General features: G+C 46.3%; 1 protein-coding gene across 1 annotated transcript; it reads right to left on the reverse strand.

The window, feature by feature from the left end:
* Positions 1-20515: 20515 nt before the first annotated feature.
* On the reverse strand, positions 20516-43524 carry LOC121271659 (serine/arginine-rich splicing factor 3-like). Its single transcript, XM_041177777.1, has 5 exons — positions 43403-43524; positions 37847-38062; positions 36569-36712; positions 27088-27180; positions 20516-24300 (listed from the first exon to the last, which is right to left on the reverse strand). Exons 2-5 carry the CDS (start codon positions 38053-38055, stop codon positions 24273-24275), a joined length of 474 nt encoding a protein of 157 aa, XP_041033711.1. The 5' UTR covers positions 38056-38062; positions 43403-43524; the 3' UTR covers positions 20516-24272.
* Between the last annotated feature and the right edge of the window lie 28565 nt (positions 43525-72089).

Raw genomic sequence — 72089 nt, forward strand, 5'->3', positions numbered from 1 at the left:
CCGGGGCGGGGATAGCGGGGGATGGGAGGGAAATCAACGGACTGCAATCAAGAGGTTTGATTTCTGCCATGGAAACCTGGAACACTCTCACCCCAAAAAGGTGTGTGGGCATTGGGGGCGCATGGGTTGGTGGTGCCAACTGAAACTTTCAGAACAGATTTGTATGGGGTAATGGTATAGAGGGATATGAATCAAAAACGGATAAATGGAGTTGAGATGCAGTTCTTGTAACCGAATGGTGGAACTGGCTGGAGGGGCAGAATGGCCTCCTCCAGTTTCTATTGTTGTTTCGAACCAGTTAACTGTTACATTCAGGAATTCCCCTCAAAAATGACCATGAGGTTAGGGGAAGTGGTGATATTGTCACTGGACTGGTAATCCAGAGACTCTGGGTAATGCTCAGGGTACCTGGGTTCAAATCCCACCATGGCAGATGGTGGAATTTGAATTCAATAAAAATCTGGAATATAATGACCATGAAACCTTTGTCAACTGTTGTAAAAACCCATCTGGTTCACTAATGTCCTTTAGGGAAGGAAATCTACCATCCTTATCTGGTCTGGCCTACATGTGACTCCAGACCCATAGCAATGTGAGTGATTCTTTAAAATAAAATGCCCTCTGAACAAGGGCAATTAAGTTTGGGCAATAAATGCTGGTCTCACCCGGACGAATAAAAAAGAAATTGTCATAAAAACCCAACTGGTTCGCTAATGTCCTTTTGGGAAGGAAATTTGCCACTCTCATCGGACCTGGTCCTAATATGTGACTCCAATCCCACAGTTGGGTCTCAACTCCCCTCTAAAAGGGCTGAGAAATCCATTTAGTTGGCTCGTCATTACATTTTCAGGGCAATTAGGGATAGACGATAAATGTTGGCCTTGTCAGCAATGCCAACATCTCCGGGATGAATCAGTGCGTTAAAATTGTGTACACATTGGATATTCAACCCGCAGCATGTGAGGAGCCCAGCTGGTTCTTCAACCGCTTCGACTCACTATAGGATGGACACTGAATCATCTTGGGTTGTCAGGTTGGTCGTGGACCAAGCAGCACATTTTTCTGTGATGCCGTGAAGGAAGCTCTTGTATTTTGTGGTAGTTCAAATTCTGCCATAGCAAGTCCTTCAGGTGTGGGCACTGCTATCCAGGCAGGTATTTATTGCCCATCCCTGTAATTATCCCTTGAGAAGGTGATGGGCCTTCTTCTTGAACTACTGCAGTCTGTGTGGTGAAGTTGCCCCCACAGTGTTGTTAGGGAGGGAGCTCCAGGGTTTTGACCCAGCAGCGATGAAGGAACAGTGAAATGTGACCAAGTCGGGGTGGTATGTGATTTGGAGGGGATTCTCCCTGGCATCTCCTGCCCTTGTCCAGCTAGATGGTGGAAGCTGCAAGGAAGGAAATTGAACTCAATAAAATCTGGCCATCTGGGGAACGACTAAATCACAAACATCCACGATATACCACATGGGGTGGAGGTGGGTTCAAGCGAGGCTTTCAAAAGGGAATTGGAATAGTTTCTGAAGAGGAAGGATGTGCAGGGCTGCCGGGGAGTGATACCCAGGAAATTGCTCCTTCGGAGAGCCGGCAGTCACGATGGGCTGGATGGTCTTCTGTGCCAAACATTCTGTGATAAAAGCCCCACAAATTCACTGTCCAATGGGCCTCCACCTGATCTGGCCTACACGTGACTCCAGCCCATCATTACACGGTCAACTCTTAATGCTCTCTGAAGCTGCCTAGTAACCACTTGGGTGTAAAATAGAAGGCAGCCCACCGTCACAATCTCAAAGAGACCTGAAAAATAAACACACCCCTATCCTGAAAGCCAGAAAAAAAATTTGGTTAATTTTTCATGAAAAATCACCATACCTGAAAATAACTTGTGGTGAAAGTTTAAAAAAGTTACACTGTTCTTGTTCCCAATCATTGTTTCTCTTATATAAAAGGGTAATGCCAACACCATTCCTCGAACTCTTACAATTCACGTGGATTTAAGCTCAGTTTCTGGGTTTTGTTCCCCTGAGCTGTTAGTGTAGAAGTGTTACCAACATTGCTGGTGTGATTGTGCTCTGTCCATGGTGCTGAACTGAAGTCTAGCCCGGGGGGCATTGGCAAAGGCAACGGTCCATCTCCTGAATGTGAAGGATCACCTCCCGCCCTTTGAATGGTCCACTGTAATCCTTCCCCGCTTGAGATTTGCCTTCTCTCTTCTGCATCTGTGAGCGGCCTCATCTTTGTTATGGTTTCAAAGGGTGCAGTCTTTGGATGTAGTTTGTCCAGCAGTGCCTGGATCCATTCTCTCCGCTGTCGGTCATGCATTAAACGAGACTGGTCATGCAAGAGCTGGTGTTCACTGACAGACCTTGCTCTGTGTGCAAATACAGTTTTAAAAACTTGCAGAATAACCCAAACTCCCAGACTTCACTCTCTAGATATTCTAGAGCAGGGCTTGTTCGAACTAAAACAAAAACAGAAACAGAAATACCTGGAAAAATTCAGCAGGTCTGGCTGCATTGGTGGAGAAGAGCACAGTTGACGTTTTGAGTCCTCATGACCCTTCAACAGAACCAAGTGAAAATAGGAAAGGGGTGAAATATATTTATATGAAATACAGGACTCGAAACGTCAACTGTGCTCTTCTCCGCCGATGCTGCCAGACCTGCTGAGTTTTTCCAGGTATTTCTGTTTCTGTTTTTGTTTTGGATTTTCAGCATCTGCAGTTTTTTGCTTTTATCTCTTGTTCGAACCAATGCTCTTTTGTATTTTAATCACTCCACCATTGGCAGCCATGCATTCAGTCTGTCAAGGCCTTAAGCTCTAGAATTCCTTCCCTAAGTTTTTCCACCCCTCTCTCTTCCTTTAGGATGCTCCTCAAAACTTAACCCTTTGACCTGTCCTAATATCTCCTTATGTGGCTCAGTGTATGTTTTGTTTGTTAACACTCTTGCTGATTGCTTTTGGATGCTATATAAATGCAAAGTATTGTTGTCATCCTAGGGAACTACAGGCATCCCTCAAATGCTGGCCAGAATCCAACAACTCAATCCTATTGACTGTAAAGGTAGATAATTAAATAGGATAAGCTAGTTGGCATTTTCTAGAATGAGGCACTTTGACCCAATCACCCCACCCCCACTAGGGCTATCTGTACCTTGCTTGTCCTGCTTTCTACCCTTAATTAGCACATTTCTTAGATAATATCACCACCTTCAACACCTCTTTGTCCTTTTGTCTATGACATCTTGTGGCTATCTTCACCTATCACTGGCCCTCTATCCAGCTCTACTTGTCCAACCCCCACCACCCTTCTCCTCCTCCTCACCCTGCCCCCATTAAATCAGCTTATATTTCACCTCTCTTCTATTTTTACTTAGTTCTGTTGAAGAGTCATATGGACTCAAAATGTTAACTGTGTTCCTCTCTGCAGATGCTGCCAGACGTGCTGAGTTTTTCCAGCTATTTTTATTTGTATCAGTAGGATTGTTAAGTTAAAACTCACTTCAGACAGACACACTTGTGCAGCAGGAGAGACTGTTGGAAAGGAAGTTCAATCATTGATTAGGCTCAAGTGTAGATTGGGAATAAGTTCCTTTTGCAATAAGGGTCAGAGGAGATAAGAACATAATAAATAGGAACAGGAGTAGACCATTTGGCCCCTTGAGCTTGCTCCAGCGGCCAATAAGATTATGGCTGATCTGATGTGGCCTCACAGACTTTCCTGCCTGTCCCCCTTAACCCTTAACTCTCTTGTCAATTAAAAACCTGTCTAACTCAGCCTTGAATGTATTCAATGACCCAGACTCTAGTGCCCTCTGGGGAAGAGGATCCCAAGTTCTAACGACCCTTTGAGAGAAGAAATTCCCTTTCATCCCAGTCTCAAATAGGAAATTCCTTATTTTGAAACTGTGCCCCATAGCTCTAGATTCCCCCACATGGGGAAACTTCCTCTCAGCATCCACCCTTTCAAGCCCCCTCAGAATCTATTGTTTCAATAAGATCACCTCTCATTCTTCTAAACTCCAATGAGTATGAGTATGTAAGGGATTAAAGAACACAGAGAATTCTAATGGGCCCTGGTACATGAGGAACATACAGAGTGTAATCAATCTAAAAGACAATGGGTGGGATTTTCCGCACCCAACCACTGCCGCGATCCTCCAGTCCCACCGCAAGTCAATGGAGTTCTGGCTGGGGCACCACCTCGCCTGTGGCGGGTCCCACCTGTGAGGGGTCTGGAAAATCCTGGCCCGTAAGTGAAGTGGCCTGAATGATAGCAGCTTGACTTAACCACTACTGAAGTGAAGTTATCTACAGAAGGTAACGTAGTAGCTGAAAGTATGGGCTGTATAACCTGTATACTCATTTAGTCCGACCTAGGATTACTGTAGCTAACACAATGAGTTCTAAGCCTGTGAGTTTTTGATGTCAATCTAATGGACACTGAAATTAATGAGTTGCACTTGTTTATCAATAAAAGTTAACAATCAACCATCTCAATACTTCCTGGTCCATGAACCAAAGACCCTGATGTTAGTGCTTATGTTTCTCAATTGTGTCTCAAAAGCATAGCTTGGCACAATGCTGAACCATGTCAATCCAGAGAGTCCCAGGTCCATTTCCTATTCTGAGATAGCTGATCTCAGCCTGACCAATGGGTGAGATGCTACAACTGGCATCCTGATCTCTACGCTTTATCTCCACAGTTGACAGCGAATATATCTATGACATGTAAATGGCTGTGCTGGAGGAATAATGAACTACGTATCCAGATCTGTTGATGACACTACGTTGATGGCCCAGTACACAGTGTAGCCGGGTGCAAAGAGACTTTGGAGGATCGAGTGGACAAAATGGCGGCAGTCTGATTGTGGGGTCGAGTGGCAGGGCGTCCAGAATAAGGGCTCAATCCTTAAAATTAGAGCTTAGCGGTTCGGTGGGTGGTGTCAGGAAGCAAGTAAAAGTCAGGAACTCTTTCCCCCAGTGTACTGTTAAGGCCTGGGATCAATTGAAAATTTCGAAGCCGAGATTGATAGATTTTTGTTAAGCAAGGACAATAAAGATTATGGAATCATGGCGGGTAATTCAAGTTGGAATACAGATCATCCATGAATGGTGGAAGAGGCTCCAGGGGCTTAATGGCCTCCCCCTGTTCCCATGTTCCTATCTATTGAACTATTGAACAATCCTTGAGCAAGCTTTTGATCAAACGGTACAGAGCATCATCAGCAAGTGTTACACAGTTTCACCTCCACTGTGATATTGCCCTTTAGTATAATGGGGGCAAATGTGAAATTGTCCATTTTGGCAGGAAGAATAAAAAAGAAGCTTATTATCTAAATGGTGAGAGGTTGTAGAGCTCTGAGATTCAGAGGGATCTGGGTGTCCTCATGCACGAATCACAAAAGGTTGGTATGCAGGTACAGGTAATAATTAGGGAAGCTAATAGAATGTTATCATTTATTGTGAGCGGAATTGATTACAAAAGTATGGAGATTATGTTTCAATTATACAGGGCACTGGTGAGACCACATCTGGAATATTGTATTAGTCTCCTTATTTAAAGAAAAATGTAAATGCATTAGAAGCAGTTCAGAGAAGGTTTACTAGACTAATACCAGGAATGGGTGAATTGTCTTATGAGGAAAGGTTGGACAGGTTAGGCTTGTATCCACTTGAGCTTAGAAGAGTAAGAAAAGAGGTGACTTGATTGAAGTCTATAAAATCCTGAGGGGGCTTGAAAGGGTGGATATGGAGAGGATGTTTCCTCTTGTGGGAGAATCTAGAACTAGGGGTCACTGTATAAAAATAAGGGGTCGCTCATTTAAGACAGAGTTGGAGGAGAAATTTTCTCTCTGAGGGCTGAGTGTCTTTGGAACTCTCTTCCTCCAAAGGCAGTGGAAAAAAAGTGTTTGAATATTTTTAAGGCAGAGCTAGATAGATTCTTGATTAACAAGGGGGAGGTTATCGGGGGTAGGCAGGAATGTGGGGTTGAGGTTACAATCAGATCAGCCATGATCTCATTGAATGGCGGAGCAGGTTCGAGGGGCCAAGTGGCCTACTCCTGCTCCTAATTCGTATGTTCATATGTTTGTGTGTTCGTATGTTTGTATGTTTACCTGGATCAATAGGGCTTTTCTAGTGAAACCTGACTATCCCAGTACAAGAAAAGACTGATACTTACACCAGAGATCTTGTCTGGTTTGGGGTTGGTAGCAGAGTGACGGCCATCAGGGTTACAACAGCCAATGGCAGCCCATTCTGTGTTGCGGGCATTGCCTGAATCTAAAGAGAGGGGAGGGAAAGGAAAACAAAAGGAGGCATTAAACATAATAATCTGCAAATTTTGGTCTAGAAATTCTTGTTTGTGTCTTTAGTGTATTGTGCCTCATTGTGCCTCATTGTGCCTCATTGTGCCTCATTGTGCCTCATTGTGCCCGTCCAACTGAGGCCTTGTTGCAAAATATTAACAGCACAGAAAGAGACCATTTGGCCCCACAATCCATGCCGGTGTTTACATTCCAAACAAGCCTCCACCTACCCTTCTTCGTCTCATCCCATCAACATATCCTCCTATTCCCCTCTCCCTTCTGTACTTCCCCTTAAATGCATCTCCACTATTTGCCTCAGCTACTCCTTGTGGGTTGGGAATTTTGGTATGTCCTGGAAGTGGAAACATCCTCTGTACATCTGCTCTATCAAACCCTTTAATAACCTGAAAGACTTCTATCAGGTAACACCTCAGTCTTCCCTTTTATAGAAAACAATAGCCGCAACCTGTTCAATCTTTCTTGTTAGATATAACCTCTCACTTCTGGTATCATTCTAGTAAATGCCTTTTGCATGTTCTCTATTGTCTCTAAATCTTTTTTTATAATGTGAAGACAGTGGTTCACTAATGCCCTTTAGGGAAGGAGATCTGTCATCCTCACCTGGTCTGGCCTACATGTGACTCCAGACCCACAGCAATGTGGTTGACTCTGAACTGCCCTCTGAAATGGCCGAGCAAATCACTCAGTTCAAGGGCAATTAGGGATGGGCAACAAATGCTGACCTTGCCAGTGATGCCCACATCCCATGAAAGAATTCTTAAAAGCCAAGAACTGTTCACAGTACTCCACGTGTGGTCTAAGCAAAGTTCAATACAAATTTAATCTAACTTCTCTGCTCTTAATTCCTGCCGCTCTAGAAATGAAGGCCAGTGCTTTGTTTTTTTCAAATGGCCATATTAACCTGCGTCGCTACTCTGTCCGTTATTTTAATGGCGATACTAACCTGTTTATTTTAAATTGGGTTAATATTTAGCAGGTAAAAGAATACCGATGAGAAAAGAGGCATGTTGCCAAAACTTTTTGTCTTGGACTCATCCAGACAAATGCAAGAATGCCAAATTTCAGACGATCACAACAATTTATATTAAAGGAGAACAGGGTTCTGATTGGTTGACAAGTAATCAGAGTCGGCTTGCCAACCAATCAGCACCCTTTCCTCCTGCAGTATAAATAGTTGTGATCGTCTGAAATTTGGCATTCTTGTGTTTGTCCAGATGAGTGCAAGATAAAAAACTTCAATGACATGTCTCTCTTTCTGCAATATAAGAGAATATCTCGCTATTACAATATAAATGTTTGTGCATTAATATTGCAAGCAATCTCTAGCCTTATGCTTCATTCAGAATGAACAGTGAAATGTCATTATCAATTAAGATACCTTGTTGATATAGGAGTCAGAATACCTGGAATCTTTCACTGACCTTAGCAATTATACTTGCTGGCAAAAATGTTTTAAAAAATATACTTTCATCCTGTTTCTGACCTGCAGTGGAGATCACTTAATCTCTAACTGGCCTCATCCAGCTCCTTACTTATGGCTGTTAGACTTGGTGGCTTTAAAGGAACAGGGGTCACCTCAGCAGCAGATTAACAGTGTTCATTAAAAAGCAAGAATTGCATTGATATATCACCTTTCACAACCTCAGGATGTCCCAAAGTGCTTTGCAGCCAATGGAGCGTTTCTGAAGAGTAGTCACTGTTGTAATGCAGGGAGCGTGGCTGCCGATTTCCACACAGCAAACTCCCAAAAGCAATTATGGCATAATGACCAGATAATCTATTTCAGTGATGTCGGTTGATGGATGAACATTGACTAGGACATTGCGGGGGCGAACTCCCCTGCTCTTCCTTGAAATAATGGCCATGAGATCTTTAGAGGGCAGACGGAGCCTCAGTTTAATGCCCTGTCCAAAAGATGGCACCTTCAACAGTGTAGCACTCCCTCAGTACTGCATGGAATATATTGTATAACACTCCCATCCTTCTAAAACAGCAGGTCATATATCTCTAATTATCAGCTTTACATCTTCCATAAAGAAGTCCAGGAGTAACAGTTTCCCTTGAGTTTTCTCCAGCATTCAATAAGATGGTGGTTCATTTTCTACTTTAACTCCACTTTCCTGCCCTATCCTCATAACCCTTTGTGTCCCAAAACCTATCGATCTCAGTTTTGAACATGCTCAATGACTGAGCATCCACAGCTCTCGTGGGTAGAGAATTCCAAAGATTCACAGCCCTCTGAGTGAGAAAGAATTCTCCTCATCTCTGTCCAAAATGGCCGACCCCTTATCCTGAGGCTGTGTTCTCTGGTTCCAGACTCCCCAGCCCGGGGGAAAGCATTATCCCATAATTTACCTGGTCAAAGCCTCTAAGAACTTTATACATTTCAATGGGATCACCTCTTTAGTATTCTGAACTCCACAGAACATTGGCCCATTCTACTCAATATACTCACCAGAATCCAGATGTCACATTTCAACTTGGGCAAATTTTATTAAAAATAAATGAAGCCAGATGTTTCTGGTTGGTGTCTCTGACCTGGCTAACAATGAGTCCTCCTAGGGCTGGACCCCATGATCTACCAGCATCTGTCTAACTACTAAAATTCTCTCAGTCATAGCTGTTAACTGATCCCAAGATGTGCCCATTCAGACAACTTCCCTGCAGGGAGTACTGAAGTAATGGCTTGAAAGGGTCAGCTCAGGTTAAAGATAGACTCAATTTTGTTGCAAACATATCTCTAATGCTTTGTCTGCTGTGGTGGAGTGTCATGGAGTCATGACAGCAGAGAAGGAGGCCATTCAGCCCATTGAGCCTGTGCCGCCTCTCTATAGAGCAATCCCATCCAGTCCCATTCCCCTGCTCTATCCCCATAGCCCTGCAAGTATCCGATTTCCTTTTGAAATCATTGATCGCTTCCACTTCCACCACCCTCGTAGACAGCGAGTTCCAGCTCATTACCACTCACCCTGTAGAAAAGTTCTGCAGATTGCCCCCTGCCTCTCTTGCCCAAAAACCCTAAATCTGTGTCCCCCCTCATCCTTGTGCCGCCAGCTAATGAGAACAGCTTTTTTTTGTCTATCTTATCTAAATCTTTCATAATCTTGTATACCTCGATCAAATCTCCCCTCAATCTCCTTTGCTTGAAGGAGAACAACCCCAGCTTCTCTGACCTAACCTCGTATTGATAATGTGGCAGCACTCTTGCCTTTAAAGGCAAAAGTTTGTGTGTGTGCATCTTCCCAACAATTTCGCTGGTTGTAGAAGATCCCATGGTATTATTTAAAGGTGAGCTTTAGAAGTTGCCCAGTGTCATGACCACCACTTCCCTCAATGCTCATTTGGCTTAAAGCTGTCTTGTTGGATCTTGCTGTTAGCAAATTGGTACCTGCATTTACTTATAAGGCAGCAAACATTCTTCAAAGGAATTCACTGGATGTGAAGCACTTTGTCACTGCTTGACCTCATGACAGGAGTGGCACAAAAGCAAGTTATTTTCCTTTATTTTTTTCATAGTCAGTTTTCCTTTGAACTTAGTGAAAACAGCAACGTACTGCAGATGCTGGAAGTCTGAAATAAAAATAGAAAAGGCCACAAATATAGGACCAGGCCCTTTATCCGGCATCTCAAAATCTGGAAGGACCCGAAAATCGGGTGTTGCCCTGAAATCTACAATCCCCAACGGTATTGCTGCCTGTCACATCCAGGTCACGGCACACAATGCCCCTTGCTCTTTGGGCCCAGGATTGACAGTGAAAGCTGGTCTAGTCTGCCCTTCATCCCTTCCTTTTCTCATCCCAGATGGGTCCAGTTCGGCGGAGAAATCAGCCCAGCTTCAGTTATCCTATTTCCCACCCCCCCAACCCCACCATCCCCCCCACCCCGCCCCAACCCCAGGACCAAAAATCCAGAAAATCCCTGTACTCAGTACACGTCCAGTCCCAAGCTTCCTGGATACAGGGGTCTGATACCTGTACTGAGTGGGTTTTGGCAGCAACTGTGTGAGCAAAGCAGAGTAACATTTCAGGCCTGTGACCTTTCATTAATTTCTTTGGTCTTTCAGCTTCTATTTAAGTGACAAGTCCACTTCCCCACATATATCTTCTGCTCGCTGCTTCCTCACTGTGGGGGAGTCAAGTCTCATCATGCACACTCCAATCGCTTTCAGAGAAACGCAAAACTTACATCTTTTGGTCTATCCAAACCTTGACATGTTCATTGAGCCCTATAATTTTACTGGCCCTGCACTGATGCCCAGTGTAGCATAAGGTTGACCTGAAACAGGCAGATCTGCAGAATTCCCAGACACTGGTTAATAGTCGAGCTGTTAGCCTGGCTCAAACATGCAATCTAGTGGGGGTGGACCTGCTGGTGGGTGGGTGAGGGAGGGACAAGGTTCTCCTCACTCGAGAACCTTAAAAACCAATGCCATATCAGGTGTCATAGCCCTGACTGGGCAAGCAGCAACAGGCTGAGTAGCACTCTGTACTAGTAAGAAGCATGGCACTAATTGATTTAACACCAGGAGTGCCCCTGTGTACAAGTGAGGGTCTTGGCTCTGCATATCTGCACCTAAGCTCATCTGGGCCTCACTCAGAGAGACCACGTGCACTCCAGAATAAAGAAATGCAAAGACTTTCACAATAAAAGCATAAAATGCTGGAAATACTCAGTAGGTCAGACCCGAGTCCGTGGACAGAGAAATCGAGTTAATGTTCAGGTCGATGACCTTCTGTCAAAACTGGAAAAAGTTAGAGATGTAACAAGCTCTAAGCAAGTCCAGAGGCAAGGGAAGGAGTGAGGGGAGGTAAGAAAGGCTCACTGTGGGGCAATAAATGCTAGCAATGCTCCTATCCTAAAAACGAATGTAACATTTTAGAAATGTTAACTTTTGCTGTGCATCGAGACAGCTGGCTGACATAGTAATGGAGCATTCTCCCACATTGGATGAATGAATTGCTTACTCCATCCTAAGTCTCTCACTACAAACAAGTCCTATTACAAAGTGGAATTGCCAGCGAGTATGAGGCCACCCATTGACCAGGCTATAGAGCTAAAGCTAGAGGCATTGAGGTTTGGCAGCCTCTGCCGAGAGTAAAAAAAGGCAAGAATATTTGGGCACAGGGTTCTGGGGAAGGAAGTGATAGAAAGTCTTACCCACTGGTAGTGAAAAGCAGCACAATTCTCTAGTCTCGCATTGCCTGAGTGGAGCCAGTTGCTTGTCTGAACACTCTTGTGGACGATAGAAGTACTAGAGGGACCGTAGAATGTTGTGATGTGAACTTATAGTCAAGGAGCTGCATTAAATCAGCCCCATGCCACAGTGTACATTCCTACTGAACATTAACAATAAAAAATCTTCAGATCTCCAGCATTGTAATGCTTGACATTCCATGGAAACTTCCAAGGTAACAAACGGTTGCTGTGTGTGGCTCCATGTTGCCTCCCCAGACATTAACCACATCAGTTGTAGACATTTATTTCAAGTACAAGAATTCGCCAATTCCACGTGCCATTTTATTGGGCTGTAGAGTTATTTATGTGTCTTCAGAGAGTTGATAAACAAAGCCCTTTCATTTCGCTGGTAGTCTCCCTACTTACTGTCACCCACGAACATTCTCCAAACTGCTGTGGTTTTTAGCTCCTGTCTCGTAAAGCATGTACAGTCTGAGTGTGTGTTTGACTTTCCAACCTAGAGGTGATCCCTCACGCCAATTCTTTTACATATGGATTATGACAAGAAAATTATTATTTTGGGCTCTGTTGAGTTAATCATTGGATTCTGTCATAACACATTTATGATTGGTTTTTCCTTGACTGTTTCTGCAGGTTGCAAAGAATACATAACTCAGGATGACTGATGCACACACCTCAGGACAAAGCAAAGCCCTGTATTATATATATATATATATACATATATAAGGCAACTGCTGAAAAACCCTGCTTCAGACACCATGAAGTAGGCTTCGTAGTCTTGAGTTTATTAACAGTAAGTCTTTATTAACAACTCATAACCATGTACATATATACAGTAAAGGATACAGGTATGGACCTGACTCCATCCTAAGTCTTTACACATCTCTGTCCATCTCCAGTCTGGCCCTGGCTCTGGACCATGTGCCTTCTTACATCACTGTGTGGTTGGCACTGTACTCAGTCCCACATTAACCTTGTGTGTACCAGCCCCACTGCTACAACTGCTGTCATTGCCCTGGGATGCAGTGCCATCTAACAAGCCTTCCAAACCACTGGGAACAGTTCAAGCCACTCCATTTAAATACAAACATCCAATGGGGTTGCTCGCTGAACACATTTCTTTAGTCCCTGCACTTGATTGGATAAATGCAATTTTGAATGCTGCAAGTGCCTAACCACTGAATATGCCGTAAATTTTCTTAGCAGTGGTGGGGGGAGGTGGTGGGTGTGGGAGGGGTGATGGTGTAGTGTCCTCCTGGTTATTCAGTGTACCTTTAGAGAAGATTGGCGGACACCCTAAATAAATCATATCAATGGGGTTTTTCTTCATGTTACAGCAGTTGCTTTGGAGGGGTCACTCCCACCACCGCTCCCACTCCTGGATATTAGAGTTGCCAAGTCTGATTGGACGTATTCCTGAGGTTTCATTGCTTGGTTTCCAACATCCAATAGCCGAGCTCCCACCATTAATCAGCAGGCTCATCCATTCTTATAACCCGCTACCTTCTCACACTAATTGGAAAGTGAATAGATTCTTAATTACAATCGGATGATATTTGACTGTCAAGCAGCGTTCTTATTCCATCTCCAATACTTTTATAACTAATAAATGTTCAAAGAAAATGGGAAAAGTTCAATTTTTACATAAGTGCCTCAAACAGCATCTTTCTGTTAACCATGGTAACTCAGACAACCAAATTATTAGAGTTTTACAGCATTCATCCCACCACAAAGAGCTATCCATTTAGTCCCTTTCTCAATGTCCTTTAATTGTTCTTGCCACTTTGCTTTTCAAATCTATTGTAGATCATTCTTCCCTGTTTTTTCAGGTAGGCCATCCTGAAACCCTAACAACCCTCTGTGTAAATTACAATCTAACTGTTCCCTTCATTCTTTTGATAAACTGAAACTGATGTCCTCCAGTTAGAGTCAGAGTCATAGGGGTCTAAAGCAGAGAAAAAGGCCCTTCGGCCTATCGAGTCTGTGCCAGTCAAACAAGCACCTAACTATTCTAATCCCGTTTTCCAGCACTAGGCCCATAGTCTTCTATGCCATGGCATCACAAGTACACATCCAAATACTTCTTAAATGTTTTGAGGGTATTTGCCTCTAGCACCCTTTCAGGCAGTGAGTTCCCTCTGGGTGAAAAAATTCTTCCTCACATCCCCTCTAAACCTCCTGCCCCTTACCTTAAATCTATGGCCCCTGGTTATTAATCCCTCCACCAAGGGGATAAGTTCCCTCCTGTCTACCCTATCTATGCCCCTCATAATTTTATACACCTCAATCATGTCCCCCCTCAATCTCCTCTGCTCCAAGGAAAATAACCCCAGTCTATCCAATCTTTCCTCATAACTAAAACTCTCCAGCCCAGGCAACATCCTGGTAAATCTCCTCTGCACTTTCTCTAGTGCCATCACATCCTTCCTATAATGCGGATTCCAGAGCTGCACACACTACTCTAACTGTGGCCTAACCAATGTTTTATACAGTTCCAGCACAACCTCCATGCTCTTATATTCTATGCCTCAGCTAATAAAGGCAAGTATCCCATATGCCTTCTTAACTACCTTATCTACCTGTCCCACTACCCTAAGGGACTGGTGGACATGCACACCAAGGTCCCTCTGATCCTTGGTACTTCCCAGGGTCCTACCATTCATCATGTTTCCGTACCTTGTTTGTCCTGTCCCAGTGCATCACCTCACACTTATCCGGATTAAATTCCATTTGCCACTGATCAGCCCATCTGACCAGCCCGTCTATATCCTCCTCATTATTTACCACCCCACCAATTTTCGTGTCATCCATGAACTTACTGATCAGCCTCCCTACATCAAATCTAAATCATTTATATATACCACAAACAGCAAGGAACCCAACACCGATCCCTGTGGAACCCCACTGGACACAAAAACACCCCTCGACCATCACCCTCTGCTTCCTGCCACTCAGCCAATTCTGGATCCAATTTGCCAAATTGCCTTGGATCCCATGGGCTCTTACCTTTGTTATCAGTCTTAAAAGCCTTGCTGAAGTCCAAGTAGGCTACGTCAAATACATTGCTCTCATCTATACACATGGTCACCTCTTCGAAAAATTCAATCAAATTGGTCAGACATGACCTCCCCTTAACAAAACCATGCTGACTGTCCTTGATTAATCCCTGCCTCTCCAAGTATAGGTTAATTCTGTCCCTTTGAATTGCTTCCAATAGTTCCCCACCACTGAGGTTAGAGTGACTGGCCTGTAGTTCCCTGGTTTATCCCTTCCTCCCTTGTTGAATAAGTTTAAATTACTAACTCAATGATCAGTGAAAGTATTTACCACATCAAAGCCCCTCATAATTTCCTTTTACAGCTCATCTTAATCTTCTCTGTTTTAGAGAGCTGAGGTCCACTTTCACTAGTCTCATAACTAAGGTTTCTATTATATTTCTTAACAACTTTTTCCTATACATTCACCATGACTTTGAGGTCCTTTGTGGTGACTGTGTGTTACAGTTTACTTGGGGAGTCCGAGTTGCTGTGGCAACATGCACTTTTACCTGCATATTGTAGTCTGGAGCTATGGATAATGATGGTAGAGGCTCCAACTTTCTTTCCATCACATGGCTGACCAGGAATCTCTCCTGCTCTTACCACCTGCCATTGGAGTATGTTGGAAACATTTACAATTGATATTCAACCTGTTTGGCCATGATGTGAACGCACCTTCCTCAACCATCAAGTCCTGGAGTGGGACTTGAATCCAGAGCACCCAGCTCAGAGGCAGGGACACTACCCACTGCACCACAAGACCTCCTAGATAGGTTATATAAGCATGGAAATACTGCTTGTGTCAGATTCAACACAATGTGTGCTATGGACAAGCACAACAGGGTTAAGCCCAAGAATCCAGGCAGATACCTCAAGCAAATAAGTCTGCATTCTTTTGAACAGAAAATGTTTGGCAGTGAGATTCAACGCTCATGGCAGCTGCTGTAGAAACAGTTTCTAGTCTCCAACAATTCCTCTCCCTCCAGGTTCCTGGAAATGTGATCAGAGTAAAGATTTACTACCATTTACTTACCAGTTTCTCCAAGGTCCTTGAAGACTTACGAACAACATCTAAAGCCATCTAAAGGCTTATATTCTCCCTTTAACTTTCTTCTCAAAAACAATGTTTTATGCCTTACCATTCTATAATTGCTGGCAGTATTGCAGTACCTCACCTATGTGGACTAACAGTTTGGAGACTGTTCAATCACAGGTTATTTCAGTTGATCGCTTCCCTGACCCTTATCCACACACACACACACACAGTCATTAGATGACAGTCAGGAGTGGGAAGCCTATCTGGTTATGTTTTTGTCTCATTCTAGCCCAGTATATCAACTCACTGAGCCTCCTCCGACAGCACCTTCCAAACCTCCACCACTTAGAAGGACAAGGGCAGCAGTTGCATGGGAACACTGCCACCTGCAAGATCCCCCCTAAGCCACACGCCAACCCGATTTGAAACAATATCGCCGTTCCTTCACTGTCGCTGGGTCAAAATTCTGGAACTCCCTCCCTAACAGCACGGTGGGTGTACCTACACCACAGGGACTGCAGCGGTTCAAGGCAGCAGCTCTCCAACACCTACTCAAGGGCAAATAGTGGTGGGTAATAAATGCTGGCTGGCCTAGCCAGGGACTCCCCCATTCTATGAAAGAATTTTTTTTTAAAATTGCAGCACGACAGGTGAGCTCAGCTAACTCAACACATGCCAGGGATTAAGCTTTCCTGGTCTAGTTTAATTAGTAACACACTGATGCAATCACAGAATGGTACACCTCAGAAACAGGCCATTCGCCTGCTCTTTGAAAGACCTATTCAATCGGCCCTGCTTCCAGCACTTCTTTTCCCTGCACCTCATTTTACTACTAGGGTCATTTAAAATAGCACCATTTTGATCAACCTGTAACTTTTAAGAAGTTGAAGCTGCCTTAAAGTCTACAGTAAGTAGTATTTTAGTAACAGGCAGCAGGATGTATGAGAATTTAGATTAGGTTAGAAACAATATATACAAAAATGTTACTCAGACAAACCAGGCTCTCTTTCATTCCCAGTCTTTCCTGGGGACAGCAATTGGCTGGAGTGCACTTGGCTAGGGAAAGAAGTTACATTTCCTGTATACAGCACTTATCACAACCCAAGGGTGTCACAGAATGTTTTGTAGCCAATTTATATACTTTTGATGTGTAGTCGCTGTTGTAGGAAACACCACAGCCAATTTGCACACAACAACTCCCACAAACAGCCATGAGGTAATCAGATAACAAAAAACAAGAAATTTGCTGGAAAAACTCAGCAGGTCTGACAGCATCCGTGGAGAGAAAGAGTTTAATGTTTCGAGTCCAGGTGATTCTTCTTCAGAGTTAAAGAGAAATAAAAATGTGGTGAAATATATACTTTTGAAGCGGGGTGGATCAGGTGAAGCTGGATAGAAGGCCAATGATAGGTGGAGGCAAAGGAGAGCTTGCAAAAGCTGTCATAAACAAAAGGTGTTGATAGTGGTGATACTGGCTAAAGGTGCTAATGGTGACATTAAGAGTAGAACCCAGGATAAGCCAGTGACAGATGGTCCTAGTGGGAGCAAGGAACAAATAGGCAAAATATATCAAAGTAGGTAATCAGATAATCTTGTTTTAAATTACAGTTGAGGGGTAAATATTGGGTGGGACACAAGGAAGAAATTCCCTGCTCTTCCTTATGGGGACTGGACTGATCATTAGTTGTGATGAAAGGCCACAGTCCTGAAATGTTAACTCTATTTCTCTTCTCAGATGCAGTCATAACCTGCTGAATATTTCCAGAATTGTGTGTTCTTATTTCAGATTTCCAAGATCTGCAGCGTACTGCTTTCAGATTTAAAATTTTCTGCCAAAGTTTCTGGAGTGGGATTTTAATCCGCTTACACTGAAGTGACTTGCCTAAACTTCATCGTACGATTTTGGTTAGGATGTAAATTATGCAGAGATAATGCAACACATAACGTGCCACAAAACCCACATGGACACCAAAAGAGTTAAACCTCACTCCGTCTGCCAGCTGCTAATGGCAACACTGCTATTTGCTCAGATCTAAGCATAGGCCTTTTGTTTCACCTATGCATAGAAAATCAAACGCATTGTTTCATTGTCGCCTGGTTACCAAGAGTTCTGAAAAACTATCCAGCATTCAAATAACCCCAACATAGTGTGGTGTCAGACATCACCTAGTCTGTAACTCTGAAGAGAATGAAGATTGAAGCCTCTCAACCACTCATCCTTCAGCTGTACCCAGCACTCAAAGTTGTTGTTTGTGGTATCCACATCCATTTTCTTTCAGCCAGTATAAGCTGGCGCAGGGGGACAGTTCTCCAAGTCTGCATGATTTTTTGCAGAGTTGCAAATGTATGTCTGTGCTCATTTGGCTTGGTTAATGGTGCTGTTGCCTCTGGGCCAGATGGATGTGCAGTGTATTTGCAAAGGGGCTGACACCTTAATGACAAGTTAGCCCATCTGACAATTGCAGTGGTGGACATTAAAGATCCCATTGCACTGAAGAGTGTCTTAGCCAACAGACACCAACTATTGATCATTCATCTCATTTACTGCTTAATGCACCATGTGTGCAAACTGGTTGCCATTTTTATCCACTTAGGTGCTTGTACTACAAAAGCTATTTATTAGATGCAATAGGATGTTAATTAAATCCAAATCATATGGTTTATTTCAAAGTTTATCAAAATTGTGCAAAGGCACAGCCTAGATATCCTTCCTTACATTATGATTTTGTCCGCTGGAACGTGAAATCCCACCATACCAGCAAACCCACCAGCAACAACCTTTAATCCAGGTCAAGCTGCTAGCCACTTAAATCAGAATAAAAATGCCACGGGTTGTTAATGCAGTTGTGAGCGCAAAATAACTAGTAAGCAAGTTCAACACCCAAGTACAGAAGTGGAATTGGCTACAAGGAACAGCTGAGGCGAATAGCAGATGCATTTAAAAGAGGAAGTTTGGGTGAATACATGAGGATGGAGTTACAAGAGGAATGGGATGAAGCCCATGTGGAGTCTGTACTGTATATTTTATACAGCAAAGATTATATTTTAGTGATTAGGCCGTAGGGAACATCACTGCTGTAATGGGAGGCACGAGAGTAAAACTTTGAACGGGGATAAACTGCTCCACTTCCCTAACAAAGCAAAAAAACATTCAGAAAGTCAGGGATAATGTAAAGTCAGCATCAGCGGCCCTTAAAAACTTGCCCTAGGAAGGATAGAAGAGTTGGAAGTAATTGAGTAACACTGACAATGAGATGTTTGTAAGGTTGCAGAAAACAAAGATAGTAGTGAACTAGCAGGGTTAGGCAACTTATATATACTAGCTCACATATAAGGCTGCCAGAATTTGCAGGTGTTAAATCATCCTGTTTCAATTTGCACTGTTCTTGAGGTTACAAATTAATCTGGCAAATATCCAGAAGCATGAAAAGGGCAGTGGAGTTGCAAAATTACCCCATCCTTCTATTAGACAGGTACAAAGGGCAGTCAAGGAGGAGACTGAAATACAAAGAGAAGTCATGCTTTAGTCAGAGATTTTGATCAGTTTTGGGCAGAGAGTTCAGGAAGAATATATTAGCCTTGGAGGAGCTGCAGTGCAGATTCATCCGTTTCCAGTTCACAGTTAAATTGGGAGGACAGGTTGCATAAAAATGACTTGCATTCCTTTGAGATTAGAACCTTGAGGATGATCTCATTGAAGTGTTCAAAATGTAGCATAGCTAGGAAGAAACCTCTGGTTTCCTGCGTTTCCCCTGGTGGGGGAATCAAGAACAAGGGAGCATAGCCATAAAATTAGAGCCAGGCTATTCAGGAGTGAAATCAGGAAGTCACAGAGCAGTTAGAAATCTAGGTTAGAAATCATGAGGCTGTGGCCTCAAGATGAACATTAATGTATGTTTGTCTGGGTAAGGTTATTGTGCTAAGGCAGACAAATATAGTTGAAGCACGGATCATCTCTTCACTAGCACCCCCGACAGAGCACCAAATCTACAGGATTAAATACATTTCTAAACATGATTGCTTTCCGGTGTGGCTTTAGTCCTCAAGTTTTCACTTTCGCAGCTCCTCTACACGATAGAATAAAGCTAGTGCATCTTTTCTTTCAAAATTTGTATTAAATGATTTTTCTTAGTGCTGTTTCAAATACCTTTGAAGCTTTACCTCTAGAAGTCAATTTTAAAAAGGAACAAAACTATTTTGATTCTACTAATTAAAACCATGATCTATTGGTTGATGTCAGTATTGCTGGAAAACAAAAGGTGATTAGATTTGTGCTGCTTGCTGGGAGACACTTGTTTATCTGCTAGATCCTCTGAGCTCCAAGGCATATAGTCATCTTCCCCAACTTGTGCTTTCCCCTCATATACTTACCTAGCCTCCACTTAAATGCATTATCCAATCTGCCTCAACTTCTCTGTTGTAGCGAGCTCCAGGTTCTCAACAATCTCTAGATTCTGAATTCTGAAGCTTCTTCTGAATTCCCTATTAAATTTCTTGGTGCCTGCCTTATATTGATGTTTCTGGTTTTGATCTTCCCCACTTTGAAACACTTTCGGTCTACTCTAACAAAATCTTTCAGAATTTTGAAGATTTCTGATTTGGCCACTCCTCAGCCTTCTCTTTTCAAGAGAAAAGAGACTGAGCCTGTTCATCCTTTCCATGTAGGTATAATCTCAGTTGATTATTCTACCTGTGCAATCCCAGCACTGAATGCTACTGGGTTACTTAACAGTGAAGGGTACCATAGATTGGTGAAATCCTGGACGCATACATCCTTCACAGAAGAAATTCAGAGGATTGGAGGCCATGAGCAGCTACTGTATCTTCTCTTGGCTCTAGGTGCAACTTTTGAATAAAAACATTTTAACAGGCCTGTTCATAAACAACTGCAAACAATGCACTAAAAGACAGCCGGGATTTTAATAACTTTTTATGGTGAAATCTGACAAACAGAACAAAAAAAAATATCAAAACATCAATCCAGCTCACATCAATAGTCCTTTCAAAAAAAAAAGTTTGGCTGTAGATGTCCAGTGACATCCGGAGAGCTCTGCTGTGCTTTGCTGATGCCACAAGATAATCTCAACCGTACAATCAAAAACTATTTTCTTAGCATGTCACATATATGGGTCCATCAACTTTGTATTCTAATACTTATGCAACTTAACCTAGCACTGGGTCCATAAAAAAAGCAAGAATCTGATTAACTGAACAGCTTGTACAACAGCAAGAAAAGAAAAACTTGCAAATGTGCACCTGGACATTTTGACTCCCATAAAGCTTTACACAAAATGAGGTTAAGTTGTCTTGGGGTAGGGTTTGTAAATACATAAAACAGTTCTAGGTACTTCTCTTTATCCAGGGTTGTCACAGCAAGTATACCATAACATAGCTAAACTCCCAAGTACCAATGCAGAAGTTATTTAAAAAAAAAAATCCATTACTGCGATAAACATAATGAGGTAAACATGGTGCTTAATAAGCAAACTCTGGAAACAAAGGGGAGCAAAGCTGTGAGCATAACTGCTCCCATTTAATTATGTTTTTAATCTAAAATTGGCCCACAGTAGTAAGCACATTGCAACAGTCTTTTCCACAGTGCCTAGCTGCAGAAATTCTATCCTTCCAAACATGCCATCCTTAGTCCAATAATAAAATAGCACTGATGGTTTAGAGACAATTCTTTTGCACTCCATTATCAAGATATTGCCTATTTAATGGCAGGCCAGAACTCCAATTTTTGGAATGGCACTCAATGACTAGCTTTTGTGGCTTTTCCTCTAGCAATAAACTATACAGGCTGTGGGCTGAGGAATGTTAGAGTATGTTACAGCTAAAACATTCTATACAGGTTCCCTAACAAAGTGACAGGCTTGGTGTACATCTTTAGAATTGCCACTTAAAAATAGGCTATTCATCTTACTCCTAACATAGTGAAACATGGAAATATGTATCTCAAAAACAATGGATTCATTTGATGACATCAATAGATGCAATCCACGTTTTTGCATGACTTCAGAGTTGGGGAGAGAAGGCGTTTGGAAAACAGAATTAAAACTCTTAACAGAACTGTTGGAGTGGCCTGGTTTGATTGCTGAGAAAAGAGCTGCTTTAAGTCAAGGCTAGACTGATCTGCCAGTCAAGCTGTACTTAATTGGGTTTGCCTAGTAATCCCTGGGCCAGCTTTTCCTTCATCAACTGTTCTTGTTTAGCAGATGGAGAAGTCAAGTGAGTTTACTGATCCTACGTCCACATGCAAGTCACTGCTGACACGAATGGACCCAATACTTTGGTACTTGCTGTAATTCTGTAATTCTATCAACTTGAGTTAAGACTATGGAGGGATAGCAGCTTACTGTGGATTTGCAATGTTCGTACAGGGCTGGGAATCGTGCAAAGAATACTGGTACAGCTGCCATTCCTATGTCCAATGCCTTTTAACTAACTGCTTTGGGGATCCCCAACATGAAAGAACATGCATTATTGGGGAGAGGTGACGGTACATTCTCGTCTTCCTACATCAACAGGTTTTGCATGAGCATTTTCACAAGAAGTAGTATTTGCATACATTTGCTGTAGCGAATAGGGATTTGTTGAAATTTTCATTCTTCTGGAGAATTTACTGATAATTTAAATGCGATATCCAAGCCAGCAGAACAATCACCAATAAATTAGTTGCTGCAGCAAAATTTTAAGTCCATGTGTCTTCATCCTTACCACCCCTTTATGCAGGCATATTGCTGAATAATAGTAACAAGTGCTAAATTCCATTTAGAACTCTACTGTTAAACAGAAGAACATTTGATAGCGAGTATGTTGCGTCATTCAATGCAACACCAACTGGCTGCTGTATATCCATTAACAGGTTCTCATCAGACAGCAGCATAAAGGCATGAGGACTCAGACAGTGAGGAGATATTAGCTTGTACTTTGATTAGGAGTAATGTACCTCCACTTAGAGATTTGGCCTTGGAAAGAACGAGCTGGCCTGCTGAAAACAATAGAGTACGCTAACTTGATCAAAGCAAAACAATGGTTGTGCTGTGATTTCGGCACCACTGGATTTTTCTTTGTGTCAATTTTTAATCGTCTCTTCTGTCCAAGCATCAACTCAAACAGAAAGATAACATTAAGTAGCCAGCAGTGAGGTGTAACATGGGCAAAACATCAAACGTATACTGAAGGTTTGCAGCCAAATGGTCACTACAAGCAACTGTTATTGAAATAAAATTCTACTACAGGCAATGGTACAGTTGTTCAGTGAAGACTTTTGCACTACAGTATCAGCAACAGTTTGAAAGGAAGATGAAGGTTTTGAGCAGAGCTTCTGTAGATTTGGAAACCACTAGAAAAATGAACACTGGTGTGTCAGCAACATCTGTTTCAGCTGTATGACAGGCTGTGGCGGTCAACGTGAAGTATCTCTGCCAGAGGGCTGCCTTCAGCACCCAATCTGTTCCACACCCAAATCATGAATTATCTTTGAAAAGAAATCCTTTGCTGGAATGCCAGGGGAAGGCTTCAAATGAAGAGAAGCTGAAGCAGACAGAACCTACTGATAGGCATCGGGCAGGAGGGCCCTTAGAGTGCCTCAGTGGGCTATCATTAATTTCACTGTAGTTGGTTACTTTACAGGACGGGAATATTACCTCACGGGTTTGGAATCAGCGGCATGTACTCTGGTTCTCCTGCTGCTACCAGTGCCTAATGGAAAAAGAGGAAATCTCCATCTTGTAAAAGCCCTGAATGTGGATTTTGCCAGAGGCGGTGTGACTAACAGCAACTAGCAGCATGCTGCACGCCCCCGGTACCATACATAAAAACAACAATAATATGGCACATTAGGTTTTGCCCATGAGCACTGTAACAAACGCTGACCAGTTCTACATCGGCCAGTAAAGATCTCTGCCTCCTTCCTCCAAGAATTCCTAAATTTTTGCATCAAAATCAACTAGTAGATAATGAATGTTCTCTAATCTCCCCTTCTCTCAACCCCAATCTTATCTGTCTCTCTACCCCAAACACAGCGTTCTCTCCTTACTGGGCTCAACGCAGACAGATCTGATAATGGCATACTCTTTATTTCCTCTCAGTTGAAAGCTGCCTCCCCCTCATCCAAACTCAGGCCTAAAGGGTTATAGGTTAAGAAATAAGGTAGTTCAAAAGTATGAATTTAGTACATTAAGTGGCTACTACATCTTACTGAAAACACCTCATTTCCAGTTACAATGGCCTTTTGTTGCACTCTAATATGTAAAATATCAAAAGCACTGAAAGGGAGTCTTTGAAAACCTAGAGATATCATTGGGTATGGAAAAGAAACAAGTTATTAATAACTGACTAACAACAAATAAAGTTTTGTTACTGTTTAAACACTGGTCAAGAACCCTTCTCTGGGGAGTAGTATCATTTTTCATAGCTTTTGTGTCAAGTTTTTTTTTTGTCTTTGTTTTTTAAAAAAAAAGTCTCAAAAATTGTGGAGCTGCTAACTAAAGCTCATATTTCCAACCAGAATAAAACAAACTACAGCCCCGTCCCCCCACAAAGAAATCCATTCTCCTCTCTCTGCTGCTTTTCAATCTTCACCAGTGGTAGAATTGCAGGAGAACCACAGGCATTTTTTGTTGCCAAGAGGTGTGGAGAGGAGAGGAGGCTGTCTCCACCGCTGATACTACTTCCTCTCAATGGAGCGGGAGCGACTGCAGAGAGGGGAAAAAGAAATCAATCACAAGGTTGAAAACATAGACAAAATGGGGTTCAAGAGTTTCTTTAAACACTACCATCCTGACTCAAAAACAGGGTTTCTCGAACTTAGAAAGCATTACTGGAGTTCTAAGTATTATCATTGTCTAGTTTTGGGGTGCTAGAGGACTCAAAGTTGGTTTGTAGATGAGTGTATATGAAGACTCTAATACACTGGAAGACCGTGCACGTTGTAAGTTGGCCTCCTGGCTTATAAATTATTGACCAGTACACTAATGGGATTGTGCAATGGGTCGAGTGTTGTATATACTTTAGAATGTTAGTGATAATTCTCACTGGTGGCAACCACGCTGACCTCTCAGCACTTGTCAAGTTCACGATAGTGTTCAGGAGCTCAACTTTTAAGGCCATGCTGCAAGAACTCAGGGACAACAACTCGCATTTATAGAATACAGTTAAAATTTCCAACTTCACAGGCATATCAGACAAAATTTGACATTGTGCCACAGAAGGTATTAAGTGACCAAAAGCTTGGCCAGTCGGGTAGGTTTTGAGGAATGTCTTAAGGCAGGAGATAACTGAGGGGCATATGGAAGAATTTTAGAGCTTAGGGACCAGACAGCTACAGACAAGGCTGCCAATGGTACAGCAAAGAAAGCCAGGGTTGGACAAAAGACCAAAGGAACAGTCACTCTTCCTCCTGGGGTCCTACTTAACATGATGGCTACCTAACTAACAGCTCCTCAGAATATAATGAGTAAACAGTCAAACCAATTTTCAGGCAACAGTGCCACTGATTTGTGCTTAAAAACCAAGATTGGTACCCTCCTGCTTCTGCTACATTCCACCTCTACAGTTGGAAGGTGCCCAGGGTTGCTGCCACATGAGACTGGTTGGCAGAAACTGTTCTTTGTAAACATAACCGTATAATTTTCACACTGTGCAGCAGAACCAAACTCTTAATTTCCCTTGCCTTCCCCACCATTCATCAATTGTTTTTAATTACAGGCTTCTGTTATCATTTGTTCATCGGTATGCACTTAGCTGCTTGTTGTGACAGCCCCTCTGCAAGCTCATCAGCAGCAAATTGCTCAACAATTACAGCAAACAAGTGGTCAGGGGCAATCTTAAGATGAGCTCAGTCTTCCACTGGATCAAACGCTGCACAAACATCCACAGAATCTCGCATAATTTAGTCCTCTGTCTCGCCTTTCCATGTGAGTTTTGAGAAATACAATGTTACTCACTCTTTTTTTAAAATTACTGGGTGTGAAAAGCGTCCGGGTGGCATAGGATTATATTTCACACGGCAGCAAAATCTTTCAAGACTGACAAGGTCACCTAAGTTGACAACCACCACCTAGAATACATTCACACGGATATTCTGACATGGACTTAAACAGGGTGTTGTTATAAGCCTGTGCACTATAACAGCCATTTTCCCATTTGGTGCAAGTTGGGGTGCAGGTTTGAAACGGAGATGAGAGTAGTAAGGTCACCCCTGAATATTCAATAGTTGTCAGTCTGACAGGGACCTAGTAGAGGCTCGAGAACAAATTACCTGACTTTTCCCTGACAATAGGGTGGTGATGAGACAATAGAAGTGGTAGGAGCAGAAAAAGGATTTTCTTTAAATATCAGAAACACAGCAAAGAGAGCATTTTAAAATATTTCATTCCAAGTTGTTTAGGTCTTTCAAAAAAATTTAAATTCCAAAGGGATTGACTGGATTGAATTCTATGCACACGTGAGCTTGAATTGGCAAAGTATTTTAACTCCCTCCACTGGGTTTGTTGTCAGCTGCGTCTGCTGCCAACGCCGTGTATATGCAGTTGTAAGCGTGGCTGCTATCTTTACAGGGGCAACATGCAGCAGGGTGTGCGCGTACTAATCACAAACTGGAATTACAAATATTACAATGCCGGCAGCATCAAGTTAATATCTTTTACTAACAGGAAGCAATCTCTTTATAAAGTTTGCAATTGTTACCTCCCCAGTTTCTGAATCTCTCACTCCACAGCCTCTTCCTATTAACCTGGGTCTGCCATTGAGAACAAGCAGCAGAGTTGCAGCCATCACCAGGTAGATCAGACGCCTCCCCTCTCTCCTGATCCCTGGAAACTGCAGGGAGACCACACCGTGACTGCATGCTCACTGCAGAGCTTAGAAACTGGGTGAAGGATCCAAATAAGATCCAACTGGCACTGTATCTCCTACAAATGGCATCACTGGCTTCTGCGCATGCACAGAAAGGTAACGGTGGCCATGTTGTACAGCCACCTTGAGCTAGCAGGAGACACAAGTGTTTTTTTGTCTGTCTTTGCCTCTCCTCTCCTGAAGGGCCTGACGATAGGGTCCACTTCTGCGTATTCTGGCATTGCAGCCAAGCTGCCTAGGCGGTGAGGGGTTTAGTGACAGCTGATGCTTAAACGTGTGTGCATGTTCCAGCTACTGGATAGTGATAAAGCAGAAGGCCTGACTGATATTTTTTATTCTCCATCAATCCAAAAAGATGCCGAGGTCAATTGTAGGATGGTATTAATTACAGTTTAGGAGGAAAGGTCAGGGGGATATGTGATCATTGTGTTGGCAATAAAACAGCAACAAGAAAGCAGGTTGCAGGCTTTCCTTTGTTGCTAGCCCTTATGTATCTGGCTGTGTTTCCTAGACTAATTCCTTTTCCAACACACAACAAACCAGGAATCAAACCAAAGGAACCTTGTTGAACAGTATTTCTCCCTGGGGAAGGAACCTGCAACAAGATATTTAGCAACGCTACTAACCTGTGAGACCTAGAAAAAGATCTTGATGGCTCTCGCCTTTCTCTGTCCCGAGAAATAGACCGCTCGCGACGCCGGTTCTCTCTCGATCGAGACCTGTTGTGGAGCATACAGTATAGGATTAAACAAAAGCACAAGGCCAACCATTGCCAAGTGCCAGAAATCCTGTTACTCGGGGACGATAACACGAAGGGAGCTTATAAAACATGGAGCAAAACCCATCAAGAGTGAAAACTATCATGAGAGTTTAAGGTACAACCCATACCAGAGTTACACAGCACCCCATTTTACTACCACTAAATGTTGTCAGTGCACTCTCTGAATAAATCTGCAAACACATGCAGAGATGAGCAATTTGAAAACATATGTTTGGTTGGACTCATCCATATACAGGGGCACAATATAGCTTTTAAAAACAGTGTCAAATAGACTTTGGGGGGGGGGGGGGGGGGCGCATTTAGAAACAAATTCACTAGCAATATTGGTGGTAGCATTTCACCTCCAAGTCAAAATTACCCCTTTAGCTAACCATGATCAGGCAACCATTCTGAAAACTGAGTTGAAAAAAAAAATTTAGTTTTTATTCCAGATAAGAGCACTACCACCATTTAGTGGTATTTCATTAACATTGTACAAGATTCCACTTATATTAAAAAAATTCTGGGGTAACTGTTCTCTTGGATGAGGTAAATTTATCCCAATTGCCCTCCCGTTATCTCTACAACAAAGCCCAGTGCCCAGTGTAGTCAATGGGAGCCCTGAATAGGCCAGTAACCACTTGAGGAGCCAATACGTTATTTCAAAAAAAAAAATACCCCTAAATCTACTCATTTCTGCTGTGCTTCTTCCTTAGAACAGCAAACCATGGGCCCCTCACTGCCAATCAAGATAGCCAGGTATGTAAGGGCCAGCAACAAAGATTCCTGCAACCTGTTCTCCTCCTTGTTGCTATCTTATTGCTAACAGAATGTTCTTACCCATTGAACTTCCCTCCTAAACTGTAACTAATTTTATTGTGCACACTGTTCCTCTTTGCTAAATCCTCAACACTACTGCCTACTCTAACTCATTCATTGCCAGGAACTCAATGGGGGAGCTCCTGAAACCTTTCCTTTCTCACGCAATCTCCTGGGTTTAAAAAGCCAAGTTGAGCATCACTTATCTGGGAATTTATAGTGAAAATTAGATAAAAGGAATGATCATTACTCATATTTCAACGTTCTGCCTTATTTGAGCACAGAACACTGGATGATTTACCATCACGAATGCTATTACAACAGCTCCATTTAATGTATTAAAAATTCTGCCTGACTTTGCCCATGAAATGGTAAATCTTTGACCCTGAACCAATGAAAGGTTCAACATTCCTTCCTCTGCCCCTCATTAGTTTTAAAAGAAGGTATTAGGATCTGAGTGGTCAACTGGCCATTTCTAATCAGTGATTGCTTTCACCATGACTACAAGCATCTGGGAGCAGTGTTCATACCACACACACTCAACACAATTGGTTTGGCAGTCGGGACCCCTTCCCACAAGGATCATCTCCAGGACCAGTGTTTAAATGGTCTTTATGGAGAGTTGGGCATCTCCAAACGTAGATTCATGCCCATCTATTTAATCAATTACTGGGACCTTAAGTCTTCTTCACCATGACAAAATATTAAGCAACTTCAAATAAATCAACTTGTTTGAATTAAGTCAGTCCAGTGACCACTGTGCTACCAGTGTGCTGTAAGCTCAGTAATAATCAACACTGGTAGAAGTCACAAAAACATCCATGACTTGGGCTACACTGCCCTCCTAGCTAAAGGACTCATTTTAAAATAAAGCCCATCTTGGCCTGCAAGCTCTGGAATGTGAAGCAGGGCTGTGTTGACTAATTTGGTTTAGAATGGAGTGTCCCATTACTAAAAAGATCCATTGAAAAGCAGCTTGTCTGTCACAAGTGCATCCTGAGACTATTGACATCCCAGCTTAACAACTGCCAAACACATCTCAGGATTTTGCAGGTTATTGGGATAGTTTCATGGAGGCTGGGATGTAATCATGCAGATTAGAAAGGTGGGGGGAAAAGCAGACATTGCCGATAGGAGTCAACTTTTGATACCAGCTAGGACTATGGGTTCAAGTGCCAGCCTCAGTGGCATTTACACTCTCTGCTCATCCAGAAGAGTGTTAATCAACTCTAGACCAGATACAATTCCCAAGGAATTCACCAGAATGCTGCAACACACAGCTCAAACAAATGATGGGATACATGGGCAGCCCCTCAAATACGTAATTCCTCACTTCATGCCACTTCAGGCAGCTGGTGTATGAAGGCCAGGTACCTTCTCCAAAAGGGAGAGGAAAGCAAAAATTACAGGATGTTAAGTAACAGGAGTCTCCCAACTGGTATATGGAAATTGTGATAATCTAATCATCAGGCTATTTTCTTTTTGTTGGAAGGAAGAGGAAGAAGGCACAGAATCCCAGCTGAAGAATATTTCACAGCTGGACGGGTAATAGGTTCAGAGTTAGATCTACAATAGGCCTGCTGCCTGGGGCCACAGGCGATGGGAAGATAGGCAGCAAATGGTCTCCAGATAACACGGAGCTGTTAGGTCGCCTCGCAGGGCTACTCTCTAGGTTGGGTTTTGCAGCATTTTAGGTGTTTCTAAATTGGTGTTAGAACACAAATCAGACTAACTGGAGAAGTTGAAAGTCGAGTAAAAACAATATGGAAACACACAGCAAGTCTATCCATCGGCACCCAAGAAGAGACGTTAAATCTTTAGGTGCTCAGCCGACATGGAAACTGCGTTTCTCCAGCATTTTATATATTTTTTTAAGGGAATAGTCAGGGAACAGCATTGAAGAAGTTATTTCGCATTCCAGAAATTGCAGGCATGAGTCCATGGCCACCACACTTGGATGGAGGTGTGAAAGATCTCGGAGGGGAAAGGGTTTGAAAAATTGCTAAGAATGGAAAAGTGGTGACGGGAAGAATACAGATTGAATTCTCTAATGAAGACATAAAAAGCAGATAAAACTTACTAGAGCAGTCAACATTATAGCAAATCAACAGCCGTCTGCGGGGCTTGGCATTTGGCGATGGTGGTGTGGGGAGGAAAAAAAAAAAGGGCCCTGACAAGCTGGATTCATGCACGATGTATAGTGTAGAATTATAAAAAAAAAGGTATTAATTTATCTGCTGTGTATTGGCACGGAGACCAATCGAAGCAGCCTCTTTTAGAGTGCGTTGATACCAGATTACTGCCGATGCAGGCCTTGGGTTTGCAAAGGCTGACGGACAACCACACCCCACTGGTGGATCGAGAGGATTTCGGATGGTTATTTTTTTTCCCCCGTTGGCTGTTTGGTCGTTATGGCTGCCAGCAGAAACAGTAGAGAAGGGATGGTTGTTTTAAACAGCGTGCTGGGGTACGCAGGAAAGGACCCAAACTTGCCGGTCGAGCGGTTGGTCATTCGGTTGCACACACTCACAGACACACGTGAATGCTGGATATTTGAAGTGTGAGCCGTTGTTTAGATTGGGGCGCGCTGATCCCCCTGATGTAGACGCAACCAGTTGATTGGCTAATGCAGACTCGGAGAAGTGGACGCTCTCAGAAAAGGGGGTAGGGGGTGAGTGCGTGGGTTTCAACTGCACATTTCATCAAAAGAAAAAAAAATGCATAGAAACACCAGTTACTATCTAACCAAGTACGGCCGAACTTCATTTAATTTAACTTTTAAATACATACATCAGTATTAGATATAATCATCCAACACTGATTTAAAACCAGAAAAAGAAATTCTAGTAGATAGGTTTTGTCACAGTATCAAGTGTTGAGTCGAAACATTTGGTCTATTCTGACTCTTTCAAAGATGCTTCAAACTTTTCCCCTCCCCACACCTCCACAACCTTTAAGAATTTCCTACATTTACAAGACACTGCATTCACTCTTCTGTTATTTGAGGCAATCACAAAGCTCTACTAGGATGACATGCACGTATTGGCAAGTTGATCATTCTAACATTTATTTTCAAGTCACCACAAAACAAGTTTGGAAGCAACAACATGAAGTCTGCCAGAGACTGGTTCGACTCAGCACTGATTTAAAACCGATATACAAGCACAATAAATATCAGGGCCAACGCCCTTGTGATTCTCAAAGACCATTTTAGAACCAACTAGAAACCATGAGGCCAGCTTTCAACCCAGGGTGGAACAAAAAAAAAAAATCTTTGAAAGCTAACATGTTCCATATTAAAACCCGAGTGAGCCAGATTGTCCCAAGTTTGATCCTTGGTCTGTGGTGACTTAACTGGTCTCAGCTGCGGAAACTAAGTCCTCCACTGGCCTTAGTAACTCTGGGTAAGGGAGGAGTGAAAACAAATTGGCCAGGTTTTCTGCCCTTAATCGTTATCCAGCAGCCTTTGCCAATTGTGGCCTGATCAGTTGCAATTGTGGTACACGTCACGGTTAAGTTGACAAGAGTGTTGAGCAAGCAAGCACTGCCATATAGTCAGCATTCCGAGAGTGGCCACTGAGAAATACATTGTGTGGGATGTAGCCTCTGATAAAAAAATTAGCAACATTGTCTTAAATGAATCCAAACTTCACAAAGGATTTGTTCATAGAAAACATCAAAAACCCCTTGAAAGTATGCGAAACAGTACAATAAATTACACAATTGTAGATAAACTTGCACAGCTTTCTGCTTTAGATAATGTAGGATCCTTTTAGCCAAATGTACAGAAATGTAAACTCAGCTGAAAGGTTGCACAGAGAATGCATCAGCTTCACATTTGTGTAACATTTCGGCCTGTAATGTCTTAACAGTAAACCACATTACTAAAACTCCAGCATCATCCTTAAATAAAAGACCAAACCATTAGATCTAAGATATTGTAAAGAAAATACAATTGTTATCTTAGTAACATATTGAAGAATGCAGCTGCTTGACCTTCGCTTCATTCGCTGTCCTGTTGCAAGCAGAGACAATGAGAAAAACTAAAGAGAAAACTGGTGTAACTTGGCAGAGGTAACAGGCAGTATTGTACAGCTGTATCTTTTTTTTAAGGTTTGGCTTAAGGAGTGGGTTGATCAAGGTTCAAATGAATGATTCTAGCTTCCTGAATATATTTTAAAGCTGTAGTTTGATTGGGATCAGGTGTCCTCTTAAAATTCCCCATTTCTCACATAGTTCTTTTGCTACTTATTACTAAAAAGAAAGCCCCAAGGGTAGAATAAAGGCAGTAACAGGGTGAATCTGAAATGCACCTTACTAGGTAGTATTAAAGGACGAGATTTCCATGATAGATGCTCCAGTCTTACGTACACCCTCTGTAATTAAGGGAGCCAAGAAGTTATTTCCACAGGAATTCTTTCCAAAATAGAGCACAATTCCACAACCTCGATATAACCTACTGCACAACACTCAGAAACCTGGCAGGGTGTCTCAGGATAACATTGGCTACAAGAGCAAACAAGCCCAAGGGAAAAAGTCACCATGAACAGAAATTGAAATAAGGTAAAAATCCAGGTTTTAAGTGCAACTATCTCAAGTGGAAGTTGCGTATCTCTCATTTACCTGGGGCATACATAGCAAGGTGGATAATTTACTCTCAAGTCTGTGCCAGTGTTGCTCTAAATCAACTCCTTGCAGATTTAATTCTGCAGAATAAAACTGACAACTTGGGGAAGGCTAAACCAATTCTCACCACTGCACAACCTCTTTTTTGAGTCAATTTTCTCCCTAAAAGGCATTCTGAGTCTTGCTGGCACACAGTTCCACGGCTGGCAGCAGTCCTCTTCTACACCTTCATGTGTGAACCGGGATTGTTGAGTGTTTTAGAAAGTTTGACTGTGGAGTATGTCTGCAGTTTAGTTGGTAATAGGTAAGGCAAATGGAATGTTGGCCTTTATTTCAAAAGGAATGGAGTATGATATCAGGGAAGTCTTGCTAAAACTATACAAGGCACTAGTTAGACCAAACCCAGAATACCGTGAACAGTTTTGGTCCCCTTATCTAAGGTAAGATATACTGGCACTGGAGGCAGTCTGGAGAAGGTTCACTAGGTTGAGCCTGGGTATAGAGGGATTTTCTTATGAGGAGAGGTTGAGTAGGTTGGAGTTTAGAAGAATGAGAGGCGACCTTCTTGAAACATATGATTCTTAGGGGTCTTGACAGGGTAGATGCTGAGAGGTTGTGGGAGAATCTAGGACCAGAGGGCATAATCTCAGAGTAAGGGGTTGCCCATTTAAGACAGAGATGAGGAAGAATGTCTTCTCTCAGAGGGCAGTGAGTGTGTGGAATTCTTTTCTGCAGAGGGTTGTCTATTCAGCGCTGAGATAAGCAGATTTTTAATCAGTAAGGGAATCAAGGGTTATGGGGAAAGGTCAGGAAAGTGGAGTTGAGGATTATCAGATCAGCCATGATGTCACTGAACTGCGGAGCAGACTCGATGGGCCAAATGGCCTGCTTCTGTTCCTACGCCTTATGATCTTGACCTCACCTGATACCTGCACATAATTTCCAGCAGAGAGATTACTAAATAGCAATCAAGAAGGAAGGAGAACCCTAGCTGATTCTCCCTTTCACTTTAAATCTCATGGGCACAAGCCTTTTGCTCAAATTGAAATGGCTTTCCAAATGTACAACATCCTGAAAGAGCAGAAATTACTCGAGGTATATTCACTGCAGACACAGTGTCGCCTGATAACCAAACCATTTGTTCTGGACCAGAAGCGGGGCATCAATGACTCATCATCTTGTGCAAACATCATTATGTCAATAACGCTAAGTGCGACAATGGTAAATGCTGCCATAAGAGAATATCACCACTATACAGCCTGCACTATAAAATATGAGAGCAACTTCCAGCCAATAATCTCATCTCAAGGCTCTGATGTCAAATAGGTAACTGGCTTTCACTGTAATTTATGAATCTGAACACTTTTTGCCTTGAAATTACTCTGAACGTTACTCAGCAAGAGTGTCCAGAAATAAAAATTCAGCCCACCAGTTAATGCCGTACGTTGTCCTAATAACTCCATTTAAACAAACTTTATTAAAATAATAGGGCATAGTGGCCACTGCCATGGTGCTTTAGATCCTACCTAAAGCTTCAAAAGCCCTCCACTTGCAAAAGTAATTTGCTGTAGTCCTTGGAATGCTTCACTGGTACTGCAATCCTTTACTGTACTTTGTACAATGTACTATGCAAAGCTTTCAACAGCATCTCCATCAACCTGAATGCTGTCGATGTGTTGAGACATTGTCAGTTGTTTTTTTTTAAAAAGGTGGGGTGGTTAGAATAGGAATCTGAAAAATGTGGGTGATGCATTTTGCTCAACTTAGGATGAGCCTTCCTATGGTACAGGGCCAATACCCTCCTTTCTACCAGGAGGTCAGTTCTGAAGGAGTGGCAGATTTATACCCAGGATCCCTTCAAGAATTTCAAGGCCAATTCACAAGGTCCCAACACTGGAGTTAAAATCTAGTTCTTCACTATGTACATGAGGCAATTTGTGATTGATAACAAAAACAGAATTACCTGGAAAAACTCAGCAGGTCTGGCAGCATCGGCGGAGAAGAAAAGAGTTGACGTTTCGAGTCCTCATGACCCTTCCACAGAACTTGAGTTCGAGTCCAAGAAAGATTTGAAATATAAGCTGGTTTAAGGTGTGTGTGTGGGGGGCGGAGAGATAGAGAGACAGAGAGGTGGGGGGGGGGGGGGGGGGGGTGGTGTGGTTGTAAGGACAAACAAGCAGTGATAGAAGCAGATCATCAAAAGATGTCAACAACAATAGTACAATAGAACACATAGGTGTTAGAGTTAAAGTTGGTGATATTATCTAAACGAATGTGCTAATTAAGAATGGATGGTAGGGCACTCAAGGTATAGCTCTAGTGGGGTTTTTTTTATTATTATTATATAATGGAAATAGGTGGGAAAAGGAAAATCTTTATAATTTATTGGAAAAAAAGGGAAGGGGGAAACAGAAAGGGGGTGGGGATGGGGGAGGGAGCTCACGACCTAAAGTTGTTGAATTCAATATTCAGTCCGGAAGGCTGTAAGGTCCCTAGTCGGAAGATGAGGTGTTGTTCCTCCAGTTTGCGTTGGGCTTCACTGGAACGCAAACTGGAGGAACAACACCTCATCTTCCGACTAGGGACTTTACAGCCTTCCGGACTGAATATTGAATTCAACAACTTTAGGTCGTGAGCTCCCTCCCCCATCCCCACCCCCTTTCTGTTTCCCCCTTCCCTTTTTTTTTTCCAATAAATTATAAAGAGTTTCCTTTTCCCACCTATTTCCATTATATAATAATAAAAAAAAACCCACTAGAGCTATACCTTGAGTGCCCTACCATCCATTCTTAATTAGCACATTCGTTTAGATAATATCACCAACTTTAACTCTAACACCTATGTGTTCTATTGTACTATTGTCGTTGACATCTTTTGATGATCTGCTTCTATCACTGCTTGTTTGTCCTTACAACCACACCACCCCCCCCTCCACCTCTCTGTCTCTCTCTATCTCTCCGCCCCCCACACACACACCTTAAACCAGCTTATATTTCAAATCTTTCTTGGACTCGAACTCAAGTTCTGTCAAAGGGTCATGAGGACTCGAAACGTCAACTCTTTTCTTCTCCGCCGATGCTGCCAGACCTGCTGAGTTTTTCCAGGTAATTCTGTTTTTGTTTTGGATTTCCAGCATCCGCAGTTTTTTTGTTTTTATCTAATTTGTGATTGATGATGTGTGACAATGAAATTTACTGACAGATTTCGGTACAAATTATTCCATGTTATTAAATTAATTGTCTCTTTCATATTGGCTACTTTGGATTCTTCCAGTGGTATTCAACCAGAAACTCAATAGGCTCAATTGCAGAATGTCACTAATAGGTACAACATCTCAAGGTTGAGGTAGATTCAGCCAGGTGATGAAACAGCTGTAACAGGGATTGTCGGACATGAGAGCATTGTAGTAGTATATCAGTGCATGTAATAGGGAAAGAGGGTTACTGTATATACAAACCACAGTAGCAGCTTCCGGGACTACTTTTTTTGAGAAAAAGCACTGCAGTTAAATTAACTTCAGAGACTCTGAGGATTAAAGTGAAGTCACTGACTACTCTTCACCTAACAAAATAAAATCAAAGATCCCAAACATACGTAGACTGCAAACCAAAGGCCTGTGTGTCGCTGACAAGTGTTATGTGGATATACCGATCAGGACGGTAGTGTCAAAATATTCAGATCCGAAGATATTATTGTGCAATGGTCTCTTTGGTTTCTCAAATACTGCAGTTATGTGGTTCTGCCCCACGTGATTCCATCATTTCAGTGTCCACAATCCCACCTCCTGTAGTTCTCAGACCTGATATAGACTCCTGCCCAACCTTGTACCCATTCCAGCTTCCATACATGTCTGTCAGAAGGGGAAAAAAATAATTTGTTACTATCAATGGGTCCACTCTCACCTTGAGTAACGTCTACGTTGTGGGCTGCGATGGCGATATTCATCATAACGCGGTCGTCTAGTCCAGGGTGGTGGTGGCCCACGGTAGCGCTTCCTCCTTTCACCAGAGGACAGCTCCACTCGGACACGAACTCCACACAATGTTCTGCAATTGAGAGATCAGCATTAACTGCGCTGGAGCCGCAAAAGAATGAAAAAAAAAACGTTCTGGTTTCTCCAATGCAACTGAACCTCAGCATGACAGAGCACTCGTCAATCCTCAAGAGTACGACAGTGTAACTGCTCTTTGATGAGATTGGTTCCAAATTCCACTACTGATAAAAATTTAGAACATTTAAGTACGTACGGTTATCTTAGGTGAAGGCGCTGCCTTGTCTAACACCAAGTCACATAAAATATAAGTTCCCTGGTTTGAGTTTTAGTCTGTGCTCTCATAGCTCACCTCAGTCAGAGCAACAACTGAACAACAATTAGTTTTAATGTCCATAGGCTATAGAGGGAAGACATTACTCCAAGATCACTACTAGTGACATCAACTGCAAAGTGGATCTACGTGGATGCGAGATGAGAACAGGAACCAGGGTGGAGTAGCCTAACGCTTTCTGTTCAGGTTCATACATAAAGATAGCCACTTAGGTGAGGTACAGAAGGGTACTCAGCACTAATGGAACCATGACTTGAAAAGAATCAGTGCTCTAGAAGGGACAAGAGAAAGCAGAGAAAATCCAAATCCTGAGCTCAAAAAAAAATATTAGCACTGAATTTCTATCAACTGCTTGTCAACAATGATCGACAGAAGTGTTCAAGGCCTCATCAATCTCAACCAAACTAAACATTTATATGAGACCTTTATGAATCTAAATTACCTTTGAATCTCAAGCATTCCCACAGCCCTCAGTCCCTGTTTGCCCCACCAGAGGATTTGTACCATATCCTAGGAAAGCTGCAGAATGTCTGCTCCCATCCTGCCTGTGACCAGCAATTTCAAAGCACGACTTGTAGGAGGAAGAGATATTTAAAAAGCACAAGCACGCATACACAGACAAATTCCTTCAGGATTTTGGGTCCTTGCAGTTAAGTTTCTTATTGGCATAATTCACACAAACTGCTACTATTTTACATTACTGTCTCCAATAATGAAGAAACTAGATTGTGCCTAAACATTTGATAACTGGGAGTGGCAGAGCTTCAGGAATTTAGTATTTAAACCTTTGAGTACATAGATATACACAGTGCTCGCCTCAGAGCCCCTTCCCTTCCACACACGTGCTCACAATACCTGCCATCCAACTCTCGTACGGCATCTGCTGCATCACGGGGGTCCTCGAATTCGACAAATGCAAAGCCAGGTGGGTTCCGTGCAACCCACACATTGCGCAGAGGCCCATAGTAGCTGAATGAGCGCTCCAGCTCGGTCTTGTTTCCATTGGTTCCGAGGTCACCCACGTAGACCTTGCAGTCAAGCGGACATGAATCACGACGCATCATCGCTCAGCTGTTAAAGTTTTTATTTTAAAAGAAGAACAGAATAAATCCAACATCAGGAGGCGCATCCCTTATGTAAATTACGCTGCCTATAAAGGGCTTTCATTGTTCAAGCACAACACTGATACATTTTAATATGTTGCAACAAATTAAGTTTAAAAAAAGAAACAAGTCAATACACTTGAATATTCTCCGAAAGCTTTTAACATTTACTTTAAAAGATCGAGGGCATTCAGGCTAAAATGAGTCAGCCCATTTTTAATGTTACGCCTGAATTTCTCAGACTCTCTCTGTTGATTTGACAAAACCGCTGCTGCTCAATCAACATAATTTCACCACCAAATGCAAAGCGCAGCTTATGTGAACCTGAGGCTCAACGGGACTGTTACATTCGCTGAGGCCCACCATATAATTTGTGTCTTTGACTGCATCTTTATGGCATCAGAACGAATTGCATTATAAACTTCAGAGCTTCCATAATTGCATTTCCATGAAACATGCTGTGCCCAACATGCATAACTAATGGTTTGATGGCTTCAAACTTTAATTTTTATGCATAAAGAGCTTAGAGAAGGAATATTGCATAAATTTAAAAGCAGAAGTGAAAAAATTGCTGGAAAAACTCAGCAGGTCTGGCAGCATCTGTTGAAGAGAGTTAATGTTTCGAGTCCATTGGAACCCCGAATTGATGTGTCCCACAGGCTACAATTGTTAATGTGAATTTCCGCTTGTTGGTGCCTGCTTTGACACTCAGGCGTCTGTTAACAAGTTTCATGGGAAATTTAAACAAGATCGACATTGCTATTGGCACAACTTGACAGTTATGGTTTTGGTGTTTCAAGAAACTTTGGGTCACAGGGATACAGTTAAGGGCCTGAAACATAGGATTAAACCTCGGATTATGTACAAACTGTTCAGTTGCTTCAGGACTTGACGAGCCAAGAAAATATCTCAGTCTTTATTACTTGATCATTATTAATAGGCAGTAGCAGTGGACAGCAGTAACATAGAGGAATGAATGCATTCGGATAAATACTTCATTATTGTAAGAAATAAACATTGCTAATACTTGAGCCACCATTAAACCAAATCCAGTTTTGGGATAATATGGGTGACAGATCAGAAATTTGGGCTGGGGGAGGGAGAGCTGGGATGGGGCAAGTTGGGGGTTGGGAGATGAGGAATAGAAAGTGGGAGGTTTTGCTGTGAGAGAAATGGGAGGAAGGGGAGAGGGGGAGAGGGAGAGGGGGAGAGGGAGAGGGGGAGAGGGAGAGGGGGAGAGGGAGAGGGGGAGAAGGGGAGAAGGGGACGGGGACGGGGGAGAAGGGGACGGGGACGGGGGGAGAAGGGGACGGGGACGGGGGGAGAAGGGGACGGGGACGGGGGGAGAAGGGGACGGGGACGGGGGGAGAAGGGGACGGGGACGGGGGGAGAAGGGGACGGGGACGGGGGGAGAAGGGGACGGGGACGGGGGGAGAAGGGGACGGGGACGGGGGGAGAAGGGGACGGGGGGGGAGAAGGGGACGGGGACGGGGGGAGAAGGGGACGGGGACGGGGGGAGAAGGGGACGGGGACGGGGGGAGAAGGGGACGGGGACGGGGGGAGAAGGGGACGGGGACGGGGGGAGAAGGGGACGGGGACGGGGGGAGAAGGGGACGGGGACGGGGGGAGAAGGGGACGGGGACGGGGGGAGAAGGGGACGGGGACGGGGGGAGAAGGGGACGGGGACGGGGGGAGAAGGGGACGGGGACGGGGGGAGAAGGGGACGGGGACGGGGGGAGAAGGGGACGGGGACGGGGGGAGAAGGGGACGGGGACGGGGGGAGAAGGGGACGGGGACGGGGGGAGAAGGGGACGGGGACGGGGGGAGAAGGGGACGGGGACGGGGGGAGAAGGGGACGGGGACGGGGGGAGAAGGGGACGGGGACGGGGGGAGAAGGGGACGGGGACGGGGGGAGAAGGGGACGGGGACGGGGGGAGAAGGGGACGGGGACGGGGGGAGAAGGGGACGGGGACGGGGGGAGAAGGGGACGGGGACGGGGGGAGAAGGGGACGGGGACGGGGGGAGAAGGGGACGGGGACGGGGGGAGAAGGGGACGGGGACGGGGGGAGAAGGGGACGGGGACGGGGGGGAGAAGGGGACGGGGACGGGGGGAGAAGGGGACGGGGACGGGGGGAGAAGGGGACGGGGACGGGGGGAGAAGGGGACGGGGACGGGGGGAGAAGGGGACGGGGACGGGGGGAGATGAGGAGAGGGGGACGGGGGGGGGAGATGAGGAGAGGGGGACGGGGGGGAGAGGAGGAGAGGGGGACGGGGGGGAGAGGAGGAGAGGGGGACGGGGGGGAGAGGAGGAGAGGGGGACGGGGGGGAGAGGAGGAGAGGGGGACGGGGGGGAGAGGAGGAGAGGGGGACGGGGGGGGAGGAGAGGGGGACGGTGGGGGGGGAGGAGGAGGAGAGGGGGACGGGGGGGGAGGAGGAGGAGAGGGGGACGGGGGGGGAGGAGGAGGAGAGGGGGACGGGGGGGGAGGAGGAGGAGAAGGGGACGGGGGGGGAGGAGGAGGAGAGGGGGACGGGGGGGGGGGGGAGGAGGAGAGGGGGACGGGGGGGGGAGGAGGAGGAGAGGGGGACGGGGGGGGGGAGGAGGAGAGGGGGACGGGGGGGGGGGGAGGAGGAGAGGGGGACGGGGGGGGAGGAGGAGGAGAGGGGGACGGGGGGGGGAGGAGGAGAGGGGGACGGGGGGGGAGGAGGAGGAGAGGGGGACGGGGGGGGAGGAGGAGGAGAGGGGGACGGGGGGGGGGAGGAGGAGAGGGGGACGGGGGGGGGGAGGAGGAGAGGGGGACGGGGGGGGGAGGAGGAGGAGAGGGGGACGGGGGGGGAGGAGGAGAGGGGGACGGGGGGGAGGAGGAGGAGAGGGGGACAGGGGGGGAGGAGGAGAGTGGGACGGGGGGGGGGAGGAGGAGGAGAGGGGGACGGGGGAGGGGGACGGGGGGGGGAGGAGGAGAGGGGGACGGGGGGGGGGAGGAGGAGAGGGGGACGGGGGGGGAGGAGGAGGAGAGGGGGACAGGGGGGGAGAGGAGGAGAGGGGGACGGGGGGGGGAGGAGGAGGAGGGGGAGGGGGAGGGGGGGGGGGGTGGAGAGGGGGACGGGGGGGGGAGGAGGAGAGGGGGAGGGGGGGGGGGGGGGGGGGGGAGGGGGAGGGGGACGGGGGGGGGAGGGGGAGAGGGGGGGGGGGGGGGAGGAGGAGGAGAGGGGGGGGGGGGGGGGGGGGAGGAGGGGGGGGGGGGGGGGGGGGGGAGGGGGGGGGGGGGGGGGGGGGGGGAGGAGGAGAGGGGGGACGGGGGGGGGGGAGGGGAGGGGGGGAGGGGGGGGGGGAGGAGGAGAGGGGGACGGGGGGGGGAGGAGGAGGAGGAGAGGGGGACGGGGGGGGGGGGGGGGGGGGGGTGGAGGAGGAGAGGGGAGGGGGACGGGGGGGGGGGGGGAGGAGGAGAGGGGGACGGGGGGGGGGGGGGGGGGAGGAGGAGAGGGGGACGGGGGGGGGAGGAGAGGGGGACGGGGGGGGGGGAGGAGAGGGGGACGGGGGGGGGGGGGAGGAGAGGGGGACAGGGGGGGGAGGAGGAGAGGGGGACGGGGGGGGAGGAGGAGAGGGGGACGGGGGAGGAGGAGGAGAGGGGGACGGGGGGGGGGGAGGAGGAGAGGGGGACGGGGGGGGGGGGGGGGAGGAGGAGAGGGGGACGGGGGGTGAGGAGAGGGGGACGGGGGAGGGGGACGGGGGGGGGGGGAGGAGAGGGGGACGGGGGGGGGAGGAGGTGGAGAGGGGGACGGGGGGTGAGGAGAGGGGGACGGGGGAGGGGCCGGGGGGGGGAGGAGAGGGGGACGGGGGGGGAGGAGAGGGGGACGGGGGGGGGGAGAGGGGGACGGGGGGGAGGAGGAGGAGGAGAGGGGGACGGGGGGGGGGGGAGGAGGAGAGGGGGACGGGGGGGGGAGGAGAGGGGGACGGGGGGGGGGGAGGAGGAGAGGGGGACGGGGGGGGGGGAGGAGGAGAGGGGGACGGGGGAGGGGGACGGGGGGGGGGGAGGAGAGGGGGACGGGGGGGGGGGGACGGGGGGGGGGAGGAGAGGGGGACGGGGGGGGGGGAGGAGGAGAGGGGGACGGGGGAGGGGGACGGGGGGGGGGAGGAGAGGGGGACGGGGGGGGAGGAGAGGGGGACGGGGGGGTGAGAGGGGGACGGGGGGGTGGAGGAGGAGAGGGGGACGGGGGGGGAGGAGAGGGGGACGGGGGGGGGAGAGAGGGGGACGGGGGGGGGAGAGAGGGGGACGGGGGGGGGGGGAGAGGGGGACGGGGGGGGGGAGAGAGGGGGACGGGGGGGGGGGGAGGAGGAGAGGGGGACGGGGGGGGGGGGAGGAGAGGGGGACGGGGGGGGGGGAGGAGGAGGAGAGGGGGACGGGGGGGGGGGGGGGGAGAGGGGGACGGGGGGGGGGGGAGGAGGAGGAGAGGGGGACGGGGGGGGGGGGGAGAGGGGGACGGGGGGGGGAGAGAGGGGGACGCGGGGGGAGAGAGGGGGACGCGGGGGGGGGAGGAGGAGAGGGGGACGGGGGGGGGGGGGGAGGAGAGGGGGACGGGGGGGGGGGGGGAGAGGGGGACGGGGGGGTGGGGAGAGGGGGACGGGGGGGGGGGGGGAGAGGGGGACGGGGGGGGGGGGGAGAGGGGGACGGGGGGGGGGGAAGAGGGGGGGGGGGAGAGAGGGGACGGGGGGGGGGGGGAGAGGGGGACGGGGGGGGGGAGAGAGGGGGACGGGGGGGGGGGAGAGGGGGACGGGGGGGGGGGGAGGGGGACGGGGGGGGAGGAGGAGGAGAGGGGACGGGGGGGGGGGTGGAGAGGGGGACGGGGGGGAGAGGAGGAGGAGAGGGGGACGGGGGGGGGGGAGAGGGGGACGGGGGGGGGGGGAGGGGGACGGGGGGGGAGGAGGAGGAGAGGGGGACGGGGGGGGGGGTGGAGAGGGGGACGGTGGGGAGGAGGAGGAGGAGAGGGGGACGGGGGGGGGGGGGGGGGAGAGGGGGGGGGGGGGAGAGGGGGGCGGGGGGGGGGGGGAGGAGAGGGGGACGGGGGGGGGGGGAGAGGGGGACGGGGGGGGAGGAGGAGGAGAGGGGGACGGGGGGGGGTGGAGAGGGGGACGGGGGGGGGGGGGGAGAGGGGGACGGGGGGGGGGAGGCGGGATTTTTCTAACTCTCCTCTGGGCCTGTGTTTCAGTCAATGGACAAACACGAGGTTTAACCGCGAGTCGGCACCGCCGCTCCTCCTTCCCCCTCTCCTTTCCCTGTCTGTGTTTTCGCTCTTTCTCCCCTTTCCTTACCTTTTATTTCTTTCCGCTCTTTACATTTACTCTTCTATCTTTCTCACTTTCTCCTCGCCCCCATAAAATGGCGGCCCGACCACTTCCTCTGATTGACAGCCGCTGCAATCAATCAGGCGCCGCGTCCTCGGATTGACAGCCGTCTTGGCCAATAGGTCCCCGCTCCTTTTCAAATGAACCAACCGTCATTCTTCATCCCACGTGAGCGTGCAGGGGTGGGTGGGGATTAATTGTGATCGACAGCCCTTGCCCCTATAGGCTTTCTGCATGTCGAGATTCCGGCGGTTGTTCGACCAATAGAAACAGCAGTTGGCGCTGGACGTCACGAAGAGGGGGCGGGGTTTCATCTTGGTCAAGGGCGCGCGATGGAAGCGGTTATGCTAACGAGGTGACCTCGAGACCCAAGAGGCGACCTGTAGGCTTCTGTTGAGAGCAGCACTTGCCTGCACTGCCACCAGCAGGTTGGAGTCCTGCCAAAATATTGGCAGGGAAAATAGAGGAAAATCCAAAGTTGTTTTACAAGTATATTAAGAGTAAGAGGATAACTAGGGTAAGATTAGGGCCCATTAAGGACCGTAGTGGTAATTTGTGTGTGGAGCCGGAAGACGTAGGTGGGGTTCTAAATGAATACGTTGTGTCGGTGTTCACAAGTGAGAGGGATGATGTGGGTATGGAAATCAGGCAGAAAGACTGTGATATAATTAAAGAAACTAGCATAGATAGGGAGGAGGTTCTAAGTGGCCTGGCAGGCTTAAAAGTAGATAAATCTCCAGGCCCGGATGAAATGTATCCCAGGCTGTTGAGTGAGGCAAGGGAGGAGATAGCAGGGGTGCTGGCAATAATGTTCAATACCTCTCTGGCCACAGGAGAGGTGCCAGAGGACTAGAGGACAGCCAATGTGGTACCGTTATTCAAGAAGGGAGGAAGGAATAAACCAAGGAACTACAGGCCAGTCAGTCTAACCTCAGTGGTGGGGAAACTATTGGAAGCAATTCTGAGGGACAGAATTAATCTACACTTGGAGCGGCAGGGATTAATTAAAGACAGAACAAAAACAGAATTACCTGGAAAATCTCAGCAGGTCTGGCAGCATCGGCGGAGAAGAAAAGAGTTGACGTTTCGAGTCCTCATGACCCTTGAGGACTCGAAACGTCAACTCTTTTCTTCTCCGCCGATGCTGCCAGACCTGCTGAGTTTTTCCAGGTAATTCTGTTTTTGTTTTGGATTTCCAGCATCCGCAGTTTTTTTGTTATTATTAATTAAAGACAGCATGGTTTTGTTAAGGGGAGGTCATGTCTGACCAATTTGATTACATTTTTCAAAGAGATGACCAGGTGCGTTGATGAGGGCAATGCATTTGATGTAGTCCACTTGGACTTCAGCAAGGCTTTTGATAAGGTCCCACATGGGAGACTGATAACGAAGGTAAGAGCCCACGGGATCCAAGGCAATTTGGCAAATTGGATCCAGAATTGGCTGAGTGGCAGGAAGCAGAGGGTGATGGTCGAGGGGTGTTTGTGTGACTGGATGCCTGTGTCCAGTGGGGCTCCACAGGGATCGGTGTTGGATCCCTTGCTGTTTGTGGTATATATAAATGATTTAGACTTGAAAGTAGGAGGGCTGATCAGTAAGTTCATGGATGATATGAACATTGGTGGGGTGATAAATAGTGATGAGGATAGCCTTAGGTTACAAAAGTATATATACGGATTGGTTAGATGGGCTGATCAGTGGCAAATGGAATTTAATCTGGATAAGTGTGAGGTGATGCATTTGATAGGACAAACAAGGCACCGGAATACACAATGAATGGTAGGACCCTGAGAAGTACCGAGAATCAGAGGGACCTTGGTGTGCATGTCCACCGGCCCCTTAAGGTAGCGGGACAGGTAGATAAGGTGGTTAAGAAGGCATGTGGGATACTTGCCTTTATTAGCCGAGGCATAGAATATAAGAGCTGTGAGGTTATGCTGGAACTGTATAAAATGCTGGTTAGGCCACAGCTAGAGTATTGCATGCAGTTCTGGAATCCGCATTATAGGAACACAGGGTGATCGTTGAATCTGCATTATAGGAAGGATGTGATTGCACTAGAGAGAGTGCAGAGGAGATTTACCAGAATGTTGACTGGGCTGGAGAGTTCTAGTTATGAGGAGAGATTGGATAGACTGGGGTTATTTTCCTTGGAGCAGAGGAGATTGAGGGGGGACATGACTGAGGTGTATAAAATTATGAGGGGAATAGATAGGGTAGACAGGAAGGAACTTTTCCCCTTGGTGGAGGGATCAATAACCAGGGGGCATAGGTTTAAGGTGAGGGGATGTGAGGAAGAATTTATTCACCCAGAGGGTGGTCGGAATCTGGAACTCACTGCCTGAAAGGGTGCAAGAGGCAGAAACCCTCATAACATTTAAGAAGTATTTGGATGTGCAATTGCAATGCCATGGTATACAAGGCTATGGGCCTAGTGCTGGAAAATGGGATTAGAATAGTTAGGTACTTGTTTGACCGGCGCAGACTCGATGGGCCGAAAGGCCTTTATCTGTGCTGTAGACGTGTATGAGTCAAAACTGCTTATCAAGCCAATGGGGAAATTGGGAGAGATGGATGGATGTCACTCATCCCTCACTGCCCTTGAACTGAGTGACTTGCTGGGTCATTGCAGAGGGCAATTAAGATTCAGCCACATTGGTGTGGGTCTGGAGTCACTTGTTTTGACTTGTCGCTGTGTCTTGATGAGGTTCTGCTTATTCTATGAGTGAGATGAGATGATTGGTCTATAGTTTTGCTTCAAACTATTTATTAAGAACTATTTACAAAAGAACTATTTATAAAAAAGAAAATGCTGGAAAAATTCAGCAGGTCTAGCAGCATCTGTGGAGAGAGAAACAGAGTTAATGTTTTGAGTTTGTATGACCCTTCTTTAGAGTGTATATGTGGAGGGAGAGAGGAAGGCTGTGGAGCCTGGAGAGAGTGTGAGTTTGCAGGGTCAGGAGAAAGAGAAAGGCTGCGTGGCCCAGGGAGAGAGAAAGAGAGGCTGCGGGGCCTGGGGGTTGGGGGTGGAGGGGAGGGAGAGGGAGGCTGCAGGGCTCAGGTTGCGGGCGGGAGTGGTAAAGAGACTCGCTTCCTCGGGGCTGTGTGCGAGAGTGAGGGACAGAGTGCATGTGTGTGAAAGAGAGAGAGAGTGTGTGAGACAGTAAATGTGAGTATGAGAGAGAGAGAGAGAGCAAGAGTGTGTGTGCTTGAGACTGTGTGTGTGTGTGTGTGTGTGTGTGTGTGTGTGTGTGTGTGTGGTGAGTGGTGTCTGACTCACTCTCAATCTCAGGTTTCTCACTCACTCTCACCCACGCACACTGGGCTGAGGGTGAGTAAACACAGAGACTGGGAGTGAGCCAGAAAAACATACACTCTCACCCTCTTACACCCTAATGGTCATTTTTATTAGTTACTTTTTAAAACATCATACTATTGCTTTGACATTTATTTTTTGCTTTTATTTATATTCATTCACAGGATGCAGGCCTTGCTGGCTGGGCCCAGCATTTATTATCCATCCCTAGTTGTCCTTGAGAAGGTGGTAGTGAGCTGACTTCTTGAACCGCTGCAGTCCATGTGGCGTAGGTACACCTGCAGTGCTGGTAGGGAGGGGGTTCCAGGATATCGATCCCATGACAGTGAAGGAACAGCGTTATATTTTCAAGTCAGGATGGTGAGTGGGTTGGAAGGGAACTTCCAGGTGGTGGTGTTCCCATGCGTCCGCTACCCTTGTCCTTCGAGATGGTAGCAGTCATGGGTTTGGAAGGTGTTGTCTGAGGAGTTATGATGGTAGACACTGCTGCCACTGTGAAATGATGGTGGAGGGAGTGAATGTTTGTGGCTGGGGTGCCAAACAAGCAGGCTGCTTTGTCCTGGATGGTGTCAAGTTTCTTCAGTGTTGTGGGAGCTGCACTCATCCAGGCAAGTGGAGAGTATTCCATCACACTCCTGACTTGTGGACAACTTTGGGGAGTCAGGAGGCGAGTTACTTGCTGCAGGATTCCCAGCCTCTGACCTGCTCTTGTAGCCACAGTATTTAAATGGCTGGTCCAGTTCGGTTTCTGGTCAATGGTAATCCCCAGGATGTTGATAATGGGGAATTCAGTGATGGTAATGCCATTGAATGTCAAGTGTTGATGGTTAGATTCTCTATTATTGGAGATGGTCGTTGCTTGGTACTTGTGTGGCGTGAACATTACTTGCCACTTGTCAGCCCAAGCCTGGATAATATCCAGGTCTTGCTGGAGCATTTCAACATGAACTGCTTCAGCATATGAGAAGCCACTTATTGTACTGAACATTGTGCTTCTAGCAAACATCCCCACTTCTAACCTTAAGATGGGAGGAAGGTCATTGATGATGAAGCAGCTGAAGATGGTTGGGCCGAGGACACTACCCTGAGGAACTCCTGCAGTGATATCCCGGAGCTGAGATGATTGACCTCCAACAACTACAACCACTTTCTTTTGTGCGAGGTATGACTCCAGCCAGTGCAGACTTTTCCCCCTGATTTCCATTGACTCCAGTTTTGCTAGGGCTCCTTATGCTGCACTCGGTCAAATGCAGCCTTGATGTCAAGGGTAGCCACTCTCACCTCACCTTTGGAGTTCAGCTCTTTTGCCTATGCTTGAACCAAGGCTGTTTGTTACTCACTATAAGAGGTTGCAATAGAAGAATTAACCCAGGCCTGGCTTTTTGGTTCAAACTGGTTTATTTTTCAAGACAACTCCTCAACGCTGCCAGCTTCCAACAAAGTGTTCCAGCTGCATCTTTTTATTCTGTTTAGATGGGATAATCAATGCCCATCACCTGTTTAACTAGCAATTGTCTTTAACAAGGTGATTGCCAAGCAGTGTGTTTATTTATACATTGACAGATTCCACTCTTCTTTTTTTAATTAAAGCTTTGAAAAACAAATTAAAGAACATTCTTTTTGATACAAACAGAAGGAAATAATGTCCCGTATTTCCACATCTATAGATCCTGTATTTTCTTTACCAAATTATATATATATATATATATATACATATACACACACACGCACACACATACGCAAACATATACACGCACACACATAATAAAACAAAAAAATAAATTTTTTTTCAATTCATCATAACATAAGGCCCCCCCTCTTCCAATAGATTTAATAATTTCTTACATTTCTTTTCGTAAAACAGTCTGATAGTTGGTGACTTGTGTCAACCCATTTTATCTTAGAGACCTTTCTTCTCTGTAACATTTCTTTTATGCTGGCTAGGTCTATTCTTTGCCTTTTCTCAGCAACACTTCTCATCGAACGAACATTATCCCAAAGAGACTGATTATCAACATAACATTCTATGGGCAAACTTTTCCCACATTGCCCCTTATATAATATTTCTGTCAGTATTTTGGATAAGTAAACCCCCATATATAATGCTTTTACTAAGGCCAACGTTTCAGCAGCTAAGGTACTTTTCACTACCCTTTTTATTTTCTTGGCCTCCCAAGCCAGTGGCCAACATTTATCATTCTTTCCCACCATGAATATGATAAACCCTGCAGTGCTAGAGTACCCATCTGGAGGATTAGCATGTGAAGCATCATTAAAAATGACCAACCTCATATCTTCTGGATCACCCAAGGCTGGAAACTTGAGCACATCTCTCAGAATTTAATTTTTTTAGTGTCTTATTTGCTCTCAGAACTTCCTCAACTGTAGCATGTTTCATCATGGTACTCAGCTCCAACACATCATAACTAGCGTCAGGCCTAGTCTGAGTGCACAACCAGTACAAAACTGCCCAATCAAACTTCTCAACTGTTCCATTTCTTCCTTCGTGGCAGATCCTCTGAGGGTCTACCACGAGTTATAGGAATGTAATTAATATTTTCTAGATAAGATTGTTGATTCAATGTCACTCCTAACTTGCTCTGCTTAATGTCTAAAGCTATGCATTTAAAGGGCCCAGAAGCTTGACTTCTGACCTGGAATTCCTTCTTTATCTTCTCGATTACCCATTGTTCAAATTCTACAGATTCTCCCCACAGGAAATAATCAACATGCATGATAAAGATTCCAGCTAGTTTCTCCTTATGGTACCAGTAGAACATCGCAGGGTCTGCCTCTAACTGAATGTAACCGGTTTTCAACAGACTGACCTCACGGAAAAATACCATATTCTTGATGCATCATTAAACCCATAAACACGCTTGTTCAATTTCCACAGCTTTCCTTTTACATTCCCGGCTTCGTTGAGCAGTTTAAAAAAAAAAACTCCCTTTGAAAATTCTCCCTCTGTAAAAACGCAGCCTTTATATCAATCAATTTGCACTCCCAGGAATAGGATGCCAAAATAGCTAAAAAAAATCTTCAAACTCACTTCCCTCGCAGCAGGCGACTCAATTCTGATATCCTGATCCCCTAGTCTCTCTTCAAAGCCTCGGGCTACTAATCTCGCTTTGGCCTTTTATGTGCCGTCTGGGAGTATCTTTTCTGTACAGGTCCATCTGTGAGATAAAGCTAGCTGTCCTCTGTCAGGTATTTCACAATATACCTATCTAGGCTAGGAATTGTGTGACGAGTAACCCACCTCCTGACTCCCCAAAGCCAGTCCACCATCTACATGGCACAAGTCAGGAGTGTGATGGAATACTCTCCACCTGCCTGAATGAGTGCAGCTCCAGCAACACCGAAGAAGTACTAACAGGGGAAAGAATCTCTCCTAGATCAAATGGCTGCTGCCCTAAAATAATTTCTGGGGAAGCAGTCGTTCCCTGCCACTTTCTTAGCAAATGAGGAACTCCTGCAGTGATGTCCTGGAGCTGAGATGACTGACCTCCAACAATCACACCATCTTCCTTTGTGCTAGGCATGACTCCAATCAGCAGAGTGTTTTCCCCCTGATTCCCATTGACTCCAGTTTTGTTAGGGCTCCTTGATGCCACACTCGGTCAAATGCTGCCTTGATGTCAAAGCCAGTCACTCTCATCTCATCTCGAGAGTTCAGCTCTTTTGTCCATGATTGAACCAAGGCTTTAATGAGGTCAGGAGCTGAGTGGCCCTGGCGGAACCCAAACTGGGCATCGGTGAGCAGGTTATTGCTAAGCAAGTGCCGCTTGATAGCACTGTTGATGACCCCATCCATCACTTTACTGATGATCGAGAGTAGACTGATGGGGCGGTAATTGGCTGGGTTGGATTTGCCCTGCTTTTTGTGTACAGGACATATCTGGGCAATTTTTTACATAGCCGGGTAGATGCCTGGAACAGCTTGGCTGGGGGTGTGGCAAATTCTGCAGCAGAAGTCTTCAGTCCTATTGCCGGAATATTGTCAGGGCCCATAGCCTTTGCGGTATCTAATGCCTTCAGCCATTTCTTGATATCACGTGGACTGAATCGAATTGACTGAAGACTGGCATCTATGATGCTGGGGACCTCCAGAGGAGGCCAAGATGGATCATCCACTCGGCACTTCTGGCTGAAGATTGTTGCGAATGCTTCAGCCTTATCTTTTGCACTGATGTGCTGGGCTCCTGCATCATTGAGGATGGGGATATTTGTGGAGCCTTGTCCTCCAGTGAGTTGCTTAATTGTCCATCACCATTCACGACTGAATGTGGCAGGACTGCAGGGCTTAGATCTGATCCGTTGGTTGTGGGATTGCTTAGCTCAGTCTATCACTTGCTGCTTATGCTGTTTGGCACACAAGTAGTCCTTTTTTTTGTAGCTTCACCAGGTTGATACCTCATTTTTAGGTAAGCCTGGTGCTGCTTCTGACTTGCCCTCCTGCACTCTTCATTGAACTAGGATTGATCCCCTGGCTTGATGGTAATGGTAGAGTGGGGGATATGCCAGGTCATGAGGTTACAGATTGTGGTTGAGAAAAGTTCTGCTGCTGCTGATGGCCCACAGTGCCTCATGGATGCCCAGTCTTGAGTTGCTAGATCTGTTCAAAATCTATCCCATTTAGCATGGTAGCAGTGCCACACAACACGATGGAGGGTATCCTCAATGTGAAGGTGGGACTTCGTCTCCACAATGACTGTGCAGTGGTCACTCCTACTGATACTGTCGTGGACAGATGCATCTGCGGCAGGCAGGTTGGTGAGGATGAGGTCAAGTATGTTCTTCCCTCTTGTTGGTTCCCTCACCAGCTACCGCAGACCCAGTCTAGCAGCTATGTCCTTTAGGACTCCGCCAGCTCGGTCAGTAGCGGTGATACTAACCATTCTTGGTGATGGACATTGAAATCCCCCACCTGGAGCACATTCTGCGCCCTTGCCACCCTCAGTGCTTTCTCCAAGTGGTGTTCAACATGAAGGAGCACTGATTCATCAGCTGAGGGAGGGCGATACTCTGTATCAGCAGGAGGTTTCCCTGCCCATGTTTGACCTGATGCCATGAGACTTCATGGGATCCAGAATCGATGTTGAGGACTCCCAGGGCAACTCCCTCCTGACTGTATACCACTGTGCCACCACCTCTGCTGGGTCTGTCTTGCGGATGGGACACGATGTAACCAGGGATGGTGATATGGTGTCTGGGACATTATATATAAGGTATGATTCCGTGAGGATGACTATGCCAGTCTATGAGACAGCTCTCCCAATTTTGGCACTAGCCCTCATATTTTAGTAAGGAGGACTTGGCAGGGTCGACAGGGCTGTGATTGCCATTGTCGTTTCCGGTGTCTAGGTCGATGCCGGGTGGTCGGTAAAGTTTCAATCCTTTTTTGTGGCTTTGTAGCGGTTTGTTACAACTGAGTGTCTTGCTCGGCCATTTCAGAGGGCATTTAAGAGTCAACCACATTGCTGTAGGTCTGGAGTCACATGTAGGCCAGACCAGGTAAGGAGAGCAGATTTCCTTCCCTAAAGGGCACTAATGAATCAGATGGGTTTTTACAACAATTGATGGTAGTTTCGTGGTCACCATTACTGAGACCAGCTTTCAACTCCAGATTTAATAATCCCACCAGCTACTGTGGTGGGATTTGAACCCATGTCCCCAGAGCATTAGCCTGGACCTCTGGATTACCTTGTTCTGAAGAAGAGTCATATTGGACTCGAAATGTTAACTCTGTTTCTCTCTCCACAGATGCTGCCAGACCTGCTGAGTTCTTCTGGCACTTTCTGTTTTTACCTCTAGTCCAGTGATGTTGCCACTATGCCACCATCTCCTACAAAGGGAAGGTACTCATCAAACTTGCCTTCCACCACCCATGGGAAATTAAATGTGATGCAAAGTTTTGTCATGAACATGTTTTAATTCCTCTTTCTGATGTGGTCCACCCATCTATGACCTTAAAGTCAGGCTTCAACCTCCTCGACCTTCAACCTCCTCGACCTTCAACCTCCTCGACCTTCAACCTCCTCGACCTTGAGTGGAATTGGCTTTATGGAGGCTTCTGACATTTACGTGATATGGAATGGGTTAGAAAAACTGTGAGAGAGTAGGACAAGGGGAGCTGGAATTAAACCAGTAAAAAGCACATTTAAAACTGATCCATGCATGAGATGACCTAATGGCATAAGTAGAGAAAGAAAAATACCTAGGAATTATTTAAGATAGTGTTCGGAGCCATGAGGGAGTCTGTGGGGATCTTTAAGGTCGATGGGATAAGGTAGGTTAGGGGGCTATCCTCATCCAAATGCAGCTTATGAATCTAGGGCCAGTCTGCTCTTTGATCCCCCATCTTCACCACCAACACCCCCAGTTAAGAAACGCCTCGAATTTAAACTTCTCAACCTTGTTTGAAATCCCTCTTGGCCTTGCCCCTCGCGATCTGTGTAACCTTCTCTATCCACACAACCCCCCAAGATCTCTGCATTCCTCTAATTCTGGCCTTATGAGCGTCCCTGCTTTTAATTGCTCCACCACTAGTGTGGCCGTACCTTCAACTGCCAAGACCCCTAGCTCTGGAATTCCCTCCCGAAACCCCTCTGCCTCTCGCTATCTTGCTTTCCTCCATGAAGCTGCTCCTTACCACCTAGCTCTTCACCTGACCTAATACCTCTTTTTACGGCTCAGTGTCAAGCTTTGTTTTATAATGATCCTGTGAAGCGCCTTGAGGCATTCGATGATGTTAAGGGTGTGATATAAATACAAATTGTTGCTAAGTGTCAGAGGGCCTCAGTGGACAGTGTGTTTACCCCCAAACCATTAGATTATTCCCTTGTCCCTTTAACGTGTTTACCCCTAGAATTGACTTCTCCTTTAATAAGTGCCTGATAAATAATTGGGTATCGCTGTCTGCAGTGATGATGAGATCAGTGAGCTGGGAGCGCTCTGATCTGTCCAGGATTGCCAATAAATTGTCCAAATGCTTTTCACTGTTTTGGAGACAATGGAATTAATGAAACTTTTCCAAATCTGGCCTCTGGGTGAAAACCGTCAGACAACGAGGGGACAACAGCCAATTTTTTTTTTTCCTGTTGCTTTTTATTTTTGCAGTACAAAACAAGAGAGGATGCTCCAGTGTCAGGGCTTGTCAAGATCCTCCTCACACTTTGGGATCACAATCTCCCTACTCCCTCACCCTCTGGATTATCACCATTAAAACTGTCCCGATTTGCTCATGACCTTCCAGCCTGACCATCTGCCTGTGCCTGTCATCAAATCAACCTCGGGACCCTCGTCCTCGCTTTCAAGTCTTAGGGCAGAATTTTACGGCCCTGTTTTAGCAGGGATGGGGCTGTAAAATGCAGCGAGCCCATTATAAACCCCATTGACGACAGCGGGAACGTAACATCCTGCTACCGTAAAATTCTGCCCTTAGAATTTTACTGTACAAAAGCTTGCTTTTGTATAGAATAGTAAAACAAGTAAGGAGGCCATTCAACCCATCGGGTTTGCAGACGACATCAAGGTTGGAGGAGTTGCAGATAGTGAAGAGGATTGTCAAAGGGTACAACGGGATACAGATCGGTTGGAGACTTGGGCGGAGAAATGGCAGACGGAGTTTAACCCGGACAAATGCGAGGTATTGCATTTTGGAAGGTCTCATAAGGCAGGAATTATACAGTAAATGGCAGAATGCTTAAGTGCATTGACGGGCAGAGGGATCTGGGTGTACAGATCCACAGGTCACTGAAAGTGGCAGTGCAGGTGGATAAGGTAGTCAGGAAGGCACATGGCATGCTTGCCTTCATTGGCAGGGGTATTGAGTATAAAAGCTGGGAAGTCATGCTGCAGCTGTATAGAACCTTGGTTAGGCCACACTTGGAATATTGTATGCAATTCTGGTCGCCACATTACCAGAAGGATATGGAGGCGTTGGAGAGGGTACAGAGGAGGTTTACCAGGATTCTGCCTGGTCTGGAGGTTATTAGCTATGAGGAGAGGTTGGAGAAACTCGGATTGTTCTCACTAGAGCAACAGAGATTGAGGGACGACTTGATAGAAGTTACAACATTATGAGTGATATGGACAGAGTAGATAGTCAGAAGCTTTTTCCCAGGGTGGAAGAGTCAATTACTAGGGGACATAGATTTAAGGTGAGAGGAGAAAACTATAGAGGAGATGTACAGGGCAAGTTTTTTATGCAGAGGGTAGTGAGTGTCTGGAATTCGCTGCCAGAGGAGGTGGTGGAAGCAGGTACGATAGTGGTGTTTAAGGGGCAGCTTGACAAATACATGAATAGGATGGGAATAGAGGGATACGGACCCCGGAAGTGCAAAATGTTTTAGTTGATGGGCAATATGATCGGTGCAGGCTTGGAGGGCCGAAGGACCTGTTCCTGTGCTGTAGTTTTCTTTGTTCTTTGAGTCTGTGTCAGCTCTTTCAAAGAGCTATCCCATTTATCCCGCAGCCCTGCGCTTTTCCCCCCAGTTCCTGAAATTTGTTTTTACTCCTTTTTCCTTGAGGCCCTAAGCTAAAAAGTTCCCTCCCTAAACCTCTCTACCGTTCTCTCACTTTCAAGACGCTTCTTAAAACCTTACCTCTTTGACCAAGCTTTTGGTCACTAGTCCCAATATCTCTTTCCATGGCTCGGTGTCAAATTTTGATTGATAAGGCGCTATATAAATGCAAGTTCCCCGTAACCAGACGTGGAACTATCAGCAACTGAGTCGGAGGTCAGCTGTCCAATGCGAAACCTGAAGGGAACGCGCATAAAACCATAAGAAACAGGGGCAGGAATGGCCCCTTAGGCCTTGTCTGCCATTTTATAATTTATGGCTGATTTTCTGTCTCAACTCCATCTTCTTACCTTATCCCCATAGTCTTTGATTCTCTTTGCAAACAAAAATCTCTCAATCTCAGCCGTGAATAGATTCAGCGGCTCTCTGGGGTAGAGAATTCCGAAGATTTGTGATGCTCTGAGTGAAAAAGTTTCCCCGCATCTCAGACCTAAATGATTGACCCCCTTATCTTCAGACTGTAGGCCAATGTTCTGGATTCTCCACCCCAGGGGGGAAACAACCTCTCGGTGTCTACCCACCAAGGCCCTCCATGTCTGTTTTAACAAAGGCTGGTGTAGGTGTATGGCCTGGGCCAGCAGTGGAGCCACAGAGCAGGGCGGAAGTCTCACCCTCCCAAAGGGGCAGCATCATTCTGCCAAATGAATGCACAAAGTCACTCAGGAAGGAAGGGTAACTGGGATGAGGCACTGGAGGATGCCTATGCCCATGAAGCTACCCCAGGAACAGTCAGTGCTTTCATGAGAGCAGGGAAGCAAATCCTAGAATTACTGAATCATAAAAGGAGGCCACATCGTGCCTGTGCCAGCTCTTGGGTCGCACCTATTGTTACAAATGCTGGACTTTAAAAGAAGGTTCTGTTTTAAAGTGTCTCCTTTAATTCCAAGGTAAAATGGAGTAGTTTGGAGATGGAGATGTGACTTCCTATGGAGTCTGCCAGGAGACAGGCCCATGTGACCTGGTTGCCATGGGGATGGAGGCCGAGGTTAAAACTTATTGAAAGCAAGGTGCATGTTTTAAAATCTGGGTACAAAGGAGATAGGGGCTGGTCTTGCTGCACCCAGACTCACAGACTCTCCGAGTCAGTCAAACAGAGAGACTTGGGGAAGAAGGCCAGAAACAGGTGTTGCTACCCCAGGCAGAAGAAAAAATACTTTTTTCGGGTTAACCACCAAGCGGCATGCTGGTGAGCATGTATTCCCAGTTGAAAGAAATGATGCTTGTGAAGAATTAAAGACCAAGGAGTTACCCAGATAGTGCCATGCTACTGGAAGTCCATTCATATTCGCTCAGAAGATTGATTGCAGGTAACTTTATTTGCAAGGGCACTAGAAGGCTCTCCCTGATGGAGCAGGGAGAAGGGATCCTGTTAAAGGCAGGAGGAGCTTGGGATTTCAAACACAAGAATATATTTCTGCTGGTAGTGCAGTGTGTCCTCTGGTTACCAAACCTTCAGCCGCTGAAGGCGGTTCATCCTCATTTATTCCATCAGATTTGACCAGGAGCTGAACTGGACCAGCCATATTAATACTGTGGCTACAAGAGCAGGTCAGAGGCTGGGAATCCTGTACAAAAACAGAATTACCTGGAAAAACTCAGCAGGTCTGGCAGCATCGGCGGAGAAGAAAAGAGTTGACGTTTCGAGTCCTCATGACCCTGGGAATCCTGTGGTGAGTAACTTACCTCCTGACTCCCCAAAGGCAGTCCACCATCTACAAGGCACAAGTCAGTAGGGTGATGGAATATTCTTCACTTGCCTGGACAAGTGCAGCTCCAACAACACTGAAGAAGCTTGACACCATCCAGGATAAAGCAGCCCGCTTGATCGGCACCCCCATCCACCACCTTCAACATTCACTCCCTCCACTACCAATGCACAGCGGCAGCAGTGTGTGCCATCTTCAAAAGCACCTTCCATACCTGTGACCTCTACCACCTAGAAGGACAAGGGCAGCAGATAGATGGGAACACCACCAACTGCAAGTTCCCCTCCAAGCCATTCACCATCCTGACTTGGAAATATATCACCGTTCCTTCACTGTCGCTGGGTCAAAATCCTGGAACTCCCTCCCTAACAGCAGTGTGGGTGTACCTACACCACATGGACTGCAGCGGTTCAAGAAGGCAGCTCATCACCACCTTCTCAAGGGCAACTAGGGATGGGCAATTAGTCAGTACCGCCATGAAAAAACAGTAAAAACACCCATGACCTTAAAAACTTCTGTCAAAATCTCTCTTAACCTTCTCTGCTGTGAAGAGAACAATCCCAGTTTCTGTCAAAGTAAGTCATTGGCTGACACAGCACTTGGTGTTTCAGGTCATGCATGAAGCTAGTCTCTTTGGAGGTGAGGCGTTGGGAGTGACCAGATATATATATATAATATATATATATATTTAAAATTATTATTAAAGACATACGCAGTATCAGGAGTGAATCGCTACCCTTGACCCATTGTGTACATGTACATGTACAGGAGCTGTAACTGAGGCAGCCATATAGTATAGTACCAGTCAGGAATGAATCATTCCCTTTTACCCAGTGTGTATTGTACAAGAATAGGATCTGACACTAGAACAAAAATTAGCTGCACGGCACTGCACAGGAATGAAATGCTTCTGGTTACCTGCCAAATGTTGTTAGGCACTGAGAGCTGCAGAGAGGATTCAGGCACCAGGTGGCAGCACTCAACTTCACAGCTCCACCGAGACGAGAGAAGACTTGCATTTTACATCAGACTTTATTACCTCGTTTATTAATACCTCTTCACATCTAATAAATCACCTTAAAATGCTGTAGGGTGGGAAAATATATAAATCGTTAGATGCAGAAGGAAGTCTTGCAAATGGCAGACACCATGAAGGTGCTGTTAATCTGTTATTGGTGGTGTTAGTTGAGGCAGCAATCTTGGCCAAGGCTCTGAGAAGAGTCCCTTTCTTTTCTTGGATTGACACGGTGGGACCTTTAATGACGCCGAGGTGCATCTGAGCCCCCCGGCAATGACAAAACATGAGGTAGCCGTCGACACAAACTACAAAGACCCATTTGTTTCCAAGGCAGTGTACTAACAACCTTTCTACCCAAGGAGAATCCCACAATGGAACAAGCTACCAGGGGACATAGTCACAGTCCCATCACTTGAAATCTTCAAGGCCCAGATTATTTTCATTTATAGGTTTTCATTATCAGGACTACGATCCCAGCAGGTCCTCCCTGGTTTAGCTAGCACTACCCGTATAAAGGTAGACGGAATATGGAATTCGTCCATGATACTGAAACAGCTAAAACAGGAACAGATTCCAGAGGAGACTCAATCATTCTATTTTACTGTATACTGCACATGTACAGCAGCATATACAGCAGCAGATGGCATTGAATCATTCCCTTTTATCCAGTGTGTACCAATTCAGTCATCAGCTAGAATACGGGCTCACACTCTCAGAATAACAAGTCGGCCATTTTGGGCTGAGATGAGGAGAAATTTCTTCTCTCAGAGGGTTATGAATCTTTGGAATTCTCTATCCCAAAGAGCTGTGGATGCGCAGTCGTTTTTCTTTATTCACTCACAGGATATGGGCATCGCTGGCTGGCCCAGCATTTATTAGCCATCCCTAATTGCCCTTGAGAAGGTGGTAGTGAGCTGCCCTCTTGAACCCTTGCATTTTATTTGGTGTAGGTAAACCCACAGTGCTGTTAGGGAGGTAGTTCGAGGATTTTGACCCAGCGACAGTGAAGGAACGGCGATATATTTCCGAATCAGGATGGTGAGTGGCAGGGAGGGGAACTTCCAGGTGGTGGTGTTCCCATGTATCTATTGCCCTTGTCCTTCTAGATGGCGGTGATCGTGGGTTTGGAAGAGGCTGTCGAAAGAGCCTTGGTATGTTTCTGCGGTGCAGTCAAAATCCTGGAACCCCCTCCCTAACAGCACTGTGGGTGTACCTACACTACATGGACTGCAGCGGTTCAAGAAGGCAGCTCACCAGCACCTTCTCAAGGGAAATTAGGGATGGGCAATAAATGCGGGCCTAGCCAGTGAAGCCCACATCCCATGAATGAATAAAAATAAAGATGGTACACATTGCTGCTGTTGTGCGTTGGTGGTGGAGGGAGTGAATGTTGAAGGTGGTGGATGGGGTGCCAATCAAGCAGCTGCTTTGTCCTGGATGGTGTCAAGCTTCTTGAGTGTTGTTGGAGCTGCACTCATCCAGGCAAGTGGAAAGTGTTCCATCACACTCCTGACTTGTTACTCGATGCAGGATTCCTAGTCTCTGACCTGCTCTTGTAGCCACAGTATTTATATGGCTAGTCCAGTTCAGTTTTTGGTCGATGATAACCCACAGGATAGTGGGGGATTCAGCGATGATAATGTTATTGAATGTCAAGGGGCGATGGTTAGATTCTTTCTTGTTGGAGGTGGTCATTGCCTGGTACTTGTGTGGCATGAATGTTACGTGCCACTTGTCAGCCCAAGCCTGGATATTGTCCAAGTCTTGCTGCATTTGGACGTGGACTGCTTCAGTATCTGAGGAGTCATGAATGGTGCTGAACATTGTGCAATCATCAGTGAACATCCCACTCCTGATCTTATGATGGAAGGAAGGTTGTTGATGAAGCAGCTGAAGATGGTTGGGCCGAGGACACTACCCTGAGGAACTCCTGCAGGGAGGTCCTGGGACTGAGATGATTGACCTCCAACAATCATCTTCCTTAGTGCTAGGTATGACTCCAATCAGTGGAGAGCTTTCCCCCTGATTCCCATTGACTCCAGTTTTGCTAGAGCTCCTTGATGCCACACTCGGTCAAATGTTGCCTTGATGTCAAGGGCAGTCATTCTCACCTAACCTCTGGAGTTCAGCTCTTTTCTCCATGTTTGAAATAAGGCTGTAATGAGGTCAGGAGCTGAGTGGACTGGTGGAACCCAAACTGAGCATCAGTGAACAGGCTATTGCTGAGCAACTACTGTTTGATAGCACTGTTGATGACCCCTTACATCACTTTACTGATGATCAAGAGTACAGCGATGGGGCGGTAATTGGCCAGGTTGGAATTGTCCTGATTTTTGTGTACAGGACATACCTGGGCATTTTTCCACATTGCTAGGTAGATGGCAGTGTTGAGGCTGTACTGGAACAGCTTGGCTAGGGGCGCAGCAAGTTCTGGAACACAAGTCTTCAGGACTATTGCCAGAATATTGTCAGGATCCATGGCCTTTGCAGTATATAGTGCCTTCAGCCATTTCTTGATACCACATACTTGAATTGAATTGACTGAAGATTGGCATCTGTGATGCTGGGGACCTCCAGAGGAGGCCGAGATGGATCAGCCACTCGGCACTTCTGGCTGAAGGTTGTGGCGAATGCTTCAGTCTTATCTTTTGCACTGATGTGCTGGGCTCCTCCATCATTGAGGATGGGGATATTTGTGGAGCCTCCTCCTCCAGTGAGTTGTTTAATTGTCCATCACCATTCATGACTGGATGTGGCAGGACTGCAGAGCTTAGATCTGATATGTTGGTTGTGGAATTACTTAGCTCAGTCTATCACTTGCTGCTTACATTGTTTCGCACGCAAATAACCCTGTGTTGTAGCTTCGCCAGGTTGACACCTCATTTTTAGGTATGCCTGGTGCTGCTCCTGGCATGCCCTTCTGCACACTTCATTGAACCAGAGTTGATCCCCTGGCTTGATGGTAATGGTAGAGTGGGGGATATGCTGGGCCATGAGGTTACAGATTGTGTTTGAGTACAATTCTGCTGCTGCTGATGGCCCACAGTGCCTCATGGATGCCCAGTCTTGAGTTTCTAGATCTGTTTGAAGTTTATTCCATTTAGCACAGAGGTAGTGCCACATAACACGATGGAGGGTATCACCTGAGGGTATCAATGTGAAGATGGGACTGCGCGGTGGTCTCTCCTACTGATACTGTCATAGACAGATGCAACTGTGGCAGGCAGGTTGGTGAGGTTGAGGTCAAGTATGTTTTTCCCTCTTGTTGGTTCCCTCACAACCTGCCACAGACCCAGTCTAGCAGCTATGTCCTTTAGGACTCAGCCAGCTTGGTCAGTAATGGTGCTACCGAGCCACTCTTCATGATGGACATTGAAATCTCCCACTCAGGAGTACATTCTGCACCCTTGCCACCCTTAGTGCTTCCTCTAAGTGGTGTTCAACATGGAGGCGCACTGATGGGGGTTCGGTACATGGTGACCAGCGGGAGGTTTCCTTGCCCACGTTTGACCTGATGCCATGACACTGCATGGGGTTTGGAGCTGATTTTGAGGCCTCGCAGAGCAACTCCCTCCCGACTGTATACCACTGTGCCATCACTTCGGCTGCCGGGACAGGACATACCCAGGGATGGTGATGGTGGTGTCTGGGACGTCGTCTGTAAGGTATGATTCCGTGAGTGTGGCTATGTGGGGCTGTTGCTTAACTAGTCTGTGAGACGGCTCTCCCAATTTAGGCGCAAGACCCCAGGTGTTAGGAAAGGAGGATTTTGCAGGGTGAACAGGGCTGAGTTTTCCATTGCCTAAGTCGATGCTGAGAGTCCTTCCGGTTTCATCCCTTATAGAATTCGTAGCGGTTTATGCAACTGAGGGCACTTAAGAGTCAGCCACATTGTTGTCTGGAGTCACATGTAAATAAGGATGACAGATTTCCTTCCCTAAAGGGCACTAGCGAATCCGATGGGTCTTTATGACTATCAACAATGATCTCATGGTCATCATTAGACTTTTAATTCCAGGTTTTTATTGAATTCGAATTCCACTACGCCACCACCTCCCCTAAGTTCATTCATCCTGAGACGGAGAGATTTTTTTTGGACACTAAAGGAATTGAGAGATGTGGAGATAAAGCGTGAACATGGAGCTAAGGTAGAAGATCAGTTATGATCTTATTGAATGGCGGAGCTAGCTTGAGGGGCCGAATGGCCTACTCCTGCTCCTATTTCTTATGTTCTCATATGTACAGAATAATGAGGCCTGGCTTTACGTTTCTCCAGTTTGACTGGGTGCCCCCTTCTACCCCACGTGCTCCCTCCGTGGCCAGGGGTGTGTGCTGAGATTTCGTAAAGTCCCCAATGAAGACGAACCATGGAAACCCGGGTAAGTCCGGGCTTTTGCTGGGACCCGGCTGCCAGGCCCCGGGAAGGTGTGGGTGCAGAGCTGGATTTGGGACGGTGGAGGTGGGTGACCATGCACATGGAGGGGAGGGGTGGCGGTGTGGGGAGTACCAAGGGAGAGGGGCCTTCGTTGCTGATTGGGTGCCTAAACAGGAGGGACCCCCTCATCCCGTGTGTGCCTCGAGGCGTGGACACCTCCCTCCGCAGGTAAAATGCCAGTGGTGGCGGGAAGAGGCCCTTAAATAGCTAATAATTGGTCACTTAAGGGCCTCTTCTCCCACTGCTGGTAAAATACCAGCGGAGAGGGGTAAGGGATGGGCACATTGCCACAGCCATGGCAACTAGCCCGACCCCAGGGGTCTGTAAAATTCCACACCAAGTTTCTCCAGCCTTTCCTCATAATGTAGCGCTCTGAGCACTCCATATTGATGAGGCCTTGCTGATTGTTTACCTCCTTAACCCAGGGCCATGCTCAATTCCACAGCTGGATCCTAATTCACACAGCATCACCTGAAAATGAGTTTAAAATTACACCCGTGATGCTCTGTCGCCTTAAGAAGTTGGCCAGTGGTCAACAGATTTGTTTAAGGAGGTAAAAGAAGCCCCTAGTGAGTGGACAACAGACACACAGCTCCCCGCTTCTGCACCACGGCTCAGTCAGGGATTCTGAGAATGGTTCCAGGGATGGGGAACTTCAGTTACGTAGATGGATTGGGGAAGTTGGGACTGTTCTACATGGAGAAGAGAAGGTTGAGAGGAGGTTTGATTGAGCTGTTCAAAATCATGAGGGGCCTGGATGGATTAGAGAGGGAGAAAGTGTTCCCATTGGTGGAAGGATCGAGAATGGGAGGGCACAGATTTAAGGCAATTGGCAACAGAAGAAGCAATGGAGACACGAGGAGAAACTTTTTCACGCAGCGAGTGGTTAGGATCTGGAATGCGCTGCCTGAGAGAGCGGTGGAGGCAGGTTCAATTGAGGCATTCAAGAGGGAATTGGAAAAGAAGAATGCGTAGGGTTACGGGGAGAAGGCTTGGAAATGGCACTAGGCTCATTTGGAGAGCTGGCATAAAAACGATGGGCCAAATGGCCTCCATCGGTGCTGGAACCATTCTGTTATCCTGTCAGTCACAGTGGGTGATTTGCTGTTTGCTTTCTCACCAAGAGGGAGCAGCATTGTTCCTCATAGCTTCCAACGCCTGGAGAGAGAGTCGGACTGAGTTCTTCACTTATCTTCGCCTGAGATCAGCTGGAGCCTCGGTGAAACTGTTGGTCAGGACTGGAGTGGAAAGAGGATGGGCGGGTGAACTGGTCGACGCAACTGTTTTATCTTCCTCCAGTTTCCGCAGAATCACTGCAGCTCGACATATCATCCCACGAGGGCCTCTGAATACCTGTCGACCACTTACCGAGCTCTCAAACCATCTATTCACCGACTGACTAGAGACCTCCACGCTGCAGTGAGGGGAAGAAAAAGGGGAAAAAAGTTACATTTCTACGGCACCTTTCCCAACCTCACAAAGTACCTTACAGCCAATGAGGTACTTTTTTGAAGCATCGTCACTGTTGTAACGTAGGAAACACAGCAGCCAGTTTTCAAACAGTAAGATCCCACTTATAGCAACGTGACAATGACTAGATTGTGTGTTTAGCATTTCTGAACGGTGATGTGATACATTTTGGATGGAAGCATGAGCAGAAACAGTATATTTTACAATTAATAATAATTCACAGATGGGGTGCAGGGGCAGAGAGGGACTGGGGATAAAACTGGGCAGGTTGAGAAAGCGGTTAACAAGACATATGGATACCAGGGCTTTATGAATAGGAGCGGAGAGTACCAAAGCAAGAAAGTTGTGGTGAATCTTTACAAAACACTGGTTCAGCCTCAACTGGAGTACTGTGTCCAACTGTGGAGATTATAAAGGTTTTAGGGATGGAACCGAAAAGGTTTGCAAGAATGGTTCCAGGGATGAGGAACTTCAGTTCCGTGGATAGATTGGAGAAGCAGGGGCTGCTCTACTTCGAGAAAGGAAGGTTGAGAGGAGATTTGATAGAGGTGTTCAACGTCTTGAGGCGTCTGGGTTGGGGGGGTGGGGGTGGTGGTGGAGGGCGGGGGGTGGGGGGGGGCGCAGAGTAGGTAGGGAGAAACTGTTCCCATTGGCAGAAGGGTTGAGAACCTGAGGGCACCGATTTATGGTGATTGGCATAAGAAGCAGTTGCGACATGTGGAGAAGCCTTATTAAGCAACGAATGGTTAGGATCTGGAATGCACTGCAAAAACAGAATTACCTGGAAAAACTCAGCAGGTCTGGCAGCATCGGCGGAGAAGAAAAGAGTTGACGTTTCGAGTCCTCATGACCCTTCGACAGAACTACTGACTGAGAGGATGGTGGAGGCAGGTTCGATCATGGCTTTCAAAAGGGAGCTGGATAAGCACCTGAAGAGGAAAGATTTTCTGGACTACTGAGAAAAGGCGGGGGACTGGGACTAGCTGGGCTGCTCTTGCAGAGAGCTAACGCAAACATGAAGGGCTGAATGGCCTCTTTCTCCGCTGTATCCATTCTCTGCGAATTAGTGCTGCCAGGGAAACAGCTCTAGGATTTTGACCTTGACATGCTGAAGGGATGGCCGATATATCTCCAAATTGGGATGGTGTGTGGCTTGAAGGCGAGCGTGCAGGCAGTGGTTGTCCTCATGCACCACCCAGGCAGCGTTTGTGAGGTGGGTTCTGTGGGTTTCTGCATGGGTCATTCTGATGAGAAAGCAAATCGCAAATGCCCATCGTGACTCGTAGACCCTGACTGAGCCGTGATGCAGATGTGGGAGCTTTGCGACTGTTATCCACTCATTGGTGGCTTCTTTTGCCTCCTTAAAGACTACCAGAATCAGTACAAAATGTTGACAATTGGTTGGCTTCTCAAGGTTGGAAAACAGTGGCACAGTGGCTAATTTTTACCTGATGATGAGTGAGTTAGTCTCAGGCAAAGCATCTTCACAGGTTACTGCCCCTGGGCTAGAGGCATTAACATTCACCATTTGTTTTCTGCTTGATCATTACACAGTGTGCGACTAACCAGAAACCACTTTTCCTCCTTTTCCACCGAGGTGTCTCCTCTCTGGTTGGAACTTGATGGGGCCAATGACAATCTTATGACACCCTCCCCCGTTCTCTACACGGCTCTTCATTTTGCACTCATTGGTCTTTGACCAAGCTGTGCACCAAAGGAAAGCCCAATCTTGTGGTCACCTCAACTCCCAATGCAAGTGCGCGCGCACACACACACACGCACACACACCAACTACAACAACTTGTCAATCAAGCCCCTTTAATAAAATGTCCCAAGGTGCTTCACAGGAACATTATAAAGCAAAATTTGACAACCAGCCACATAAGGAATATCTTAAAGGAGGAAAGAGCGGTAGAGAGGGGGACTGGTTTAGGGATTGAATTCCAGATCTTAGAGCTGGAGGTATGGCTGTCAATAGTAGAGCGATTAAAATTGAGAATATTCATAAGGCCAGAATTAGAGGAGTGCATGAGAGCTCAAGGGTTGTGGGCTGGAGGAGATTATGCACATAGATGCACACTCTCACACTCACACTCACATACACACTGCAACAAAGGTCATGGAATACTCTCAGGAACAAGAACCCTTTCACCTCTTACCTCTCTCTATCCATTGCAACCATTCTTGCCTCTCTTTTTCCCTCTCTCTCTTTCTCTCTCTCTCTCTCTCTCTCTCTCTCTCTCTCCCTCTCCCTGGCTGCAATTTTCTGGTCCTGCCTGTGGCAGGAATTGGCGCAGGTGGGACCAGCCAAAGGTCCGCCGACATTGGGACCGGAAAATCCCACCCACTTAGCCTCTTTCTCTATTTTACTAATCACGCTGTGGCGCAGTGGGTGAATCCAATGTTGGCGATGGTGCTATGCAAGGCAGAAGGTCCCGAGTGTTGACTTAGCTTCTCTCAGACCCAGTTTTGAAGGGACTGTCTGTGTCCACTACTCAGACTCACTCGTGAAGTCCAGCATGCGAGTGTCTCCAGGATGTTCGGCATGTGAAGAATTTGGATGAGGTAGCAGGGGGCAATCAGCTGCTATGGGACTGGCCCCTAGCAAAAGTCAGTTGAGAGACAGATTGAAAAGAAAGGTTGGAGAATAGTCAATTGCACGGATAAAAGTCTTCAGTTAACAGTCTTGTATGACTGTCACCCTCCTAATACCACAGCTGCACTGCTGCCTAGTGCACTGGGTGCTGACTGTGCCTTCAATAGGGTACTCGACATGTTCCTCACTGAGATCCCATCGCATAGAAGGCTCGTGGTTTAACAGTTAATGTACACATGACCCATCTGAAGATTACAATTACTTGAGGAGGTCGGACAGGAATTGATATTTCCTTTTGTTTTTGCCTTTCCCAGAAGAACATAAGCAATAGGAGCAGGAGTAGGCCATTTGGCCCATCGAGCCTGCTCCACCAACCAGTAAGATCATGGCTGATCTGATGTGGCCTTCACTCCACTTTCCTGCCAATCATCCTAGACCACCTTGTCAATCAAAAATCTGTCCAGCTCAGCCTTGAATATATTCGATGACCCCACCTCCACGGCTCTCTGGGGAAGAGAATTCCAGCGACCCTCTGAGAGAAGAACTTCCTCCTCGTCTTCATCTTATTTTGAAATTGTAGCCCTTAATTCTAGATTACCCCATGAGGGGAAACATCCTCTCAGCATCTATCTTTTCAAGCCCCCTCAGAGTCTCATATGTTTCAATAAGATCACAACTCATTCTTCTAAACTCCAATGAGTATAGGTCCAACGTTCCTCAACCTTTCCAGATCATGTGGCTGCAGGGAAGGGGGGTGCGGATTGTGGAATATTTTTTGGATTTATTTTTTATTTTCAGCTATTGAATATATTCAAGACTGAGGTCAATATATTTTTGGATACTAAGGGAATTAAGTGATATGGGGATAGTGCAAGAAGGTGGAGTTAAGGTAGGATGACAGCCTTGATCTTGTTGAAGGGCTGAATGGCCTTCTCCAGCTCCTCTAGCTTTTGGACTTATGTTCGTAGGCTTGCCAATTTTATACGTTCAGATTAAAAAAAAAGCCAGCCAGTCATTGACTTGGAGCCTGGAATTTACTGCCCTCTGATTGACCCCAGCTCCCAAGCAGTTGCAATTCACCCTGCATGGACCTCCTTGGCCTCTGCTACGGAGCAGTGACCTTAAAGGGACAGGCCAACTTAGCAGGTCATCTTGGACAGCTGCCCAGCCAAGATCAGCTACTGTTGGGAAAATGCGTGTCCAAGAAGGACAGCAGCTGAGCACCGAAATAGCCACAGCTCCTTTGAGATCGGCAGCGATGTGCCAGTTTCCTGTCCCACTTCTCTCCATTACACAAGCAGCCGCGGTGATACTCTGCTTAGAGTAAAGTTATTAAAATTTATCAGGAAGTGTCTGCCAGACAATTTTTCTACACCGAGGCGAGAGAGGAGACATGGATTATATTTGTCATTATGTCATTGCTGTAAATGACTCGATAATACATTGCAATACGATTTATGTCATCTCATTGGCAAGAGGAAAAAAGAGCGGCATCACACATTCTTTGACTATAGGCAACATCCCTTTAATTAGGCTCCCAGCACCATTCCCCAAACCGTGATTACTGTGCCACTCTGAGCCATTGTGCCCCGAGCCATTCTAACATGTGGCTCCGTGGGCACCCTGTGTTACCTGATGGGATAAGTTGGCCAACTGAAAATGAATGATCAGTCACTGCGGTTTCTCTACCCTGGCCTAGCCATGCACACATTACCCCCCACAAACACCCACTCAGACACACATCCCTCTTGCTAGCCCCGCCGCAAGGTCTGATTGCGCACCTCTCCCCCCACCCCCACCCCCCCCGCAATCCTCCCTTCACCCCATCTTGGTATTGTATTGCTCACCCAGATCATCCCTCTCCCCTCCCCCACATGTCCACTCTGGACTCCCACTGTTCCGCCCGTGTATTCACTTTGAGCCCTGACCTTCATTTTCAATGCCCTTGTCAACCTCGTCTCCCTCATACGCATCCTCCAACTCCAGATGGCTACTCAATCTTCACTCATGTTTTCTATCAAAGCCTGAGATACCTTAGGTCTTTGCATTCTCTTCCATGTCCACATCACTCTTCCCAATGCCCCTTTCAAGGGCATCTTAGAAGTTTCTCCCTTCAGCAAGACATGCTGCCCCTTCCATTTCCCCACTCCTCCCTAGTGTCCTTTCCTTAGCATCACCAAAAGCAACACCTTATATTTATGTAACAACTTTAAAGTAATGAAATATCCCAAGGTGCTTCGCAGGATCATATTATAAAACAAAGTTTGACACTGAGCCACATATAAGGAAATATTAAGTCAGGTGACCAAAAGCCCTGCCAAAGAGCTCAAAGAGCCACTTTAAGAAGTATCTTAAAGGAGGAAAATGAGGGAGAGAGGCCGCGAGGTGCAAGGAGGGAATTCCAGAGCGTGGGGGCCAGTCAACTGGAAGCACGGTCACCAATGGTGGAGCGATTATAATTGGGAATGCTGAAGAGTCCAGAATTTGATCGCAGGTATCACGGAGGGTTGTAGAGCTGGAAGAAATTACAGAAATAGGGAGGGGGTGAGGCTTTGGAGGGATTTGATAACAAGGATGAGGATTTTTAAAATCAAGACGTTATTTGACTAGAAGCTAATGTAGGTCAGAGAGCACAGGGGTGACGGGGAATGGGGCTTGGTGCGAGTTACAACACAGGCAGCAGAGCTATGGCTGTCTTCAAGTTTTCGGAGAATGTGGAGATCAGCCAAGGAGGCATCGCAATAGTCAAGTTGACCGGTAATGAGGGTTTCAGCAGCAGATGAGCTGAGGCCCTCTGACATGTTCTAAAATGAGGGAGATAACATTAAAGCAGATTTTTGTGTTAACGCCCGGGTATAGTCAGTCTGAACAATACGGTTTTAAGTTTATCTTCCACATATCTCTGAACATTAGTTCTCCTTATGCTGCAAGTTTAAACTCTGCCTGATAACGATTTAGTGTTTAGTACTGACAGGTACTAAATTATCAGTCCCACGCAAAGAGCCCATAAGGATTGCTTGTGTGAAAAATGGAACACAATGAGCATGTTACAGGTGCACTCCTGGGATTGTGTTAAACCGCATTAATGGGACAGTGTAGAGTTCAGAAACTTTACTCTGTATCTAACCCGGGCTGTACCAGTCCTGGGAGTGTTTGATGGGGACAGTGTAGAGGGAGCTTTACTCTGTATCTAACTCCGGGCTGTACCTTCCCTGGGAGTGTTTGATGGGGACAGTGTAGAGGGAGATTTACTCTGTATCTAACCCCGTGCTGTACCTGTCCTGGGAGTGTTTGATGAGGACAGTGTAGAGGGAGATTTACTCTGTATCTAACTCTGTGCTGTACCTGTCCTGGGAGTGTTTGATGGGGACAGTGTAGAGGGAGATTTACTCTGTATCTAACCCCGTGCTGTACCTGTCCTGGGAGTGTTTGATGGGGACAGTGTAGAGGGAGCTTTACTCTGTATCTAACCCCGTGCTGTACCTGTCCTGGGAGTGTTTGATGGGGACAGTGTAGAGGGAGATTTACTCTGTATCTAACCCCGTGCTGTACCTGCCCTGGGAGTGTTTGATGAAGACAGTGTAGAGGGAGCTTTACTCTCTATGTAACTCTGTGCAGTACCTGCCCTGGGAGTGTTTGATGGGGACAGTGGAGCTTTACTCTGAGTGATTGTAAATGCTGAACTTTCTTGCTAGAGCTTCTTTATGGGACACCTATGATTGGCTTCAGTACCTGTAGAGTGTTCCTATCCAGTAATCCTTGCTGGAAACTGAACACCAAGACAGACTGAAAAGCAAGAAAGACTTGAATTTCTAGTGTACCTCTTGAAACCTCAGGACGTCCCAAAGTGCTTTACAACCAACAAAGCGCTTCTTGAAATGTAGGAAACACGGCAGCCAATTTGCACACAGCCAGATCCCACAAACAGCAATGTGTTAATGACCAGACAATCCTGGTTTGTCGATGCTGACCAGGATACCGAGGCCATCTTCTCTGTTCTTCTTCGCAATCGAGGTCCTGGGCGATTGTATATTCACCCGAGAAGGCAGGAAGGCCCGCTGTTTAACGTCACATCCATGGGTGTGATGCCTATTATAGTCTATCAGCCGGGCACAAGCTTGAACACACGGTACTTTAGAACGGGCGTGCTTGAACTGAAATCTATCATATGAGTCAGTTTTCTGAGAGAGGGGTTTGCGAGCTGTGGAGGGGGTGATGAGGGGAGGTGGAAACAAGAAAGGAATTCATCCGGTATGCAGAAAGCTTGGAGAGATGAAGCAACGCTGTGCATTACAAAATGTGCGTAGGTTCCTCCTGCTAATTGGCACTTTATCAAGAATTAATCAGAGGGATTTTTCACCATTACACCACTTCATTCGACTGAAGAAATTAGATTTCTAGCAATGAGCGGGCTGTGTGTTAATTTGCAAGTTTCTTTCCCTGGAGTCTGTCTGAATTATATTAGGATTTCTCTGAAGCTTTGTAAAGCAGCTCCAACACCTGCTGTCATCATTTGACACAGAGATTGCCACCTTCAACATAAAAATTGATATTTTGCAGCTATATTATTAAATGGTAATGAATCGCGGGGGAGGAACAATACTGGAAAGGTTCTTTACCTATAGACTGTTAAACAGTCAAGTCCGGTAAGCTTCCTTCAACAGCGTCCTGCACTATCACTGCAAACATGCGTACAGCATCTGAAGCAGCAAAGATGTTTCTCCATTCTCTGAAGGGTCTCCTACCAATTAAAGGTTCCTACACTGCTCAAAGGGTCCCATACTGATTGAAAGACCCAGTTATCGCCATTTTGATGAAGAGCAGGGGAGTTCACTCCAGTGTCCTGGCCAGTATTTATTCCTCAACCAACGTCACCAAAACAGATTATTTGATCCTTGTTTACAAATTCCTTCATGGCTTTACCCTCCCTTTTTCTGTAATCTTCTCCAGCCCCACAACCCTTTGAGATATCTGCATTCATCTAATTCTGGCCATTGTAGCGTCCCCAATTTCCATCTCTCCATCATTAGTGGCTGTGCCTTCAGTTGTCTAGGCCCTGCTCTGAATATCCCTCCCTAAACCTCTCGGCCCCTCTTACCTTTCCTTCCTCCTTTAAGACGCTTCTTAAAACCTATCTTTTTGATCAAGCGTTTGGTAATCTGGCCATGGCTCAAACTATCCAGTATTGCTCTGTTAATTGCTCATTAATTACATTGTTAAGATACACAGGTGAAGAGAATTGTTTAATTGATGCCTAGAGCCCTTAAAAGGAGAGACTGCCGGGTCACTGGGTGAGGTGGTGGGAGGCAGACATATGTAATGTTACATTCTGTAAATAAACCAATTATCCAGAAAAGTATTAATGTCCAGTTTTATACTCCACCAACTGGCTTAGGTTTGAATTAATATGAATTATCTCCTTATGTGGCTCGGTGTCACATTTTGTTTTATAATGCTCCTGTGAAGTGCCTCTGGATGTTTTGTTATGTTAAAGGTGCTGTATAAATGCAAGTTGCTGTTGTACTATC

Source organism: Carcharodon carcharias, chromosome 31 (genome assembly GCF_017639515.1).
Source record: "Carcharodon carcharias isolate sCarCar2 chromosome 31, sCarCar2.pri, whole genome shotgun sequence".
Lineage (NCBI taxonomy): Eukaryota > Metazoa > Chordata > Chondrichthyes > Lamniformes > Lamnidae > Carcharodon > Carcharodon carcharias.

What these genes read in the sequence shown, in the direction of transcription:
- LOC121271659 (XM_041177777.1), bottom strand. Translation starts at nt 38,055, where the DNA reads ATGATGCGTCGTGATTCATGTCCGCTTGACTGCAAGGTCTACGTGGGT. An exon ending in GTACGAGAGTTGGATGGCAG is followed by an intron (nt 36,713 to 37,846) that starts GTATTGTGAGCA and finishes TCTCAATTGCAG; the next exon opens with AACATTGTGTGGAGTTCGTG. An exon ending in TCTTTTTCTAGGTCTCACAG is followed by an intron (nt 24,301 to 27,087) that starts GTTAGTAGCGTT and finishes CCCTCTCTGCAG; the next exon opens with TCGCTCCCGCTCCATTGAGA.